The sequence below is a fragment of the Heloderma suspectum genome, chromosome 6 (genome assembly GCF_057233095.1).
Source record: "Heloderma suspectum isolate Gila_16-S chromosome 6, 16-S_ref, whole genome shotgun sequence".
In the NCBI taxonomy this organism is placed as follows: domain Eukaryota; kingdom Metazoa; phylum Chordata; class Lepidosauria; order Squamata; family Helodermatidae; genus Heloderma; species Heloderma suspectum.
In genome coordinates, this window is record NC_139463.1 from 84,744,157 (window position 1) to 84,805,104 (window position 60,948).

Consider the following 60,948-nt stretch of genomic DNA (forward strand, 5'->3'; position numbering starts at 1 on the left):
CTCTTCAGCATGGAAGGCCCATGGGTCCATCCTTCCAACTTTCACCCTTGAGAAAGATTTATTTGGGAAAGTAACCCAGTTTATTATGTCAAATCCACTTTCCAATTCACCTTTCTCATCCAAAGACACTTGGTCACCAACGCTGTTGTTAAACGAAATTCTCCTTAAGAAAGGATGAAGCTACAATCAAAGGTTTATTAATTATTTCATATGATAAGGAAATATCCACCCACCATGATCAGCAAGGCAGCTTAACTGCAATATATAAGCAGTGGGGTTACTAGGTTTGAGGGGGCCTTGGGTAAGTTGCTTTCCTGAGGCCTACCACGACAGCCACCACCCTGACAGCCCTTTTTTGTTTACCTTGGGGGAGTGGCATGGAGCAGCTCCCTTCCCCTGCCACCCTGCTCAACCTCCTCATTTTGGACCAGAAAGGCAGTGACAGCAGTGATGTCTCCTCCTCCTTGCTAACTCACTGATAAAAAGAAGTGCTGTGGCAGATGACAGGACAGGGCTACAACCCCATGGTAAGCAGTTTTATAGAATCATAGAATCATATAATAGTAGGGTTGGAAGGGGTCTACAAGGCCATCAAGCCCAACCCCCTGCTCAGTGCAGGAATCCAAGTCACAGCATCCCTGACAGATGGCTGTCTAGCCTCGTCTTGAATGCCTCCAGTGTGGGAGAGCCCACCACCTCCCTAGGTAATTGGTTCTACCACCTCCCTAGGTAATTGGTTCCATCCATTTAAATGAATGGTCTTTCTTTCTTTCTTTCTTTCTTTCTTAACTTTGAGTAGCAGTGAGCTGAACCATCCAGATGCTGCTTTTTTAGGGGTGTGGCAAATGTGGGCAGAGGAGTGGCAAAGAGATGGCCATGTCAGGAGCCCTCTTGTCAAAGGGTTGTTTGGGGGCCCTTCCAGACCACAGGGCCCAGTACCTGCACCCCATGGTCAGGCCCTGGTGGCACCACTGTATATAAGCAATTGATAAAACATAATTAAACATCAGTAAGAAAGAAAGAAAGAAAGAAAGAAAGAAAGAAAGAAAGAAAGAAAGAAGCACATAATCAAAGACATCAATTCCAAAGCAGCAATAAAACATATATCAAGGGCAATAACTGATGAGCACTTACTCAAATACCCTCTAAAATGGAAGCATTCTGATTTGTCTTCTGAACCTCAGCTATGAAGGAGCCAACTAAGCCTTCTCTTGAGAAGGAGTTCCATGGTCTAGGCATCACCACTGAGAAGGCTGTGTTTTGTAAATCCACCACTACATCTCAGATAGTGGGAAGAGATGGATCAGAGGCCCCACCAACAAAAACAATGAATGTGTAGTTTAATGTGGAGAGGGTCATCTTTGAGATATTCTGAGCCCAAAGTCTTCAGAAATTTAAATGTCAATCTCAGTTCTTAGGCAGCTCTACAAGCCCCATGTAACTGTACAAGCTCCTAGTTGAAGGGAGTCTGCTTCTGTCTCTAGTATTCTGGAATAAATTAATTATGGGACCTTCTGAAAACACATGCTCCCACAACTGTGCTTGAGTCATTTTTAGGGGTGGACGAAAGTCACTTACCTTTTCTCGCAGCTTGTTCGCGGTGGGGGGAAGCGCTTCGCTGCTCCCCCCGCAAAGTTCAGGCCGGGGGGGAGGCTTCCCGCCTCGCCCGGCCGAAATTCAGGCCGGGGGGGAGGCTTCCCGCCTCGCCCGGCTGAAATTCAGGCCGGGGAGGAGGCTTCCCGCCTCGCCCGGCCGCGAACACGAAAGTTAAAAAAAAAAAAAAAATGTCCCCTGATAGGCTACGTGACGATTCACGTAGCCTATCATGGCTAGATCTGGAAAGCCAGCTGTGATAGGCTACGTCAATCGTCACGTAGCCTATCACGGGTGACTTTAAAAAAAAAAAGCGCGTACGCGAATGGCGGCCCCCATAGGGAGCTGCCATTCGCATTCCTGATTTAGTTGCTGTAGTCTACGTAAATGTTTACGTAGACTACGGCGAAAATAAGGGCAACGCAAATAGCGTTGCCCTTATTTTCGCCGTAGTCTATGTAAACATTTACGTAGACTACAGCGACCAAATAAGGAACGGGAATGGCGGCTCCCTATGGGGGCCGCCATTATCCGTACACACTTTTTTTTTTTTTTTAAGTCACCCGTGATAGGCTACGTGACGATTCACGTAGCCTATCACGGCTTACTTTGCAAATCTAGCTGTGATAGGCTACGTGAATCGTCACGTAGCCTATCAGGGGACGTTTTTCTTTTTTTTTCTTTGATTGCAATGGCGGGGGCGGCAGCCGGTCAAAAGACCGGCTGCCGCTCCCGCCCCGCTCGAACACCGGACGAACCGCCAGCCAGACCAGCCGCCGGGAGGGACATTCAGGGAAGGTAAGTCCTGTCCCGGGGGGGGTGCGGGGGGTGGGGGGGGTGCAGAGGATTTCTCCCCGAAACTTGTTCAGGGGGCCGAACACGTTGGCGCTCGGCCCCCCGAAGTTTCGGGGAGAAATTCTCCGCCATCCCTAGTCATTTTGTCATTTGCTGGTTTAAATGGGTTCTCAGGTTTAGAATAACCATGCAAGTAGAACTCTAAGCTGTAGCTATGGAAAACAAGGCTAGGGACGGAGATTTCTATTTCTATTTTTGCAGAAGGAGGGAGGTCAGAGTGAAGGACTGCAGGTTCCAAAGGCTGACTTCTGACTTACATGCTATGGTTTGCCAGGATCAAGCAGCACAATAGATCTTGACATGTAAAACATTCTGTCTGAGCCACACAGTTTGAACATAATGGCATTATGCATTTTTCTTCTAATGACAACAGAGCTGCTTTGGTTGTGAGGGCCTGTAGTACCTGCCATGGCTGTGGATGTGGAAGTGCTGTCACCCGTCTGAGCTTGACATTCCATGAGCGCATGGCGCCTAAAGCATGTGCCACGACATGGACAGCATTGTATACACTGTAGCTCTGAGAAGTCATGCTCATTTCAAAGAAGGGCCCAGAAAGGCTCTGCAGTGTTTCCTTCCCCGTACAAGTTTCATGGCCCTCTCCAGCCGCATCGGCATTTGAAAATAGACAGTCGAAAGCCTGCTCCCAAAAGTTCTTGATAAAACTGTCTCCATTTGCTGAGTAAGGATCTAAAGTCAGAAGGAAATTTTGGAATCCTGGCACCTCCTTGGAGCGAACTGCAAAAGACAAAGTTCCCTGGAAGACATGTATATCCCAGTTCCTGTGAAACTGTTGTGCTGGGAAATCCCACTGGGCTGTCATGATCCACACTCTACCCAGAGTCTCTACCATATTTTCTGTTTCTATTAGCAATTTCAAACCCAATACAGAATGAGTTTCCGCATACACAACAAGGGCTTTGGCTTTGTTGTTGCTGAAAAGATGGAGCTTATTCTCTGTCATTAAGTATACACTATGTAACACAGAAAAGTCTGCCAGGGGAGGGATTCTGTCAGTGAAAGCTGGGCAGATTCTACTTCGGGAGAACATCAGCATCAAGGTCTGCACAAAATTCTCTCCTTTAATATCATCCAATGTGATGATCCCAACCCATGTCCACTGGAAATGCAGGAGTAGTTGGACAATCCCCATGTATTGATATTCTTCATTGGGGACCGCACGGTAGATGAAAGGGAACAAGACCTTTGCACTCTGCTTAGGACCAAATAAGTAATAAGAGACCTAAGAAAAAGCAAATGAACTGCTGAAACCAAAGCAGAGATTATGTGTGCTTTCAGAGATGATGTAGTGTGGAAATGTTGTATTTGTCCTCTCTTTTCATTCTTTTTGTGCATCTGTTCTCGGATTTGGAATGGCTGTGACCACATTACTTGGTGCCATTCATGAGATGACAAGGGATGATGAGTAGTCACACCAGACACTCCAGCTTGTGATTTAGGGGCTTGGGGAACTTCAGTCTGAATATTCCTGTCTCCCACTCCCTCCATTTGTGCTTCTTGGTTGTGACTTGACAGGGTACATCACACCTACCCCCCCCCCAACACCACTTTTTTTCCCCTCAAGCATTTTTTCTTCATCTTCTATCTGCAAAAAGCCACATGCCTCACAGGCATAACCTACCTGTGGAATTTTATAGATGCCTAATATCGTGGCCATGTAGAAGGAGGTTTCAGAGTCAAGTGCTCCAATGGCAGCTGTCAGATGTTTTTGTGTGTCACATTTGTAGTTGGGGACAATCCTTTGCAGGCTAAAAGGAAGATTCAGGGTGGTCTGGTAAGTCATCTTTTCATTGAAGTAGCTGTCAAAGATGTGGAATCCCAATGTAAGATTGGGTAAGATCCTGGGATTCTCATTCACCTCCTTCATTGCAAATACCAAGGCCAGGACATGCTGGTAGTGTTTTGTCACTACACTGCAATGAGAGTAAAGGCCAAATCACATAAACATTCTAGACCTCATGAACTACTTGCTACATCCACTCTGTTCTTATGGTGGCATCTGCTTTTTGGCCTGGCACTCTATATGTCATTATAGCTTTACATATCATTAAAAAATGTATCCATAGCTTAAAAACCTAGCGGAACTGAGAGAAAAACAGATTTCATTATTACTGACTTAAGAACTTTTAATTATAAAACAGAGAAATAAAGCTTACTACTGTTCATCATTATTATGGATTTTTCTTATTTCTGAAGCTCTGTTCATAGAAGTAAAAAGTGTGTTATGGACAATGTTTATGAGGGCTTTTCCAGGAAGGGAGAACTGTCTGTCCAAGCAAACTTCAATCAATTCTTCCTTCAGTTTCAAAAATGTGTATCTGAATGGGGGTTGGGGGAGAACTTTAGAGGAAAAGAAAAATAACAGAAAGTGTGATACTTGGTAAAAAGAAAACAAGGCCTAGTAATGTGAAGTTATCATGCAGAAATATATGGAAGGTATTGTTATAATTAAAATAATGTAACCCAGCATTATATTATGGGGGGGGATTCTTGATCGTTCCCCTTTTGACACAATACACACCTAAACATTCAATAATCTGACAAGATGAGACAGTGGGGGGGGGGGTGAGAGAGAGAAAGAGAGAAAGAGAGAAAGAGAGAGAGAAAGTATCCCAAATGCTCTCCTACAAGCTACATTTACAAACGTCCTGATATTTGAAATATGAGATCAGTACATAAAAAACACACACAATGTCAACATTTTTATAGGAAATATATTTAGGGTAATAAATAGGGATGTACGAAAGTCATTTACCATTTCACGGAATCTTTCGCGGTGGGGGGGAGGCGCTCCATCCCTCCCCCCAGAATCCTCAACGGGGGGAGGGCGCTCCACTCCTCCCCCCAGGAATCCTCGACAGCCGGCTCTGCTCCGTGTGGATTCCGCCGAGCCGCCAGCCGGCTCCGCCCGCAGCTGGACATCCGGCCTTTAGGCAGCAGGAACGCAAATGGCGGCAGCCGTAGCCGCCGCCATTTGCGTCCCTGTATTTCACCATGATAGGCTACATAAATATTTACTTAGCCTATCACGGCAAGCAAAAAAAAAACTCGTATGCAAATGGCGGCGTCCGGCCACGATTTGCGTTCCCTTTTTTTCACAGTTTTACCTTACGTAAATATTTATGTAAGCTATTATGGTGAGAAAAAAAGGGAATGCAAATAGCGTAGTGGCCGCTATTTGTGTTCCTTTATTTTTCCCCGTTCTAGCCTACGTAGACTACTACGGCAAAAAAAAAGGAACGCAAATAGCGCCCACTACGCTATTTGCGTTCCCCTTTTTTTCGCTGTAATAGCTTACGTAAATATTTACGTAAGCTAAAACTGTGGAAAAAAGGGAATGCAAATGGCGGCCACCGTAGCCACCACCATTTGCGTACGCGGTGTGTGTGTTTTTTGCTTGCCATGATAGGCTACGTAAATACTTATGTAGCCTATTACGGCCTCCGCAGGGACACAAAAGGCATCCCTGCATTAGCCATGATAGGCTAAGAAAGTACTTACGTAGCCTATCACAGCTATGATGAAGAAGCAAATGGTGGCTGCAGGGCGGCCGCCATTCGCTCGTTGGCACGGACAGCAGCAGGTAAGTGCTCCATTTCACGCACCTTTCGGGGGTTGGGGGCTCTGTCCCGTGCACCTTTGATGGGTTGGGGGGCAGGGGTTTCATTCCGCCATGGATTTCGGGGGGGCGAATGCACTGGCATTTGGCCTCACCCAGATCCGTGGCAGAATTCTCTGACATCCCTAGTAATAAAGAGTATGGTGAAAGAAGGACTAACAGAAGATAGTGGAAATGGAGAGAACATAGAACATTGTTTGATTTAGTAAAGCCACATAGATTGTCTCAAAGTATATACAAAGGAGAAACATGAGTTGCTGAGAAGAAAACAAAAAGGGTTGGATCCAGATTTACACTGCATCCACTGTGATTATGGAAGTGGATGTCCTCACCCTCCTTGTTCCCACGGCAGCCCTTCCAGCCCCCTGAAAATGCTACACAGAGAGTCAAAAGGCCCTGTTGAATGGAGCGCCCTGTGATGTGTGCAGGGGGGGGGAATGCCCCAAAATAAGGCAGAGCGAGCTTCTGCAAGGGGACCTGTTCCTCTCTTAAAAGGTCCCTTCCTATCAAGGATGGCAGATACTGCATCCAACTCACTATTCAGTACAAAAGATACCCCCCCCCGCCGCCGCCGCCACCCCAAGGAGAAGGAGAATACCTGAAGGTGAAGTTGACTGATAGTTTGAAACCCATAAAGAAACCGGAGGGGGGAGGGAGGGAGGGAGGGAGAGAGAGATTGAGAGAGAGAGAGAGAGTTAGTGTTTTGCTAAGCCATTACAAACATGAAGACATTCATATTTGGGCCAAACATTTGGCTCTCAGTTTCCTGGCTGGCAATGAAAATAAAGAAACACACATTGTAACTTAATTGTCCTTGTCTAATAACAAAACAAACAAACAAAAAACATTATGTTGTGTTACAGAGGGGACATTGGGTAATATAATGGACTATGTCATCTAGAGCTGTTTTACAGAGCACACAGAAATGCTGTGCCAAAAGCAATTCCTTATAGTGACCTCCAGAAAGGCAGAATGCAAAAACCTTAGTTCTGTGAAGGCAATTCTGCCCAGACCTCAGGTAATTACATCCAAATAATTAGATTTCTGATGGTCACTTTTAATTCATGGATACAGCCTAGAAAATCTCAGTGAATTGATAGTTAGCATAAAAGTCAAAGAAGCTTACTTATACACAATGAGTCTTAACTATAGTTTAGAAATTGACCTGATCAAAATCAGCTCACTCTCAGGATTTCTAACAAGTGTATGTAAAACAGCAACTTGCTTTTGAGAGTTTAAGGGTGAGCCATAGGCTAAAGATAGCACATGATGAGATGTTAATGTTGACATTCTATTATGGAGATTTAAGAGCTGAACTTGTATTCTTGACTGGACAAACTGATGGACTGTAGATCTAACAAGAAGATGGGAAAGACAAAATGGAACAAGGTATCATATACAAGGATGTGCAAATGCATTTTCTATCAATGCCAAAGGGGGGAAAGGTAATAATAGAGACTTATTTATGAACTTTATCCATCACTCATGTTCAGTTAAGCATTAGAAAAACTTGTTAAAAGACATCTAATGAGAAACAAAAACATGTCAAATGCCATAGACATTTCATTGGAAACAAGAAGTTCCTTACACGGGATCTTCAATAAACATTGCCCGGGGATGTTGATCAAACGTCATAGTGTCAAAGAAGGAGAAGAATTGGGAAAAGATAGAACCAATGATGAGATCACCTGGCTGATAATACTCATGCGGGATCCGAAGAGGATCGCTCATACTACAAATAATGGGGTGTTCCTTGCACTCAGTGTGCAGCAGAAGCACCAACCACAAAATCGATAGCCACAGAGAGAAGAAAAGCATTGCAAGAAAGGAGGAGATCCCGTTTCTCCTCACACAGTTTCACTCTCTGAGTTTCATCTAACTAATCATCCTACAATGTAGCCTAGTTACAACGTCCAGATTTTCTCAGTTCCTGACTCTTCTGGTCAATGGAGGTTCTTTCTGGCTGGCAAAACCTAAGAGAAACTAAATGCAGCTCTGCATCCCCACACTTTGTCACCCTGAGCTCTGGAAGGCACAGACATGTTTTATATGTCATTTCACTTTCGCTGGGGATAGTGAGAATAGCCATTGAAAGTCTCCCCAGTCGTTGGCCAAAAGTAAGATTAGATTGCTATAATCTGAGGTGATAACAAGGTCCACAGTAACCTCCCCAGAGTGCTCTTCTCAAAGGCAGCAGAACAACAGAAGGAAACATATTTGTTAGGTTCCATCATGACACACCAGGGACAAGAGTGACACCGGGGCTTAGTAGGACACTGATCAAGAAAACATCTCCAGAAGAGCCTTCAGATGAAGCTATGGAGGAAGCGGGCATGGTTGGGATAGAAACTGCTATGCTAACAATGTCTCCGCTCTTCCTGTCATACATACACTTACCAATGTATCCTGTGTTCTACTCTGGGCTGCTAGTAGTATACATATATTTAGAAACTACTTCTGGCAGCGTGGATGTTCTCGGAGGGCTTCCGTGGTAGAGCATTTACATTCAGCATATCATCAATCCACATTTCTGTGGCCTACACTACAAGCATACCTGTCGCCTACGCTACCAGAATCGTTTCTACATTCCACATCTGTCACTGTAGACCTGTTCAAGTATTCACCTGTATGCGTGAGTGCTGAAAGTGGGTAGAGGATCAGGGCTGTGCATTCTTTTCCCACACCCTATATCTCTGGGTGCACTGGCCCTTCCCCCCCAGTTGGGACCTTGCTGTGTTGAATTGACAGGGAGTTCTGCTTGTATTCGCTTGAATGCAAGTAGGACTCTACACAGAACAACAGACTCTACTTCCATAGTCACAGAACACAGCACCTTGCCAGTGCTGACCGAAGCTCCGGCACTGCCTGACAGGGGAGGGCACATGTGTAACACTGCTTCATTGCTGATTTTGTCACCGTTGCCGCCCCTATCACTGCCGCTGCAGCATTCCCATCCGCCATCCCCATCCCTGCCTTATCCCCTGGCTGTTGCTTCCTCCACCGCCTGCCCTCTGGCTAACTGAGAATTGGCTACTACAGTGCTGCCGGATGGGCATCAACTCCAGAGACCTCCACCAGCTCCATTCTCCCTCTGGGACAAATGTGCAGCCTTGCTAGATTGAGGCAGTGAAGGGGGGACTCCCAGCAAGTTGGTGGGGAAGTCATCGCTCCTCCCACTGCCGCCGGAGGTAGGGAATTCACCCTGCCTCAAGAGAGGGCCAGCCCTGATCCTTGCAAGGCCATCCAGTGGAGCTTTCTGAGCAGTTCCAGCTCTACTCCAACTTGTCCCTTGGGGTGATGTGAAGGAACCCTCAGTTGCCCACTCTAACTTCCGGCCAATAATTCCTATTCCAATGATTTGTTTTCTTTTTTAAATCCCCCCGGGCGGGTGGAATTGTGGGATAAACATGGGGTGGGAGGTCAAATACCCCATTCTGGAGCACCACAGTCTTCATCTGAATTCGGGCTGTGCATGCTTCCACTTAGATAAATAAGCCAATCACACATTGCTCCGCTATGCATGATTTGAAGAGCGTGTAGCTTGGCTCTTGTTTTCCAAGTGCTTTGAGGCTGACATTGCTTGCATCTTCCTTAACCTGGGCACTACAGCTTCGGCCTATGAACTATCTGGTCCTATTTTGTTGGGTGAATTTCATTTGTTGCAGCCTGAAACCTGCTTGGTGGGGTGTGGCTGACCTTATGTCTTCTCAGCCCTTCCCCTTCATTGCTTATGAAGGGTGGGATAGAGGCACTGGTTCCAAGAGGTGATTAAAGCCTCCTTAAGAAAAGGTGCAGTTCCCACAGCCTTGGAAGAGGCACTTCTGGACCCACTCCTAAGGGAACCTTCCTTCTGTTGGAGAGGCAACAAGATGTGAATAGATTTAAGGGTGTAATTTGTACACTTCAAAGGTAGATGGAGCTGTGAGCTATCTTGGCTACTAGTCCTGAATGGCTATGTGCTACTAGGGATGCTGGAGAAATCGGGACAGATTAAAATGAGCTCAGATTTCTAAGAATCCGACTTGCGGAATCCTCTGCGGAACGACCCCTTCAGGCCCCGCGGATAGGGGTGCACGAAAGCCACTTACCTGGTCTCGCAACTTGCTTCGCAGTGGGGGGGAGGCACTTCGCTGCTCCCCCCGAAGTTCAGGCCAGGGGGGGAGGCTTACCGCCTCGCCCGGCCGAAATTCAGGCCGGGGGGGAGGCTTCCCGCCTCGCCCGGCCGAAATTCAGGCCGGGGAGGAGGCGCTTCGCCTCGCCCGACCGCGAAATAAAAAGTGGAAAAAAAAACGCCCCCGTGATAGGCTACGTGACGATTAACGTAGCCTATCACAGCTAGATCTGCAAAGTCAGCCATGATAGGCTACGTTAATCGTCACGTAGCCTATCACGGGGGCATTTTTTTTTTTTTTAGTTTTATTGGAATGGCGGCGGCGGCAGCCGGTCGAAAGACCGGCTGCCGCCTCTGCCCCTGTCGAAGACCTGACGAACCACCGCCGGGACCCGCCTCCAGGAGGGCCATTCGGGAAAGGTAAGTCCCATCCCGGGGGGGGTGCAGGGGCGGGGGGGTGCAGAGAATTTCTCCCTGAAACTACTTCGGGGGGCCGAACACATTGGCACTCGGCCCCCCGAAGTTTCGGGGAGAAATTCTCCCCCATCCCTACCCGCGGAGTCCGGGGACTTTCAGATGATTTTTTTTTTACTTTCCCGAAATTTACACATATAAATCTGTAGAAATATACATAAGTTTCTGCTGAGGAAACATAGAATGGAATAGGGGACAATACACTAAATGTCACGTACTGGGGTAAATTATGTAAATACTTACGGAAATACTTATATAAATATTCACATAATTATTTCTGTATTTTTCTGCATGACGAAAAAAAAATTGCATCCATCTGTGGGCAGATGACAGAACGAAAGGCACCTGACAATCCACAAAACACAGATGGAGCGAATTTTACACAGTCCATACATCCCTATGTGCTACCTCCTGTTCTAGAGAAAGTATGCCTATGCACACCAGTTGCTGGGGAACATGGGCGGGAGGGTGCTGTTGCACTCGTGTCCTGCCTTGTGGGTTCCTGGTCAATAGCTGGTTGGCCACTGTGTGAACAGAATGTTGGACAGGATGGACCCTTTGTCTGATCCAGAATGATTCTTCTTATGTTCTTGTTAGTTCATGAGAGCTCGCTTCTCTTTTTCTCTGTGATCCAAGCCTCATAATTCCCCTAATTTCCTGTTCCTGTTTTTCCACTGAAGTCATGATCTGTAATGCTATTTGTAGTCTGTTGTTTCAGTAAAGGATTTGTAATATACAGTTCACCCCTTCACCTTGTTGTGGCGAAGGGGCCTGCGTAACTCAGTGAAGCCATAAGCTATGCCATGCAGGGCCACCCGAGATGGACAGGTCATGGTGGAGAGTTCTGACAAAATGTGGTCCACTGGAGAAGGAAATGGCAACTAGGGATGTACGAATTGTGTACCTTCCGTGCCACTTGACTTCCGCAGTTTGCTGCCAGTGCACCGTACCGTCGTTTGCAAGCCCCTGGAATTCTCCTCTTTTTTTTCCGCTCTGAAAATTACGAAGATAAATCCGTATCGACAGCCGTAATTCTGCATAACTTCCATAAGAAAGGCTATTTTTCCTAGATATTTACGTATGTTTTTCCCCTGCCCTGAGATGTGCAGTAATTACTTTCAGCCAAAACACTTCCTCCTCCTTGGGGCTTCCCAAAACAAGGCTGCCCCAGGTGTGCCTGAGTGATGCACTCTTTGTTTCAAGCAATACTGTTGAAAGAAAGAAAGAAAGAAAGAAAGAAAGAAAGAAAGAAAGAAAGAAAGAGCCTTTTAAAATGACCATGTCAGTTTGGAGCCCTGCACGAGGTATTATTCCCCCTGCTAGGCTTTCTGTTTCCACATCCAGCCTTGTTGGTGACATTGTGAGGCCAAAATGGAGAGGAGAACCAACTCTGTGCATGTCTACTCAGAAGTAAGTCTTATTGAGTTCAATGCGACTTACTCCTACACATGTCAGCACCCCACTTGACCCCAGCTCAGCTTTGAATTTCCACATCCAGTTCATTAGCAAACCTGTTAGGTATCTCACTGGGTGACTTTGGCCTGGGCTCTAACCACTACATCATACTTCTGTTATATGAAACTCTTGAAGAACAAGAGACAGTATAATGGAAAGTTCTTTCTGAAGCAGTCACACTTGTACAAATGCAGCATGAAGGGAAAGATCAGCAACCTTCTCTTTGTTTGAATAAAAAGCACACTCTGCACATGCTCAGGGAATGGACAAAATGAGGAATAAACATACCAGGGAATATGAAGAACTAGTGTGTGTGTGTGTGTGTGTGGAATCTCCCTCCATCCAGCTGTACCCTTGAACCCCCCGCCCCTTCACCCAAGGGTCTTCTGAGATAACTAACAGGAGGTTTGCTAATGAGCTGGATGTGGAAATACAAAGCTGAGCTGGGGGCAAGTGGGGTGCTGACATGGGTAGGAGTAAGTTGCATTGAACTCAGTAAGACTTACTTCTGAGTAGACATGCACAGAGTTGGTTCTCCTCTCTGCTCAGCTTTGTATTTCCACATCCAGTTCATTATCAGACCTCCTGTTAGTTATCTCAGAAGACCCTTGGGTCAATGGGTTTTTTTTTTTCCAGGGAACAGCTGGATGGAGGGAGATTCCACACACACACACACATACACACACATAGTGGAAGAATATAGTTCTTCATATTCCCTGGTATGTTTAGTCCTCATTTTGTCCATTCCCTGAGCATGTGCAGAGTGTGCTTTTTATTCAAACAAAGAGAAGGTTGCTGATCTTTCCCTTCATGCTGCATTTGTACAAGTGTGACTGCTTCAGAAAGAACTTTTGTTTTTTAAACCCACCCAACCATGATAGGCTACGTAAAGATTTACGTAGCCTATCACATCTTTTTTTTCTTTTTTTTTAAACCTAGCCACGATAGGCTACGTAAATCTTTACGTAGCCTATCACGTCTTCTTCTTTTTCTTTTTTTTTTACACACAAGCCTGGAAATGGCGGCAGCGACGGCCGGTCAGAAGACTGGCCGCTGCCGCCGCAGCCACCGCTGCAGCCGCCACCGCCCAGAAGATCCGCCCCAGGTGAGTCTCGTCCTGGGGGGGATCTGCGGGGGGGCGGGGGGCAGGCTGTTCCGCCACAGAGTTCGGGGGGCCAAATGCACCGGCATTCGACCTCACTGAGATCCGTGGCGGAATTCTCTGACATCCCTAGCAGTGCCAGATTTTATTTTCTTGGGCTCCAAGATCACCACAGACGGCATGCTATGGTCCATGGGGTCACGAAGAGTCGGACACGACTTAACGACTGTACAACAACAAATGCCCTCACCCGGCGCCAGCTTGTCTGGCTAAAGGCGGGGGGCCATTGCGCGCGGGTGGGGTGATGTGACGCAGGGGCCTTTGATTGGTGCATGCCAGTGGCCCCACCATGCAAGGAGGGGCAGGCTGAGTTGCCTTAAACTCAGCCCCCTTCTCAAACTCAGCTCTCTGGCTCAACGCAGCTAGAGAGAACTACAGCTCCGCCAGAAACAACAAAGGACACCGGCCTGCTGGAGACCGGTGTCGTCGCGCACGCTGAGGGCCCCGGCTCTTGAGGCTGCAGTGCGCCCGCCCCCTCCTTTCTCCTCGGTCACGACGAGGGACTTTGGCCTGCTGGAGAACGGCTTCGTCCTCGTCCTCGTTCTAGCCGCCTGGACCCACGTGCTTCTGCGTGCCAAAATCTTCGCTTGGTGATATTGTTCGCCTCCCTCCCTCCTTCGCCGGCTCCTTTCCTCTCGCCCGCCCGTCCGCTCGGTCTCCTCGTGTACTCGCTCTCCTGCCCGCTCGCATGCCCGCCCGCGCGCTCGCTCAACCCGCCCGCGCGCTCGCTCAACCCGCCCGCCCACTCGCTCGCCCTGCCCGCACGCACGCCCGCACGTGCGCTCACTCAACCTGCCAGCCCGCCCGCTCGCTCGCTCGCTCACCCTGCCCGTACGCCCGCCCGCTTGCCTGACGGGCCTGCCAGCCGCCGGGCCTGCTCACGGCCCGCCTGCCGGCCTGTCTACCCGGCCGCCGGCCTTGCCAGCCTCTTCCTCCTCGCCTTGCCTGCCTCCCTGAGGTGTTGCTCCCGGCGGGAGACGTCGGCGGGCGGGTGAGCGCGGCGCCGGTGTTTGCCAGCGCAGTGCTCCAAGCGATGGTCTGACTGCCCCCCCCACTGGTCAGCCGAGCCTGCCTGTTGGAGGGGAGCCTGGCTGCTGAGCTGAGTCGGGGCGTGTATATCACAGCCTGATTAGTCGCCTCCCACGGGCTTGGGACGTCTCCCCCTCCCACCCAAAAAATAAATAAATAAATAAATAAATAAATATAAATAAATAAATAAATAATTTTAGAACAAAATTAGGAAGAGCTGCGGCTCAGTGGTAGAGCACATGCTTGGCATGCGGAAGGCCCCAGGTTTAATCCCCAGCGTCTCCAGGTAGGGCTACGAAAGAATCCTGCCTGAAACTTTGGAGATCTGCTGCTGCCAGTCTGTGTCAACAATTCTGTGCTAGATGGACCCAGGGTCTGACTCAGTATAAGGCAGCTTCCTATGTTTGTATGAAAAGAAAGCTTTAATTAAATAAATAATAATATTAATATTAATAATAATAATAAAAATAAAAATTCATTAAATTACGATTATTAAATGTTTAATTAATAAAATTGCGTAACAGCGGCGACTGCCTGTTTGGCGCCTCCCGTGACAGGGTGCCCTCGGCTGTGGGCGCCCACGTTCAAACGCAGCTCCATCACCTTTGGCCCCTGGCTGCGCCTCTTGAAAATCTGATTTTCTACCTAAACGGTAGGGCAGCACTCCCACCTTCATCCCCAGGCCTCTCTGTCTCGGTCTGGAACTCACACCCACAGATCTTAAGACTGTGGGGTGGCTGCCTATTGTCTGGGGTGCCCAGCGGCTTTATTAACTCTTTGATGGTGTCAAGAGCTCCTTAGAGGGCTCTCTCAGTCTAATCCAGTAGCCAAGTCCAGACACAGACAAAGGGATTCTTTTCAAAGATTTATTCTTCCTTTGCAACTTAACTCTACAGGTATCAGCTAGATCTGAGCAGCAGCATCCCTATGCCCTAAGTTGGAACAGTTGGTCCCCGTTTGAAAAGCAATTACTGGCAGACCCCCGAATATAAGGACTAGGGAGAATCCCTCCCCTTTTCCCTTGGATCCTCGGGGCGCAGCCGTTGAGTGCGCACCTTCACTAAGTCTGCTATCTGTGCTCGGTCTCTCCCTTGACTGCTAACTAAAACTAGGAATGTTGGGGGGAGGAAACTCCGTCAGCTGTTGGTCCTGGGAAAGAGGAGCGCGCTCCTCTCCCAGGAGCGACTGCTCTTCCTCAGCATTAGAACTACTCTGGGATTCTATGGGCTCAGTGTCCACCCTGACAGATTGCTTGCTTAATTCACCTCCTGCATCATGCCTCCTAAGAAGGGCCAGGGTGGTAAGAAAGGGAATGGGAGGGCCCCTCCCCCCCTCCCCAAAGTCCGCTGCCAAGGCCCGATTCTGACTCTGATGTGGACGCAGACCCGGTACTGGCATCAATTTTTTCTCATTTGGAAGCTGCTGAGCGTTCCTCAGGGATCCCTCCTCCTCCCCTGGCCAGGCACAAAAAATCCTCAGTGGTCCAGTACAAGCGAACACAACAGCAGACCCAACCCTCGTTGCTCCTTTCTATTTCAGATCGCCTGGACGCTATTGAGGCATCCACCTCCTCTTCATCGGCTCTTCCAGAAGGCTCACCGCCTTCAGCGGAGCTCCTCCCTTCTGCTGCCTCATCTTCCCTGGGCGCACAAGCAACAACCTCGTTTTTTTCCAGCTGGGGATCAGAGTGTGCCCACGATTGGTACAGCTCGTCTCTGGGTTCAGGGCACCCGGACGCCATTGAGGCCTCCATCTTGCCTTCGCAGGTTCACCATGGCAGCACCCCACCACTGTAGGCAGTCCACCTTCCTGCGGCATCTCCGTCAGCAGTGATCCAAGCAACATCCTCCTCCTTGGGGTTTCGCCCAGGCGACACAGCACACCTGAAGGCGGTCCGCCCTCATGGGGCATCTCCATCAGGAGCAATGCAAGTGGTATCACCTCCCTTGCTCCCGGGGACCCAGACACGGCTGCCCTGGATATGGGTGAGATGACTGCACCTCACCCCAGTTGTTCAGACGGGTGACCCTTAGGGCTGTGGGGTTGCTGCCTTAGCTTACCTACCTGGGGGCGGCTGTCCCTCCCAATGTCATCTCCCTATATGACGCTCGGGCCGCCTGCAGCTCCATCAGTCACACCCCAGTAACCCCAGCCGCTTAATGCATCATCTTACAGGGTTTTTTCCTGGATTAATTAGGATCCCTCGCCTGCCCCCGCCCGTTTTGGACATCCATGTAAGGGGCATATCAGATCCTTACGCTAATCTGGCGAGTTGTATTGTCACCAGGACTACTCCTTCTCGTAATGTCTTTCGCCCGAGGAGGTGTGCGAATGGCTTGTTGAGGCCTCTCGCGGGAGGGCCGCCATTGCCCTTCTGTGCGTAAGGACCTGTTTGACCAGGACCTTTCACTCCAATTTTGACTCCTTCCCAGCTGGGGTCGGCAACAGATCTGGCAGTGGCCACATTCACCAGGTGGTCTCCCGCACTGGCCCTCGGCCTATGGCAGGTCCGCTGCTTCAGCACTGCTATCTGTGCTGGGAGTAAAGCCCCAATGGGCACATGCTCCCAGGACACGTGCAGTTTTCATGGTGAATGCTCCCTTGTAGCAGTCAGCACTCTTGCACCTCTTGTCCAATGCTCGAGGAGGGTAGGGTCCCCTTGGGAAAAGCTGAGGCAGTAGGAAGCTCTGGATGGCCAATGCCTAGTAAGGTTGGCGCTGATACTCCGGCTTTAAGACACTACCCAACTGGGGGAACATGTCTTAACTTGGAACACGGTTTATGCTAGGTTCTAGGCCCCCTAGCATTTTTTCTTTAGGTCAACATAGACCATCCCTACCTCGTAAGCAACATTTCTCCTCGCTAGGCGTCGACAGGTTCAGGAGAGGTTAACAATGCAGTACTGGCAGAAGGGTTTTAGCCCCCCCCTTTTTTTCCACACCCCGTTAGCTATTCTAGGGATCTCCCTTCTCGAAATGGTGCCCAGGAAATCCTCTAGGGAGTTTATCCTGATTCGTAACCTCTCTTTCCTGAGAGCCAGTCAATTATCACGAGATCCCTGATCATCTCTGCTCAGTGTGTCACACCTCTTCGATGAGGCAGCTGTCTTTGTCTGGGATCCCGGCCACGGGTCCCTGATGGACATGTGCTACATGGAGTCCAAAGATGGCGGTCATTGTTCTGACCTAACGCAAGTATTGCTTCCCCTTTTCTGTTACTTCGGTGCCCCTTAGCTCACAAAGGCTGAGGGCCTGTCTCCCACAGAAACATTCGGTGAAGCGGAAGCCAATCCGATACCCTTAGGTGTTATTCTCACCTCCCTCAGGACAATTTTCAGGTCTTTTAGGCACAGCTCCAATTAGTTATACATCAGGCATGGCTTCAACTTAGTAGGGCTTTAATGGCACCTCCTTTCGGAAGCGTAAGCCTCTCATAGCCGGACTGCGGACTCACATGGTTCCGCCCTACCCCAAGGGGTTTCAGATTCTTAGGGCAGGTCCAATCGTGCAGTGGGTAAAGGCCTGTAGAGTGGAGGCTGCCGCCCCCGCCAAGCACATTGAGGGATAACCTTATAGCCAAGTCAGTAAACCCCCCCCTTCACTATGACAACATGACCACATTATTCATTCTCTGTCCTTCCGAAATTGGAGGGTCATGTCATGTGTCAGTGTGTTCGCACTCCAGAGTCAGTATTACAACATCTGGTTCTGGGTCCACCATGTGCTGGGTTAGGCAAACCCAATTGTCGATGCCTTGTCATGAAATTAGGTCAGCATCTTCCGGGCCTTATCCCCGTGGGTGCTCCATTCCCAGATCCCATCCTTGCAGTACTATGGGAGATCGGGATACTGAAGCCAGGCATGCCAGCCTGCATTCCATGGCTCTCCGTACAGGAGCCGCCTGCGACAGAGCAGGGTGTGTGTGCCGCGCATTAGGCAAAACCTCAGAGATAGGATTCATGGCCCTTATCTATAGATCATTGGCCACAATTTCACGCCTCCATAAGGAACAAGAGACTATTTGGGACCATAAGTCGCAAGCTGGCCATTTAGCCTTCCAGCCCACAAAGGTGGGTTTCACTGACTCCATGTCAGAATTTAGGTTTCGGCGTGCAAGATAGTGTTGGGCACAGATGTTTGCCTGCATTAGTAAATTAACCACCCTCTCTCTCCGGATACCCCTTTCGGGCTCCGGGGGTAATGGCCCTCCATTTGAGCTTTCCCATAAGACTTTTCCCTGTTCCAAGTAGCAGCCCTAACGGAATGCAGGGTTGGTCTGGGCTCACAAGGCCGACTTGTCCCAGAGGGCCTTGATTTGCTGCAAGGTACAGGTCTGGCCCAAAGTAATCCATTTACATATTTGGTGATCAAATTGATCGGCATGGCAAGGGCACGGCAGTGGCCCACAGCCAAACGCAAGTCAACGGATTATGCTCTGGCGGCACCTTATGGGTTTTATGGCATGCCACGGGTCTGAGGAGGGGCCTCCATTTTTATCACCTCAATGGTTTGCTGTTGACTTAAGGGCAATTGTGTAGTTTCCCTTAATGTGCTTCTTCCTTAGACCAGCAGACTCATTGTACGCCGGTACGGGTGCTCTTACATGGGCACGTTTTGATGTCTGGAGCTTCATGAAGAGCTTGTATGTCTTCTTCAGAATTCAGCTTCTGTCACCCTGTCACATTAAGATCTAGTGGCTCCATAGACGTGGCATACCTTGGGAGTCCCCTCCTCACTCTGTCCCACCAAGTTTGTCAGTCGTCCTCCACAGGTCCAGGTGCTGCACATTGGAGGGAATGACTTTGGCTGTAAGCCAGGAGAGGACCTGATGGAACAGGCCTTGGTTGAGATACAGGTGGTCCGGCATACCTGGCCGGAAGTAGCCTATTGCAGCCCTCACTGCTCCCATGGATCAATGGGAAGGAATGGAATGACGTTGCCAGTGGCAGGGCACGTTGGAAAGTGCACAGAGAAATGGCTTATTGCCAGATGAATGAGGTGATGGATGCACCACCTGCCAGGGAATTCTGTGGACATGGAGGGAGCGTTACAGGTAGGACGGTGTCCGCCTGTCTCATTTAGTGAATAACATATGTCTGTCTGATCTGCAAAGGGGCCTGCGGGAAGTTCTTCTGTGCAGGTGGGGGGAGTTTCACAAGCTCTAGGCTAGTGACTCCTGTGGCGGCTAGGACGGGCAAAACAGGAAAGTAGGGATGGTGTGCATGCAGAGGCACCTTATGGTGACAGGTGACGCCTGAGGGCCCCCCAAATGGGTTGTGCGGCTCGGCGGGGGGATAAGGGTTGCCTGGGAGACCAACCCTACTCACTCACCCAGGTGTTTCACGGCACCGGGTTGGGGGTGACACCGGAAGGTCTACCTCCCCCAGAAGGGGCAGTCCGGAGGGATGGCGAGATCACCGCCACCCCTCAGGCTGGGTATGTTTTCGCCCAAGAAGTGCCAGCTAGCCTCTGACACAGTTAGATGCCCGTCCTAGTTACCCCTTTGCAGCTATTTCAATAAATGTGGCCCAATTTTCAACCCAAGCTTGTTGTCTGCGTCTTCTTTAACCCATCTCCGCTCGCAATATACAGCTCTGATGTGTGTGAGGCTGAATGATTTTCTCAGCTCTGTAACACTCAGCAAACACATTAGACCCACGCATTGAAAAGTACTGGTAAGTCAGAAAAAAAAAACCATCCTCTTGGGGTAATATACTTGTGTACTTGGTTGCAGTACAACTGTAGTGATTCTTGGATGAAGCAGGGTTTCTGAATCCATTTCAATCTGGTTGCAGGCCTGATTTCTGGCTTCAGCACAGAAATTGTCTTGGTCATCCTGATGGATGACCGATGCTGAAAGAAGGGCAGGGGGAGTGTGACTCTGCTAATTCTCCTGCACCTCTCCCCATCCTTCTATACCACTGACAACTGTATGTTTCTGGATAGGCTGTCTGGATGGGAGACACAGGACTGAAGTACACTCCTACTTGGATGGCCAATTCCAAAAGGCAGAGGTGAGATTAGTGCTCAGCTCCATCATGGCATTTATTTTATGGGGATCCACAGGGCACCATATTGTCTCCCCTGCTGTTTAACATCTACATGGAATCACTGAATGCTGAAGACACCCAATCTTATTTCTCCTTTGCAGCAGACTCAGGTGAGACAGTTGTGCTGAATCACGGTTTGGAAGCACCAGTGGGCTGAATGGGGATCAATAAACTGAAGCTCAGTCCAGAGAAGCACAGGGATGTATGAGAATTTTGTTTCTGTTTATTTCAGACCAGAACTTGCACTATTTGGCTTCCCAAATGCGAACAGGGAACATTTAGCAGGCAACATTCACACATTCCTAACAATGCTCATTCACAAAATATGTACTTTAGAAAAATGTGAACTTTTAAAGAGTACATTTTCCCACTTTGGTCAGTGGGGGAAAGCCCACATTGGGTGTGCACTCGGCATTTTAAAAAATTGTGCACCCAAATGCATCCCTTTTCTCTTTGAATGGGGGTGAGGTGGGGGGCTCATAACTGGGAATGGGGACAAGGTGGACCAAGCTTCAAGGTGGAACTTGGGCAACCTGGACACGCTTGAGCCTCCCTGATCCTCCCATCCCTAGAGAAGACATGGTTCCTCTTGTTAGGGAGGTTATCTGACCAAGGAATTTTTGTTCAGCCTTTTCAGGATGGGATTGCATTCCCCCCAAACAAGAGTGGGCAACCTAGTGCCCTCCAGATATTTTGGACATCGGCTCCTATCAGCCTCAGGCAGAATGGCCAATAGTCAGAAATGCTGGACATCTTTAGTGCAAAACCTCTTTAGGGCACCAGGTTGAGGAAAGCTGCTTTTGGAATGTAAAGCCACCTTTATGTTCCTAAAGTTATGTTATGTGTAACTTGGTTTGCTCATACAAATATCCTTATATTTGAAAACTAAGAAGTGAGTTCAGTTAGTAAATGTGCAATTATTGTCTGAATAAACTATACTTTTAAAATTTAATATATTAAACATGATTAATTTTATGATCAAACCAAGCTATGTATAACATATTTTAGAGAGCAATTCTATGGCCACTAGGCAGTGTCTACAGGGCCATAGGATTTTTCAGTTACTGGGAACTGCGCTCCCTGCCGCCTCATAGGCGGTGCGGTTCTCACCAGTCTCTGCACTCAGGAAAGGAGTGTGGAGAGGGTGAAAAGGGGGCATTCCTGGGGGTGGGGAGGGGAGGAGATCACAGAAGCCACTTTACGGGGCTGCCTTTGCACCACGGAGCCTCCCCCCACCTCCTGCTTCAACTTGCCCCAGCTAGATGGCCGAAATCACTCTTCTAGCCCAAAAGGCAGTGCAGCTGGAGCATGCAGGAGAGGATGCCCTTAATGCTCCGGCCACCCTGCATTGGATAGGTGTCAACTAATTAAGTGAAATTACTTAATTATCTGGCAAAAGGAGAAGGGGATGGCAGAGGATGAGATGGCTAGATAGCATCACCGATGCAATGAATATGAACTTGAGCACACTCCAGGAGAGAGCGCAGGACAGGAAGGCCTGGCGTGCTATGGTCCATGGGGTCACGAAGAGTCGGACATGACTGAACGACTGAACAACAACAACAACTTAATTATCTATTGAAGTACCTCAGGTAACAATTTAAAATTGCTGAATTGCAGCTGAATCCGAAACAAAGGCACAGCTTACAAACTTACAGGAGAGAGCTAAATATCAGGGGGGAATCCAGCAAGAACCTACAGGACTTGCAGCCTTGCATTAATAAAGACCCCTGAGTGATTGAAAAGAACCTCCGCTGCATATTTTAAACTAACCCCAAACTTCGAAAGGGGGAATAAGAGTCTGCTTAAAGCAGGAAGAAGTGCAGCCTAGCTTCAGATTGGGCTCAGTTTAGGCTCAGACTTTAGGTCTTCAAGAGCTGGTCACTAACTATAGTGAGTTAAGGGTTCAGCATATCATTTTAAGTTTTAAAAAGCACACTGTAAAAGTATCCAGACCTTGCAAGCCACAGCCTTCCCAAATCACCTACCCTCTGTCTGTGCCCCCTCCAATGACCCATTGAATAAAGGATCTCCCCTCAATAGGTCTCCCATTCACTATTGTTATATAATAATAACCCTCCTTCCTAAATAGGAATCACCAATCCCTAGGAGGCCAACTGACCTACATTTCCAACCAATGAATGCCAGTACTGATCAGAAGTTCATACACAGTCTCCCTTACTTTTCAAATGAGGCCCTCCAATCAGATGCACTGCAGCAGCAGTTGGGCCTATCTATATAAGGAGGCATGCTTGTGAGGGAGCCAGTTCTCTGAGCATGAGGCGCCCCAAGGATGAAGCGTCTCAGCCCCAGGGACGACACATCAGCGAACAAGCAAGCTAAGCAACTGTGTGAGTTTAGCAACAGGGCGAGGAAGCCAGGGCGGTGAACTCTTCCCTCCCTACATCGTACTCACATTAAGTAACTGTAAATAAATAACTATAAATAATTTCCCCACCTTCTCCTAGTAACAACTAAGTTTTCTAGGGAACACATAACCAAGGTGCCACATGAATGACTATCTGCCTGCTGGACAGAAGTTGTGGGTGTGTGCTCGGTGTAATGAGCTCTTGGCTCTCAGGGAACAAGTGTGTTCCCTTGAGGACAAGCTTTCTGACCTGGAGAAGCTTAGAGAAACAGAAAGGTTGGTGGAAGAGACCTTCAAGGACCTATTAGCTGTGTCCCACTCCCAGGGTGACAGCTCCTCTGCTGTCCTGGAGACTGAGGGTCTCAGGGAAGGAGGGCGTCATTCTGAGGAAGAGGGAAATGATCCCTTAGAAGAGACCCATTCCTTGGAAGATGAACAAATATCCTTTCACACTGAGGATGTGCCTCCAGGGGGGAGAGGGACTTGTGGTACTGGGAGATTCAATCATTAGAATACGGACAGCTGGGTTTGCAGTAGGCATGAAGACCACATGGTAAATTGCCTGCCTGGTAGGGATGTACGAAAGTTCCTTACCTGAACCTGAAAGTTGATTCGCGGTTGGGGGGAGGCGCTCCATCCCTCCCCCCAAAATTCTGGCCAGGGGGGAGGCACCCCGTCCCTCCCCCCTGAAATTCTGGCCGGGGGGGAGGCGCCCCATCCCTCTGGCCATGAATCCTGTCCTGCTGGGACGCAAATGGCGCCATTTGCGTACGCGCGGGTTTTTTTTTTTTTTTCACTCAGCTGTGATAGGCTACGTAAACATTTACATAGCCTATCACAGTGTTTTTTAAAAATCTAGCTGTGATAGGCTACATAATTCTTTACGTAGCCTATCACATTTTTGTTTTTTTTTTGTTTTTTTAACTTGGAAATGGCGGCGGCGGCAGCCGGTCAGAAGACCGGCCACCACAGCCGCCACCGCCGAACCACCGCCGAACCTCTGCTGGAGCTGCCGCCACCAGGGACATTCGCACAAGGTAAGTCCCATCCCGGGGGGGGGGGCGGGGGGGCAGACCGTTTCTCCACCAATTTCAGGGGGCCGAATGCACTGGCATTCGGCCTCCCCGAGATTCGTGGAGAAATTCTCTGACATCCCTACCCTGGTGCAAAGGTTGTGGATATCATGCACCATCTAGATAGCCTAGTAGATAGTGCTGGGGTGGAGTCAGTGGTCGTGGTCCATGTTGGTACCAACGATGTGGGAAAATGTAGTTGTGAGTTCCTGGAAGCCAAATTTAGGCCAGTAGGTAGGAGGTTGAAATCCAGGACCACCAAGGTGGCTTTCTCTGAAATGCTACCCATTCAATGTGCAGGGCCAGCTAGACAGGTGAAGCTGAGGTGTCTCAACGCGTGAATGAGATGGTGGTGCAGGGAAGATGGGTTCAGATTTGTTAGGCACTGGGGAACATTTTGGCATAAGCTGGGCCTGTACAGGAGGGACGGGCTCCACTTGAACCAAAATGGAACCAGATTGCTGGCACTAAACATAAAAAGGGTGGCAAAGAAGCTTTTAAACTGAACCCTGGGGGAAAGCTGATAGGAGCTGGGAAGCATCCGGTTCAAGTTAAATCATCCCAAAGGGATGAAAATGAAAATGTTTCTGATTGCCCAAATGTAGAAGGGGAGGAATCAGGCCAGGAGTAGGGATGCTGGAGAATTCTGCCATGGACTCAAATGAGGACTGATTCCAAAGAATCTGACCTCTGGAGTCATCAGTGCAGCAGCTGCACTTACCTCTGGGTCCAGAGGAGCTCAGGCGGGGAGGCTCTCTAGCTCCCTATATGATGTGATACACTAATGGCGGCTGCCATTAGGTTATTGCAGGAAAGTTACAGCCCTAAATGGTGTATTGTATCCCTTTGTGGCCATAAAGCACTTACTTTGACCTATGTACAGCCATAAACAGCTGCAATTTAGGTCCAAGTCAGTGCTTTATGGCTGCAGATGGTGTACAATACTCCATTTATGGCTGTATTTTTCCTGTGATAGGCTAATGGCAGCCGTTATTAGCGAATCACATCTTATAGGGAGCCAGAGAGCCACTCTGCCAACTCTGGCAGATGCGGCTGGTCTCCAGAGGATTCCTGGGGCCCTGAGCGGCCCAGATTGCCCCTCTACCAACTCCCACTGGTCCAGACAGTGGGGGGTTCATAGCCAGGAGTACAAGTCTATGGTGTGACCACACTTAGAATACTGTGTGCAGTTCTGGCCACCATACCTTAACAAAGACATTGTAGAGCTGGAAAAAGTAGAAAAGGGCAACTAAAACGATCAAGGAGCATCTCCTCTATGAGGGAAGGTTACAACAGCTGGGATTGTTACACTTGGAAAAAAGAAGGGTAGGGGGAAACATGATAGAGGTGTACAAAATTATGCATGGGATGGAGAATGTGCATAGGGAGACATTTTTCTCCCTCTCTCAAAATACTAGAACCCAGGGTCATCCCATGAAGCTGATTGGTGGGAGATTCAGGACAGATAAAAGGAAGTACTTCTTCACACAGTGCATAGTTAAACTATGGAATTCACTATCACAGTATGTAGTGATGGCCACCAATTTGGATGGCTTTAAAAGGGGGTTAGACAAATTCCTGGAGGAAAGGGCTATGAATGGCTACTGGTCTTGATGGCTGTGTGCTGCCTCCAATACTAGAGGCAGTGGGCCTGTGTACACCAGTTGCTGGGGGAAATGGGCAGGAGGGTGCTGTTGCGCTCATGTCCTGCTTGTGGGTTCATGGTCAAGCTGGTTGGCCACTGTGTGAATGGAATGCTGGACTGGATGAACCCTTGGTCTCATCCAGCAGCACTCTTCCTATGTTCTTAGGCTGTCATCTGTCTCCATAGGATTGCACCCTTAGGTGCTGAATTTATGTCTGACCAGCAGGAACTTCAGCAAGTAGTCATTGAAATATCTGAATCGTCCTAGAAGATAGAGGAAGCAGGAAGAATTGGAGGCAGTGGAAAACAAGTCCAGAAACACAAGACTCTGTAGAGAAAAACCCAAACTGTCAAGAATGTACATTTTCTTCCATATTATGTTTGGCTGACTCTATTCACATTTTGGGAAACTGAGCATGACTTGGAGCATCCCAATATCAGTAAAAGATATATTGAACCAATCATACAAATAACAATGCTGAGAATCTTACAGAGAGGATTTATAAACGTCTCCCCCCATGGCTTCATTGTTTCCAGACATTTTACATCTCTAGTCTTCATTGAAGAGTCTTCTTACTGCATAGTTTTTAGAAATCATTAGGGGCAGGGAGAGTAAAGGCTTGGTAACAATATATGAACACCTTGTCTGAAATTATAAAAGGAAATATTTCATAATCCAAAGCTATTAAATTTTTCCCAATTTTCGGGAAAAAAAAATAAAAATGGTCCTTGGAAACAAACAGAAAAAAAAAATGGGTTTCTCCAAATTCCCCCCCCCCCCAGCCTTCACATCCCTATCCATGCCCATTGTTGCTTATAATGCCTCAAATTGCTTGGGTCTTGGCTACATGAAGAACTACGGTTTTCACATAGGCTTGCTTGAATCTGTCATTCACAAACAGAAGCCCTTCTAGGCAAAACCTCCCCCCTCCCCGGAAGGTTATATAGGTGGTGACTGGGAATGAGGATGATTTGTTGTGACACCTCATATTTAGAAAGACTTCCTCAAAGAAGTCTGTCAGGTGTTAAGTTTGATGTGTTTTCTGTGTCAGAGCTGGCTGAGTAGCTTCATGTGATATGTGCAACCCCCATGTGGACATTGCACACTTCTTGAATCCAGGGACTTGTCAGGCACTGGGTAAAGTAGAGCAAAATGAGGGGGGGGAGGATGTCAGTGGCCACATCATCCAGACTGCAGAAGGGGCAATTTGCCCCCCTACTGGATTCTGGTTCTGCACGTCTAGTACTCCTTATACTTCCTGAATTTAATTGTTTCAGGAAGTATAAGGAATTTAATTGGTTCAGGAATTATGACTGCTGCTCTGGTGTTTCTAACCTTTTAATTGATTTTTTTTATTATATCTGTTGTTACTTTTAAGTAATACAATGGCTTGTAGGTCCTTTTCTGAGTGATGGCTGATAGAGGGATGGATGGATAGATAGATAGATGATAGATGATAGATAGATAGATATAGATAGAACATGAGAATATTCACTTTTTTATCATGTTCACAGCCATTTTCCTCTGTCTACAGAGAGATAATGTCACAATGCTATGTAACCAATCAGATTTGGCTATGTAAGGTCAATTAACCTTAATGTCGATCTCTGTCATTTGCAGAAAAAAAAAGGGGGGGGATGAAGATCAGTGAATTCCAGCCAGAGTTTTGGGGGGAGGGACAGAGCGCCTCACCCCCACCTCAAATCACATTTTGTTAAAAGGTAAGTGACTTTCATACATCCCTAAGACACATCACATACAGAGGAAAAATGGGAAGTCTCTAAATGAGCCAGTGTGGGTGCACAATGAGTTGTCTGATGAACTGACACCTCAGAAGGACATGTATAGGAGTTGGAAGGAGAGATCTGTAAATAAGGATGAGTACAATATAGTAGGCCAAGCCTGTAAGGATAGTGTCAGAAAGTTACGAAGGCAAGCCATGGGTGAAGAGGAGAGGCAGTAATAGCAGGTTCCCCCATTTTAGGAGATGCAATGTCTTGCGAGGACCCTGAATTATTTGTATAATCAAGTGGCTACTGCCTTTGCATACACAGATGACATCTATGGCTGCTCAAGAAAACAAGGAACTCATTTTCAAAAGATGGATATAGCTGCAGTGGAGGATTGGTTAGTGTAAGATAGGTAGGGATGTACGAAACACTTACCTGGTTTCGTCCAAGGACATACACGGTGGGGGGGAGGCGCTCCATCCCTCCCCCGAAATCCTCGATGGGGGGGGAGGCGATCCGTTCCTCCTCCCTGGAATCCTGCCCAGTTGGCTCCGCTCCACGGACAGGCCGTGGAGCCACCAGCCGGGCCAACTCGCAGCAGGGCCTCCAGCCGCCACTGGGCTGCTGCGGATGCAAATAGCGTCCTGAGTAGGGGACGCCATTTGTGTCCCTATGGTAGCCCGTAATAGGCTACATAAATATTTACGTAGCCTATCACAGCTAAAGCAGGGACGCAAATGGCATCCCCTATGCCACTTGCGTTCCCGCTTTAGCCGTCATAGGCTATGTAAATATTTACATAGCCTATCACGGGCTACCATAGGGATGCAAATGGCATCCCCTACTCAGGATGCCACTTGCATCCACAGCAGCCCAGCAGCAGCCGGAGCCGCCGCCGCTGCCGGAGCCGCAGCCAGGTAAGCTCCGTTTTGCGAGGCTTTCGCGGGATGGTGGGGCGGGTTGCTCCGTTTCGCCACGGATTCCGGGGGTCGAATTTATTTATTTATTTATTTATTTATTTATTAAATTTATTAATCTCCCATCTGACTGGTCACCCAGCCATTCTGGGCGATGTACAACCCACCATAAAACAATTTAAAACAATAAAATTTTACCATAAATTTTTTTTTTTAAATACCCTAGCCCACCCCAAATGCCTGCCTGAACAACAACGTTTTTAATGCACGACGGAAGCTCATTAAAGAGGGGGCATGATGGAGTTCCCTAGGGAGGGAGTTGCACAGAGTGGGGGCCACCACAGAGAAGGCCCTCTCCCTCATCCCCACCAGTCTAGCTGTCCTGGCTGATGGGACAGAGAGAAGGCCATCCGAGGCTGATCTTGTTAAGCGGCCTGTCTGGTGTTGCTGGAGTCGCTCCTTAAGATAGGCTGGGCTGGAACCATATAGGGTTTTAAAGGTCAAAACCAACACCTTGAATTTGGCCTGGAAAACAACTGGTAACCAGTGCAACTCCTTCAGCACTGGAGTGATGTGATCTCGCCGGCGGCTGCCTTTAATCAGGCGAGCCGCCGCGTTCTGTACCAGCTGCAGTTTCTGAACCGTCTTCAAGGGTAACCCCACGTAGAGCGCATTACAGTAGTCCAAACGAGAGGAGACCAGGGCATGTACTACCGATGGGAGCAGATGGTCGGGAAGGAAGGGGCACAGCCGCCGTATCAGATGGAGTTGATACAGCGCTGTCCGGCTCACAGCTGACACCTGAGCCTCCATGGACAGCTGGGAGTCCAAAATGACCCCCAGGCTGCGGACCTGCTCTTTCAAGGGTAGCCGTACCCCATTCAACACCAAATTCAACACCATTCACTAGAATTTGGCCCCCCTGGGAACTGTGGTGGAATTCTCTAATGTCCCTAAAGATAGGGATGGCTCAAATTCCTTCCTCCTTCCTGAGAGGGTAGACAAAGCAACAGCTACAAAACAGTTCCCCCAAAACTCCCATATGCTGATTACCATATATTTGTATGACCCACAGCTCTGACACCTACTTGTTTCTCCTTCTTAGGTGCTCCCTGATGTTCAACTCAGGCCTCAGGACAATTACCTAACATTTCAGGGAAAAGATACAGCCCAATAAACCAGCATTGGAGGACAAGATGGAGAAGATCTCCACAACCACCATGTATTTCCCCTTGGTGCTCAGGTAAGTTGGAACAAAGGTGATCCACACACTGCAAAATACCAACATGCTGAAAGTGATGAACTGGGCTTCGTTAAAGGCATCAGGCAACTTCCTCGCAAAGAAAGCCACAACAAAGCTGACTACAGCCAAAAATCCCATGTAGCCCAGAACACAATAAAACAGGGGGACAGAGCCTTCATTGCATTCCACCACAATTTCTTCAGCCAAAGATTGCATGTCCAAGTCTGGGAATGGAGGAGCAGTACAGAGCCACACAGTACAAATAGCTACTTGAATAAGAGAGCAGGAGAAAACGATAAAAGCTGCCAGTCTTTTCCCCACCCAATTCCTTATCCTGGATCCTGGCTTTGTGGCCATGAATGCCAGAACCATCATAATGGTCTTGGCCAACATAGCAGAAATAGCCACCGAGAAGATGATGCCAAAAGCCGTTTGCCGTAGGAGGCAGGTGACTGTCTGAGGGCGGCCAATGAATAGCAAGGAGCAGAGGAAGCCGAGCAGGAGGAAGATGAGCAGAGTGTAGGTAAGACCACAATTGTTGGCTTTGACAATGGGAGTATTGTGGTACTTAATGAATATCCCTAGCACCAAAGCTGTGACCATGGAAAATGAAAGGGCCATAAAAACTAAACCGATGCTCAAGCTTTCATGGTAAGGCATGAAATTTAAAACCTTGGGAAGGCATCCATCTTGGTTGCTGTTTGGATACTGATCTTCTGGGCACTCGATACAGTTGTCCATATCTTTACAAAGAAGAAATAATGGCACCTCAGGCTCTCAAACAAGTATACGTTTATACTCGGTTTTCTGCCTTGCCCTTTCAGGAATCTTGGAAAAGCAAGGTCCCAATCCCACAAAAAGAGCCTTACAGATGTACAAGGGCCCAAATGTGTGCCCTAGGCCTCAGATCCTATTCAAGTTCTCATCTTTGAATACAATGGTGAACATTATGAAGCTATGTTAAAAACTTTCTAGTCTAAACCCACACAAATTTAGCTTAACCTCTAGAGATGAAGAGGAGATTATACCAAAGTTTTATTTATTCATTTGTAACATCTGTAAGCTTGACCATAAAGTTCTCTGTTCATTTTGATATGATAATGTGATATGACAACTACCTTTTTGATTAGAAATCTTCCCCTCTGGACATGGGTCACAATCATAACAACAGAAAGGCTCCCCTTCCTTTTTTTTCTGAACAGAACTTGGATGGCAGTTGTCATTGCACATTGAAGAGGGTGGCATCTAACCATAAACACAAGCAGGGAAATCCTTACCCCATGCTTCATAAATGCTTTCTCAATCAATGCTCCACGTAGCCAATGATTGAGAAATCAATGATTGATTTCTCAATCAATGCTCCACCAATGCCAGCAGAGAGACAGAGAGAGAGGATTTTGTATGTAAAACATGTTCATGTTCAGGAAAAGAGAGAGAGAGAGATCAGACTTAATGAAAAAAATAAGAAGGAATTAGGGATGGTAGAGAATTCTGCCATGGACCCCAACGAGGCCAGATTCCAAAGAATCCAGCCTCTGGAGTCTGTGGCAGAACGGGGCAGTCACCTCTGCCTCCCTCCAGAATCCGTGTGTGGCCAGCTCCTCCGCACAGCGATCCTGAGGAGCCGGCTGCCAGATCTGCATCGCTGACGATACGGCCGGCTGCCATTGCCGTGCCATATCACTGGCCTACATCCAGATGCAAATGGCATCCACTACACCATTTGTGGCCGTAAAGCTGTTAGGTTAACCTAAATGCAGCCATTTATGGCTGCATTTAGGTTAATCTAACAGTTTTCTGTTTGCAAATGGCATCCACTACATATTTGCATCCGTTTTTTCACATGATAGGCTACGCAAATTATATTTACATATATACTTGTGTAGCCTATCGAGTGAAAAAACAGGGATGCAAATGGCGTAGTGGATGCCATTTGTGTCCAGAGTTAGCCCAGCGATATGGCACAGGACGGCAATGGCGGCTGGCTATATCGCCAGCAATGTGGACCGGGCCCAGGACTGCTGTGGAGCGGAGCCAGCCCAGACAGATTCTGGGGGGGAGGGATGGATTGTCTCCCCCCCTGCGGAACCCCCCCCGGACCAGAAAGGTAGGGGATTTGTACACCGCTAGAAGAAACAGAAATGCAAAATCGACATGGGCCAGAAACAGACTAATTTATTCATCACTAAATGGCACCAATGGGTGCTTCCTTCTCAATGCAAACATCAGATAGGGGGCATTTTCATCAGGGCCAGAGCAGGGAGGGAAGGGTTAAATACCCCCTACACTGCAGTCCCAACACTTCTCAGGGGGCCCCATGACTGACATTTTTAAAAAAAATAAAGTGCACATTAATTGCAATCTTAGTTCAAAAATTCAACAATTTGGGCTGTCGGGTCCAATTTAATTTTACAAATGGGTCATTACAAAGAGGACAGAACATTTCCCTAAATATTGCTTCAGTTTCTAGAGGTGTCAATGCATTGGTAATAACTGGGATTTATAAATATAAAAGTATTTGTAGGGAAAACCGTGTGGGATTTTTTTCCTTTATTCTAGGATAGGTGATTTAGCTAGGGAAACTCTCCAGTGCTCAGAGAATGAGTAGCTTCATACAAAGCCTGTCAAATAAACTATCTAGGACTGAGACTGGAAAACATATCCACTGAGGTTTGTACCAAGAACCAACAGTCAGATCCAACCTGGTTAAACGTGCTGTGCCATGTGATGATATCCTCATTGATGGTGAACTCTCTGGCTTGGAAGGCCCATGGATCCATCCTTCCAACTTTCACCCTTGAGAAGGATTTGTTTGGGAAAGTAACCCAGTTTATTATATCAAATCCACTTTCCAAGTCACCGTTCTTGTCCAAAGACACCTGGTCACCCACACTGTTGTTAAACGAAATTCTCCTCAAGAAAGGATGAAGCTACAGTCGAAGAGAGTTTATTAATGATTTCAAATTATATCCCAGTTTTCCACTCACCATGATCAACAGGTCAGCTTAACTGCAATATATAAACAACATTATTATTCAGTTAGAGGGCCCCCTGAACCAGGTCCGTTCCCCCACCACCACCCTGTCAGTCTGACAGCCTGCTTTTGTTTACCTTGGAGGCTTGGCACAGAGCGGCTCCCTCTCCCTGCCACTTTGAAAGATGTCCTCATGTTAAACCAGAAAGGCAGTGGCAGAGGGTCCTCCTCCTTGCTGACTGACTCATGAATGGAAGCACTGTGGCATCCAACCACTGAGGGCTATAGCTCTATGGTACACTGTTTTAAATGAAAGTGTTGTTCTTTCTTAACTTTGAGTAGCAATGAGCTGCCTTTGGAGGGGAGAGGCAAATGAGTGAAGGAGTTCTGAAGGAGCCAGGTAAGCCCTCAAATGGGAAGGAGTTCCATGGTCTAGTGAGAAGGCCCTGCTTTGCAAATCCACCACTGCATTTCAGATGGTGGGAGGAGAGGGGGAAGGGCCTCACGGACAAAAATAATGACTGTGTAGTTCAATATGCAGAGAGCCGTCTTTGAGATATTCTTGACACAAGCCATACAGACTTTACAAGCAAACTCGGTGATTTGAACTGGGCCCTGAAACCAGTTCAAATCCCTGAGCAGATCCTTTGCTTCTCCCTCCTCCTCTTTGGAAAAGCACCATTATGCAGTCCTACAAGCCCCAAACAGCTGTAGATGCTCCTAGTAGTAGGGAGTCTGCTTCCTTCTCTTACACTGAGGAACAAATGATGTGGGCTTCAAATGCATGTACTCCAACAACCATGTTTGATTTTTATTCTATGGTTGAAGATCAGGTTTACTGCGTGTACATTTTTATAGGTGGAATTGGCTGGTTGAGAAGGGGTCCCTTGCTGAGATTCAGGATGCAGATAAAACCCTAAGAAATGGCTATAGCAAACAAGACAAGGGAGGGAGAAGTTGTTTTTGAGATGGATGGGAGGGATGGACTCTAGGTTCCAAATGCTGGCTCCTGCCTTACAAGCTATGGTTTGCCAGGATCAAGCATGACATTAGAGCTGGACATGTACAATATTACATGTAAGTGTTGCCAATTGTCCTAGAATGTCAACATAATGGCATTATGCATGTCTCTTCTCATGCCAACAGAGCTTCTGTGGTTGTGAGGTAGTACCTGCCATGGCTGTGGATTCTGAAGTGCTGTCACCACTCTATGCTTGGTGTGCGATGACCACATGGCATGTAAAGCATGTGCCACAACATGGACAGCATTGTATACACTGTAGCTCTGAGGAGTCATGCTCATTTCGAAGAAGGGCCCAGGAAGGCTCTGCAGTGTTTCCTTCCCTGTACAAGTTTCATGGCCCTCTCCAGCCACATTGGCATTTGAAAACAGACAGTCGAAAGCCTGCTCCCAAAAGTGCATGATAAAATTGTCTCCATTGACTGAGTGAGGATCTAAGGTCAGAAGGAAATTTGGGAATCCTGGCACCTCCTTGGAGCGAGCTGCAAAAGACAACGTTCCCTGGAAGACATGTATATCCCAGTTCCTCTGAAACTGTGTTGCTGGGAAATCCCACTGGGCTGTCATGATCCACACTCTACTCAGAGTCTCTTCCATATTTTCTGTTTCTATTAGCAATGACTTCAAACCAAATACAGAATGAGTTTCCGCATACACAACAAGGGCTTTGGCTTTGTTGTTGCTGAAAAGATGGAGCTTATTCTCTGTCATTAAGTATACGCTATCTAACACAGAGAAGTCTGCCAGGGGAGGGATTCTGTCAGTGAAAGCTGGGCAGATTCTACTTCGGGAGAACATCAGCATCAAGGTCTGCACAAAATTCTCTCCTTTAACATCATCCAATGTGATGATCCCAACCCATGTCCACTGGAAATGCAGGAGTAGTTGGACAATCCCCATGTACTGGTATTCTTCATTGGGGACCACACGGTAGATGAAAGGGAACAAGACTTTTGTACTCAGCATAGGACCAAATAAGTAATATGAGACCTAAGAAGAAGCAAATGAATTGCTGAAATCAGAGCAGAGATTATGTGTGCTTTCAGAGATGATGTAGCGTGGAAATGTTGTATTTGTCCTCTCTTTCTTTTCATTCTCTTGGTGCATTTGTTCTAGGATTTGGAATGCATGTGACCACATTATTTGGCGCCATTCATGAGATGACAATGACATGAGATGATGAGTATTCACACCAGACTCTCCAGCTTGTGATATAGGGGCTGCTTGGGAAACTGAAGTCTGAATGTCTCCCACTCCCTCCACTTGTGTTTCTTGGTTGTAACTTGGCAGGGTACATCACACCTACCCCCCCAACACCAGTTTTTTTCCCCCTCAAGCATTTTGTCTTCATCTTCTATCTGCAAAAACCACATGCCTCACAGGCATAACCTACCTGTGGAATTTTATAGATGCCTAATATCGTGGCCATGTAGAAGGAGGTTTCAGAGTCAAGTGCTCCAATGGCAGCTGTCAGATGTTTCTGTGTGTCACATTTGTAGTTGGGGACAATCCTTTGCAGGCTAAAAAGATGATTCAGGGTGGTCTGGTAAGTCATCTTTTCATTGAAGTAGCTGTCAAAGATGTGGAATCCCAATGTAAGATTGGGTAAGATCCTGGGATTCTCATTCACCTCCTTCATTGCAAACACCAAGGCCAGGACATGCTGGTAGTGTTTTGTCACTACACTGCAATGAGAGTAAACGCCAAATCACATAAACATTCTAGACCTCATGAACTACTTCCTACATCCTTCTGTTCTTACATCGGACTCTGCTTTTTGGCAAGGCACTCTATACATCATTATAGCTACATATAGCATTAAAAAGAATGCCTCCATACCTTGAAATCCCAGAGGAACTGAGAGAAAAACAATTTTAATTATTAGTGGTTTAAGAACTTTTAATTTTGAAAGAGGGGGGGGTTACTACTGTTCATAATTATTATGGATTCTTCTTATTTCTGAAGCCCTGTTCATAGTCAGTAAAAACTTTATTATGGGCAATGTTTGTGTGTTTTTTCAGGAAGGGAGAATTTTGTGTCCAAGCAAACTTCAACCAATTCTTCCTTCAGTTTTTAAAAAATATATGTCTGAATGGGATTTAGGGGAGCACTATTGAGGAAGACAAAAGCAACAGAAAGTGTGATGTTTGGAAAATAAACCAATCAATCAATCTCGTTATCATAATTAAAATAATGTAATCCAGGATTATAGTATGAAAAAACTCAATCTCTTGGTCTTGCCCCTTTTTACATAGTGCATGCCTAGACACTCAATACTTTGCCAAGATGAGATAGTAGGGGGGGGGGGTGTCAGTATCCCAACTGCTGTCCTACAGGCTACATTTAAAATAGGAAATGTACTTTGGATAGGAAAGGGTGTGGTGAAGGAAGGAAGGACTAACATAATATAGTGGAAATGGACAGAACGTACACTAGGGATGGCGGAGAATTTCTCCATGAATCTTTGGGAGGCCGAATGCCAACGCATTCGGCCCCCCGAAATTGGTGGGGAAATTCTCCGCTGACCCCCCGCCCCCCCCGGGATGGGACTTACCATGGCTGAATGTCCCTTTTGGCGGCGGGTCCTGGCGGTGGTTCGGCGGCAGTTCGGCGGGGGCGGAGGCGGCAGCCGGTCTCCTGACCGGCTGCCACCGCGACCATTGCAAAAAAAAAAAAGGAAAGTAAAAAAAAAAAAAAACACCTGTGATAGGCTACGTAACGATTTACGTAGCCTATCATGGCTAAATTTCCAAAGTCAGCCGTGTTAGGCTACATAAATCGTCACGTAGCCTATTACGGGTGACTTTGAAAAGGAAGGAAAAAAAAGCACGTACGCAAATGGCGGCGGGCCATGGGCGCCGTCATTTGCGTTCCTTATTTTGGCACGTCTAGTCTACGTAAACATTTACATAGACTACGCAAAAATAAGGGAACACTATTTGCGTTGCCCTTATTTTCGCCATAGTCTACGTAAATCTTTACATAGACTAGACGTGTCAAAATAAGGAACGCAAATGGCGGTCCCCATGGGAGCTGCCATTTGCGTACGCGTTTTTTTTTTCAAAGTCACCCGTGATAGGCTACGTGATGATTTACATAGCCTATCATGGCTGACTTTGGAAATCTAGCCGTGATAGGCTACGTAAATCGTTACATAGCCTATCACGGGGGGGGGGTGTTTACTTTTTTTTTCGCGGCTGGGTAGACGGGGCGCTCCTACCCATCCTGAACTCGCCAGCGAGGGAAGGGGCACCTCCCCCCTGGCCTGAATTTCGGCCGGGCGAGGCAGGGCACCTCCCCCCCCTCGCCTGAACTTCGGGGGGAGAACCGAAGCGCCTCCCCCCCACCGCGAAGCAAGCTTCGAGAACAGGTAAGGGACTTTCATCCATCCCTACGTACAATTTTGTGTGATTTAGTAGAGCCACACATTGTCTCAAAGTATATACAAAGGAGAATCTTGAGTTGCTGAGAAGAAAATACAAAGCCTTGGATCCAAATTTACACTGGATCATTTGTGATTATGGAAATGGACTTCCCTGCCCCCCCCTTCCTTCCCATGGCATCACTTGCAGCCCCCTGAAAATGCTACACAGAGAGTCAGAAGACCCTGTTGAAAGGGGTGAGCTGTGATGTGTCGGGGTGGGGGAGGTGCCCTCCCAAAAGACAGAGGAAGCTTCTGCAAGTGGACCCGTCCTCTCCTTGAAGGTCCCTTCCTCTCACAGGAGGCAGATATTGCATCCAACCCACTATTCAGTACAAAAGACCCCCCCCCCCAAAAAAAGGACTGCATAGAAGGAGAATAATTAAAGATAAAGTTGATTGATATTTTGAAACCCATAAAGATGCCAGAGAGAGAGAGAGAGAAAGACAGACAGGGTTTTAGATATAAGCCATTACAACTCGAAGACATTCATATTTGGGCGAAACATTTGGCTTTCAATTTCCTGGCTGCCAATGAAAACACATGTTGGAACGTAATGGTCCTTGTCTAATAACAAACAAATAAAAAAGCATTATGTTGAGTTATATAGGGGACATTGGGTAATATAATGGACTGTGTCCTTTACAGCTCTTTTACAGAGCAAATAGAAATGCTGTTTCAAAAGCAATTTCTTATAATGATCTCCAGAAAGGCAGAATGCAAAAACCTTAGTTCTGTGAAGGCAATTCTGCACAGACCTCAGGTAACTGCATCCAAATAATTAGATTTCTGGTAGTCAGTCTTAATTAATGAATACAGCCTAGGAAATTTCAAGAAATTGATAGCACACAAGTGAAAGAAGCTTACTTATAATAAATTAGTCTTAACTATGGTTTAGTCATTGACCTGATCAAAATCAGCTCACTCTCAAGATTTCTAACAAGTGCGTGTAAACCGGCAACTCGCTTTTGAGAGTTTAAGGGTGAGCTGTAGGGTAAAGAGAACAGATGAGAAGATCTTAAGCTTGACATTCTATTTTGGCGATTTCAGAGCTGAACTTCTATTCTTGACTGGACAAACTGATGGATTGTAGATCTGACAAGAGACCCTCTTGTTGGCAAAAGGGGCAAGGAGAAGATATCCAATAAAAGGATGTGCAAATGCATTTTCTATCAACCAAAAAGAGGGGGGGGAATGATAATAGAGACTTATTTATGAACCTTAGCTGTCACCCATTTTCAGTTAAGCATTATAATAACTTGTCAAAAGACATCTAACAAGAAAGAAAAACATGTCATTGTTTCTATTATCAACCTCACTTGCCCATAGACATTTCGTTGGAAACAAGAACTTCCTTACATGGGTTCTTCAATGAACATTGCATGGGGATGTTGATCAAATGACATAGTGTCAAAGAAGGAGAAGAACTGGGAAGAGATAGAACCAATGATGAGATCACCTGGCTGATAATACTCATGCGGGATCTGAAGAGGATCGCGCATGCTACAAATCATGGGGTGTTCCTTGCACTCAGTGTGCAGCAGAAGCACCAGCCACAAAACTGATAGCCGCAGCGAGAAGAAAAGCATTGCAATAAAGGAGTGGATCCTTTTCTCCTCACACAGTTTCAGTCCCTGAGTTTCGTCTAACTAATTACCATACAATGTAGCGTAGTTACAACATCCTGATTTTCTCAGTTCCTGACTCTTCTGGTCAATGGAGGTGCTCTCTGGCTGGGAAAACCTAAACTGCATGCAGCTGTGCATCCCCACACTTGGTCACCTGGAGCTCTGAAAGGCACACAGACATGTCTTATATGTCAGTTCACTTTACTTGATGCTTGTGAGAATAGCCATTGAAAATCCCCCCAGTCTTTGGCCAAACATAAGGTTAGATTATCATAATTTGAGGTGATGACAAGGTCCACAATAACCTCCCTGGAGTATTATTCTCATACACAGCAAAATAACAGAAGGAAACATGTTTGTCAGGTGTCATCACCCATCTGAGACTAGAGTGGCATCTGGGTTAATAGGGCATTAAGCAAAAAACTATCTCCAGAAGAGCCTTTGGATGAAGCTATAGTGGAAGTGGGCATCTATCAGATAGAAACTGCTATGCTGATAAAGTCTCCCCTCTGCAGTGTTACATATGGTTACCGCTGTCAACTGCGTTCTGCACTGGGCTGCTAGTAATATATATTCAGAAACTTCTTCTGGCAGTGTGGATGTTCTCAAAGGGCTTCCATGGTGGAGCTCTTATATTCAGCCTTGTTATTCATGGGCTATATCATCGCTCCGCATTAGCATTTGACGATCTCTGTGGCTTACCCTTTAAGCATAATTCTGGCCTATACCACAAGAATCCGTCCTCCACTCTAAATCTGTCACGGTAGCCCCTGTTCAGGCAATCAGGTGAATGTGTGAGGGCTTAAAGTGGGTAGAGGATCGGGGCCGTGCACTCTGGCCTGGCTCCACTTGTCTCTGGTGCACTGCCCCCCCCCTCAGATCACACCTTGCCATGTTGGATTCCAAGGTCTGAAACAGAACGCTGCATGCATTTCCTGGGATGCAAGCAGAACTGCCCAGGGAATCACAGACTCTGCTTTAGCAGTCATGCTATGCCACCACTGCATCCTTGCCAGTGCTGATGCAAGGGTCATGCTGCCTGAGGCAGGAGGGCAGATGTGCACCACCGCAGCATCGCTGCCTTGGTTGTCATTGTTGCCACCACCATGCCCATCACTGCCACTGCAGCATCACCCCCACCATCCCTGCCCCAGCTTCACCCCACTGCTGTTGCCTCTCCCACCGCCTGCCCTTGGGCTCGCTCTAAGGATCGGCTCCTAGAGCACTGCCAGATGGGCAGCAACTCCAGACGGCCCGGACAGCTCCGCTGTCCCTCTGCGGCAAATGTGCAGCCTTGCTAGATTGAGGCAGTGGGGGGGGGGACTCCCAGCGAGTCAGCGGGGAAGCAAGTTATAGCATTGACTTATTTTAATTATCATCCCTGATATCCTTTCCTCATCCCAACCTAGTTCCTATTTCCAGTCCTGTTGTACCAACAGAGGGTTGTGGGCACATTCCTGAATTCATGATCCCTGTTCACAAAATGTGTACTTCGGGAAAATGTGAACGTTCCAAAAGCACCTTTTCCCCCTTTGGTCAAGGGGGGAAAGTCCACACTGGGTGCACACTGTGCACTTAAAAAAATGTCCACCCAAATGCATACTTTCCCTGTTTGGACAGGCTGGGAGCTCACAAATGGGAATGGGAATGAAGTGGATGGAGCTTTGAGGTGGAACTCCCAAGAATGTTGATGAGCTCAAGCCTCAGTGATACTTCCATCTGTATAGACAACATAGGTCCGGTTGTTAAATGGGTTACCCAACCAAAGAGTTTTTGTTCACCCTTCAACCTTCAGGACTCCCCTGGCCAGGATCTGGCCTTTCTTGCGTTTTACAGTTGGGAGAAGTAGTTTGGGGAGTTTTGTAGTATGTTATTGCTTCTGTCTTGGGGCTTCTTCACATAGACCTGTTATCCTGCTATTAAGATTGCTCACTCACAGATGTTTATGAGTCCTTAAGATGATGGCATGAACCGCAAGGGCACATCCAGAGGTATGTGCTGGTTATTCCATCTCAAAAAGATGGAGAAATAATGAGCTATCTATTTAAGTGGGGATGTTGCACTATTAAAACAGCCATTCTATGGCGGTGTTTCATTGAGTTCTATGGAATCCTTTAATTAAAAGCTTTAATTAAACTTCCCCTCTCAGAAGCCATGTGGTCACCGCTGTAAAGGCAGAAAGGCTCCATAACAGGAGGACTGTGGGTTGGATACAAACACATGCACACTCCTGTGCCTTTCAGAGGTTAGGGTGGGAGATTGTGGACAGGCAGAGCTTCTGTGTTGACTATGTTTCCTGTTTAAAATATTTATGCTGTGACTTTCTGGTAAGGAGTTGCTAAAGCCTAACCTAATTCAGAGCGTTATTGTGAGTCTAAAAGGTTGTGGAGGGAAAATCTAGCAATCTCTGATCTAGTTTTATATTATGGCAAATGATGGGCAATTCAGCCATCTCTTCTAGTGTTATATTATTATCATTATAATATGAACGCTACTCATTGTATTATGATTACCATGTATTCTGTTAAGATAATGGGCCAAGATTAAGGGATTGATCATGCTATAATAAATATTTACATTATTTTAATTATGAAATCAGGAGTTTGAAAACAGAACCCTGATCCCGAACTGGCATTCTGGTTCCTTATTTTCCTGTGCAGCAGCCAGGGTTTTGTTGGGTAGAAATCGCAAACAAAATAACAATGCAGCAAATTATATTGCAGCAAGACAACTTTTTTAAAGCTCCCCTTGTTATTTTGCTGCTTCTAGACAACCTTTTCCCAGATAAACTCTGTCCATAATAATATGTCAAACTAAACAAAAAGTGGGTCTTCTAGGTATGTATCCTACCCACCACAACATAAGTTTGTATGAACTTGATAGTGTACCAATATTGCTCAGTTGGGGGTTTTGTTGAGTATGCTGTTATGTGTTTTCCACACATATGATGTTTTATGTATTATGTGTCCTTGCATACATGTCTGAGATGAAAGCAGTTTGTATGCAATTGGGGTCTTGTGTTGTGATGAGATACATAACAATATTTCTATTTATTGTAGGGAGCATTCCAGAAATATGAGTGCCATAGAAAGCTTATGACCAGTGGCAACCAGTACCTCTCTCTGTTTCATAAATAAATAGCTGGTATGCTTCCTTCATCATAGAGCCAAAGCAGCTTACAGTCTTCAAAGTATTAAAACCATCCCATCTATTTTTGCTGCTTATTTCCATATGGTTTGGAAGCTATCTATGCACTGATTCTAGATATATGTAGTTGTTAAAATGCACAGAATACCATGTCCCAAAGCAGCGGCTTCTGTCAGAACAGTGAGGACATGATGAGTAGTTTGAGAGGTTTAAAATATGCTGAACCACACTCTTATTCTAAACCATACTTTTAACCATACTGTCATTTCAGTGTAGTGATGAAGAACTACCAGCATGTCCTGGCTTTCGTGTTTGCAGTGAAGGAGATCAATGAGAATCCCAGGATCTGACCCAAGGTTACACTGGGATTCCATATCTATGACAGCTACTTCAATGTAAAGATGACTTATCAGACCACCCTGCACCTTCTTTTAAGCCTGAAAAGGATTGTGCCCAACTACAAATATGACACACAGAAGCATCTGGTAGCTGTCTTTGGAGGACTTAACTCTGAAACCTCATTCTACATGGCCACCATCTTAGGCATCTATAAAATTCCACAAGTAGGTTATGCCTGTGAGGCACGTGGCTTTCATAACTCTATCTGCTCTTCTTCCCTGTATTGTCCGGACTGGTGTGATCATGTGTGACTCATGGAGGAAAGAAGGAGAAGGTGGGAAAGTGATGACAATGGAGAGGCCTTATCTCATTGTGGAGAAAAAAACCTTTTTTCAATAAACCTCTTTTAAAATAATAACTGCTTACAGTTAACTTTCTGGCACCATCAAAAAGCCAGCTTATCTGTCACACAGAGAGCATCTGCGCTAACCGCTGGCCCAGAAAACGTGCTTAATGGGTGCAATCAGAGCCAGCTCTATTATTAGACAAAGTGAGGTGGCTGCCTCAGGCATCAGCTGATGGGGGTGGTGTGCAGTGGCAAGATGTTGAAGGACAGATCTATGTGTGCCACACAGCCTGGCCTGCACCCCTTGCAGTAGCCTACTCTTCTCAGATGTGCTGGAGGACACTGTTCTGTCACCAATATATCCCTCTTGCACATTTATACCTCATAGGACACACAATGACTTTGTTGCAGTATATTGGATAATGTTGAATCAACAGTTATCAGCGGACTTTAATACCACTGTAAAGCAGTACAATAGATCTAGCCAAAGATCTAGCCAAACTCAACATCAAATCTGGTTGGCTTTTCTACATGGAATTGAAAAGGGAGCCATCTTGTCCTTCACCTTAGGCAGTAAGATGTCTTGGGCCAGCCATTAGTTCAATGTCTAGCAGTTACTGAGGAGCTGCCTTTTAAGAGCAAAGGGAAAAATCTCTCCCTTCAATCCTGAGAATCTGTCAGGTTGCTCCTATCAACCTAGTAGGAGCACTAGGAACACATCTTTCCTTATTTGTCCACCATGGAACCAATCTTTTTACCTACCTGACCGTTTCTTTTTTGCTTAGGTCTCTTACTATTTATTTGGTCCTATGCTGAGTGCTAAAACACAGTTTCCTTTCATGTCCCGAGTGGTTCCCAATGAAGAGTGTCAGTACTTTGGGATTGTCCAACTACTTAAACATTTCTAATGGACTAGGACTGGGATCATCACATTAGATGATGACAAAGGAGAAAATTTTGAGCAGACTTTGATGCCCATGCTTTCCCAGAGTGGCACCTGTCACTGATGGACGACCGATGCTGAGAGAAGGGCAGGGGGAGTGGGACTCTGCTAATTCTCCTGCACCTCTGCCCATCTTTCTATACCATTGACAACTGCATGCTTCTGGATGGGAGACACGGTATTGAAGTACACTCCTACTTGGATGGCCAATTCCAAAAGGCAGAGGTGAGATTAGTGCTCAGCTCCATCATGGCATTTATTTTATGGGGATCCACAGGGCACCATATTGTCTCCCCTGCTGTTTAACATCTGTATGGAATCACTGAATGCTGAAGACACCCAATCTTATTTCTCCTTGCAGCAGACTCAGGTGACACAGTTGTGCTGAATCGCTGTTTGGAAGCACCAATGGGCTGAATGGGGATCAATAAACTGCAGCTCAGTCCAGAGAAGCACAGGGATGTATGAGGATTTTGTTTCTGCTTCTTTCAGACCAGAACTTGCACTGTTTGCGGCGGCGGGGGCGGCTGGTCTCCTGGCCGGCCACGGCTGGGCACAGTGTACGCAAATGGCAGCGGCTATGGCGGCCGCCATTTGCGTTCACTATTTTTAGCCATTCTAGCCTATGTAACTATTTACGAAGGCTAGAACGGCAAAAAATAGCAAACGCAAATGGCGGCCGCTGTAGCCGCCACCATTTGCGTACACTTTTTTTTTTTACTTTGCCGTGATAGGCTAGGTAAATATTTATACTTAAAATATAATTAAATACTTAACCTATCATGGTTAAGTACAGGGACGCAAACAGCAGCAGCTACGGCCACCGTCATTTGCGTCCCTGCTGCCCAGCGGCCGGATGTCCGGCTGCGGGAGGAGCCAGCGTGCGGCTCCGCAGAATCCCCACAGAGTGGAGCTGGCCGGGCAGGACTCCGGGGGGAGGGACGGAGAGCCTCTCCCCCCACTGCGAAGCAGATCCGCAAAAAGGTAAGTGACTTTCGTACATCCCTACATCTGTCGCCGCTCCCTGCGTCTGCACCGAGCATCCAGCAAGCCCCCCTCCACCACTCTATCACTGCCAGGGTCACTATCTCTCTCAGGAATGCTGGCAGGAGGAATCTCTGCCAGCTGCTGTGCCTGTGAGGGATGAGCTGGCTCCTCTCCCACGGATTGCTGTTCTTCCTCAGAATCAGAACTGCTCTGGGGCTCTATGGGCTCAATTTCCACCCTGACAGGAAGAGGGAAATGATCCTTTAGAAGAGAACCATTCCTCGGAAGATGAACAAATATCCTCTCACACTGATGATGTGCCTCAAGGGGGAGGAGAGCTTGTGGTAGCAGGAGATTCAATCATTAGAATATAGACAGCTGGGCTTGTGGTGGGCATGAAGACCACATGGTAAATTGTCTGCCTGGTGCAAAGGTTGTGGGTATCACGCACCATCTAGATAGCCTAGTAGATAGTGCTGGGGTGGAGTCAGTGGTCGTGGTCCATGTTGGTACCAACTATGTGGGAAAATGTAGTCGTGAGATCCTGGAAGCCAAATTTAGGCCACTAGGTAGGAGGTTGAAATGCAGGAACACCAAGGTGGCGTTCTCTGAAATGCTACCCATTCAACATGCAGGGCCAGTTAGACAGGTGAAGCTGAGGAGTCTCAACGCGTGGATGAGATGGTGGTGCAGGGAGGAGGGGTTCAGATTTGTTAGGCACAGGAAACATTTTGACACAAGCTGGGCCTATTCAGGAGGGTCAGGCTCCACATGAACCAAAATGGAACCAGACTGCTGGCGCTAAACATAAAAAGGGTGGCAAAGAAGCTTTTAACCTGAACCGTGGGGGAAAGCTGATAGGAGCTGGGAAGCATCCAGTTTGGCTTAAATCATCCCAAAGGGATGAAAATGTTTCTGATTGCCCAAATGTAGAAGGAGAGGAAACAGGCCCGGAGTAGGGATGCTGGAGAATTATGCTGTGGACTCAAATGAGACCGGATTCCAAAGAATCCAACCTCCAGAGTCTGCAGTAGAGTGGCTGCATGTACCTCTGAGTCCGGAGGAGTTTACACGGGGCGGCTCTCCAGCTCCCCATATGACATGATACGCCAATGGCGGCTGCCATTAGGTTATTGCAGGAAAGTTACAGCCCTAAATGGCATATTGTGTGCCCCTTGCGGCTATAAAGCACTTACTTTGACCTACATACAGCCATAAACAGCTTCAATTTAGGTCAAAGTCAGTGTTGGATGGCTGCAGATGGTGTACAATACCCCATTTATGGCTGTATTTTTCCTGTGATAGGCTAATGGCAGCTGTCATTAGCGAAGCACATCTTATAGGGAGCCAGAGAGCCACTCTGCCAACTCTGGCAGATGCAGCTGGTCTCCAGAGGATTCCTGGGACCCTGAGCGGCCTGAAGTGCCCCCCTATGAACTCCCCCTGTTCCGAACAGTGCGGGTTCATACCTCCCTAGCCAGGAGTACATAGTAGAACATAATACCCAATCAAAGAGGCCAAAGTGCCATGGCAAAAGATGCACATGCTGGAGGCACCTGGGGAGGGACACCGTGTATCGGTGTTTATGTGCAAATGCTAGAAGCCTCCGAGCCAAACTGGGAGAGCTGGAGTGCTTGGCTTTAAAGGAGAATCTGAATATAGTGGGCATCACAGAAACCTGGTGTGACAGAGAGAACCATTACGATAGGGTCATGTCTTGATCTACACTCTACAGGAACGACAGGGAAGGGTATACCGGGGGAGGTGTTGCCCTGTACATCAAAGAGGGCATAGTGTCGAGCAGAGTAGAACACTTTAAAGGGGTACGTTCTTCCACGTTAGCACTGTGGGTGACAATAAAAAAAAAGGTAAAGGTGTCCCCAGCCAGTCGTGTCCGACTCTATGGTGTGGTGCTCATCTCCATTTCTAAGCTGAAGAGCCAGCGCTGTCTGAAGACGCTTCCGTGGTCATGTGGCCAGCATGACTGAACACCGAGGTGCACGGAACGCTGTTACCTTTCCTGCCAAAGCGGGACCTATTTATCTACTTGCAATTTCTTGCTTTTGAACTGCTAGGCTGGCAGGAGCTGGGACTGAAGACGGGAGCTCACTCTGTCATGCAGCACTCGGGTCTCGAACTGCTGTCCTACCGACCTTCCAGTCTGCAGTTCAGCATCTTAACCACTAAGCCACCATGGCCACATGTGGGTGACAATACCAGGCTCCAAAACCAATATTGTGCTAGGAACATGCTATTGTCTCCCAGACCAGAATGCTCAGGGTGACCTTGAGATGGAAAATGAAATCAGGGAGGCCTCCAAATGAGGAAGTGTTGCAATAATGGGTGACTTCAATTACCCACACAGTGACTGGATAAATGTATGTTCCAGTCATGACAAAGAGGTTAAATTTCTCGATGCCCTAAATGATTGTGCCCTAGAACAGCTGATCATGGCACCGGCCAGAGGGGAAGCGACCTTGGTTTTAATCCTAAGTGGTGTCTCCCAGGACCTAGTACAAGATGTAAATGTTGCTGAACCAGTTGGAAACAGTGACCACAGTGCTATCAGGTTTAATATATATTTGAGTGGAAAATTGCCCAGGAAAATTGCCCAACACAGACACATTTGACTTCAAAAGATGAAACTTCTCTAAAATGAGGGAACTGGTGAAAAGGAAGTTAAAAGGGGGAGTCAAGAGGATTAAATCCCTTCAAAATGCTTGGAGATTACTCAAAAGCACAATAATAGAACCCCAGGTAAAATGTATACCACAGGTTAGGAAAAGTAGCACTGAGTCCAAGAGGTTGCAGGCATGGTTAATGATCAGTGTCAAGGAACCTGTTAGAGAAAAGAGAGCTTCCTTCAGAAAATGGAAGTCTGTTTGAAAGAAAGAAAAAAACCTTTTAAAATGACCATGCCGGTCTGGAGCCCTGCACAAGTATTTTTCCCCCTGCTAGGCTTTCTATTTCCACATCCAGTTTTGTTGGTGACATTGTGAGGCTAAAATGGAGAGGAGAACCAACTCTGTGCATGTCTACTCAGAAGTAAGTCTTACTGAGTTCAATGCAACTTACTCCTACACATGTCAGCACCCCACTTGCTCCCAGCTCAGCTTTGTATTTCCACATCCAGCTCATTAGCAAACCTCCTGTTAGTTATCTCACTGGGTGACTTTGGGCTGGACTCTAACCACTAGATCATACTTCTGTTATGAAACTGAACAACAAGAGACAGTATAATGGAAACTTCTTTCTGAAGCAGTCACACTTCACTTGTACAAATGCAGCATGAAGGGAAAGATCAGCAAACTTCTCTTTGAATACAAAGCACATTCTGCACATGCTCAGGGAATGGACAAAATGAGGAATAAACATACGAGGGGATATGAAGAACTATATTCTTCCATTGTGTGTGTGTGTGTGTGTGTGTGTGTGTGTGTGGAATCTCCCTCCATCCAGCTGTACCCTTGAACCCCCCGCCCCTTCGCCCAAGGGTCTTCTGAGATAACTAACAGGAGGTTTGCTAATGAGCTGGATGTGGAAGTACAAAGCTGAGCTGGGGGCAAGTGGGGTGCTGACATGGGTAGGAGTAAGTTGCATTGAACTCAGTAAGACTTACTTCTGAGTAGACATGCACAGAGTTGGTTCTCCTCTCCATTTTGGCCTCACAATGTCACCAACAAGGCTGGATGTGGAAATAGAAAACCTATCAGGGGGAATAATACCTCATGCAGGGCTCCAGACCGGCATGGTCGTTTTAAAAGGTTTTTTCTTTCTTTCAAACAGCGTTGCTTTAAACAAAGAGTGCATCGCTCAGGCACACCTAGGGCAGCCTTGTTTTGGGAAGCCCCGAGGAGGAGGAAGTGTTTTGGCTAAAAGTAATTACTGCACATCTCAGAGCAGGGGAAAAAATACTTAAATATCTACAAAAAATAGCCTTTCTTACGAAAGTTATGCAGAATTACGGCTGTCGGTATGGATTTATCTTCATAATTCTTGGAGCAGAAAAAAAAGAGGAGAATTCCGAGGGCTTGCGAACGATGGTATGGAGCACTGGCCGCAAACTGCGGAAGTCAAGCGGCATGGAAGGTACACAATTCGTACATCCCTAGTCTTGCCCAAGTGAGGAAAACAAACGGGAGCACAAGCTTGCATAAAGGGGATGCAAGCAGGCAGTACAAGATGCAAAAAAGCATTTTGAAGAGCACATTACTGACAATATCAAGCCCAACAATAAATAATTCATTAAATATATCAGAAGCAGAAAACTAGCTAGGGAGGCAGTTGGACCACTGGATGACAATGGAGTTAAAGGAGTACTGAAGGAGGACAAGAAGACTGCAGAGAAGCTGAATGAATGTTTCTCATCTGTCTTCACTGCAGAAGGACAGATCCCTGTGCCCTGTGAATGTTTTCAGGAAGGGAGTCTGAGGAACTGAGGCAAATAGTGGTGACAAAAGATGAAGTTTTCAACCATGTTGATAAACTGAAAGCAAATAAACCACGGGCCCAGATAGCATCCATCCTAGAGTTGTCAAAGAACTCAAATATGAAATTGCTGATATTCTAACCAAAATATGCAACAAGTCCCTAAGATCAGATTCTATACCAGGGGACAAGAAGATGGCTAATGGAACACCAGTTTTTAAAAAGGGATCTGGGGAGATCTGGGGAATTACAGGCCAGTTAGCTTAATGTCTGTTTTGGTTAAAATGGTTGAAAGCATTATTAAAGATCAAATTAGTAAGCATATAGAAGGACAAGCCCTGCTGAAAAAGAATCAACACTGCTTCCACAAAAGTAAGTCGTGTGTCACTAACCTTTTAGAGTTATTTGACAATGGCAATAAACATGTAGACAGGTGTGATCCAGTAGTCATTATTTACTTGGACTTCCAAAAGTCTTTTGACAAAGTCCCTCACCAAAGACTCCTAAGCAAACTTAGCAGTCATGGAAAAAGAGGACCGGTCCTCTTTTGGATTAGTAACTGGTTAAAGAACAGGAAGCAGAGAGTAGGAATAAACAGTAAATGCTCCCAATGGAGGGAAGTAAATAGTGGGGTCCCACAGGCATCTGTATTAGGACCAATAATTTTCAACCTGTTCATAAATGATCTGGAATTAGGAGTGAGCAGTGAAGTGGTCATGTTTGCTGATGACACCAATTTATTTTGGGTGGTTAAAACAAAAGGGGATTGTGAGGAGCTCCAGAAGGATCTCTACAAACTGGGAGAATGGGCATCTAAATGGCAAATGCGGTTCAGTGTAAGCAAATGTAAAGTGATGCACACTCAGGCAAAAAAAAAAAAACCCAACTTAAAAGTATAACCTGATGGGATCTGGGCTAGCTGTGACCAACCAAGAAAGAGAGCTTGGGGCTGTAGTGGACAGCTTGATGAAAATGTCAACCCAGTGTGCAGCTGCTGTGAAAAAAAAGAAAGAAGGGAAACTCTGTATTAGGTATAATTAGAAAAGGAATTGAGAATAAAACTGCCAATATCATACTGCCTGTATGATACTGCATGAGACTTGTATAATACAAGTCTATGGTGTGACCACACTTCAAATACTGTGTGCAGTTCTGGCCACCATACCTTAACAAAGACATTGTAGAGCTGGAAAAAGTGCAGAAAAGACCAACTAAAATGATCAAGGCGCTGGAGCATCTCCCATATGAGGGAAGGTTACAACAGCTGGGATTGTTACGCTTGGAAAAAAGAAGGGTAAGGGGAAATATGATAGAGGTGTAGAGCGGAGGATTCCTGCTGGCCGGGCAGGATTCCTAGCTAATGGGGAATAATTGGTTGATGACATGAAAGTGATGATGCCATTTGTAATTCTGGAAAGCAAGCAATGTGAAAAAAGATGAGAAATAACTTGGGAAGGATGACATGGTAGACATTCTAATGGGGACAAGTGTTTAAGAAGGAAGGGAGGTTCTGAATAGTGAAATACTGAAGACACATCACATTCCAATATGAAGGAAAAATGTGAAGCCACTAAATGAGCCAGTGTGGATGCACAATGAGTTGTCTGATGAACTGACACTTCAAAAGGACATGTATAGGAGTTGGAAGGAGGGATCTATAAATAAGGATGAGTACAATATAGTAGGCCAAGCCTGTAAGGATAGTGTCAGAAAGTTACAAAGGTAAGCCATGGGTGAGGAGGAGAGGCAGTAATAGCAGGTTCCCCCATTTTAGGTGATGCAATGTCTTGTGAGGCCCCTGAATTATTTGTACAATCAAGTGGCTACTGCCTTTGCCTACACAGATGACAGCTATGGCTGCTCAAGAAAACAAAGCACTCATTTTCAACGATGGATATAGCTGCAGTGGAGGATTGGTTGGTGTAAGATAGGGATGGCTCAAATTCCTTCCTCCTTCCTGAGAGGGGAGACAAAGCAACAGCTACAAAACAGTCCCCCCAAACCTCCCATACACTGATTACCATAGCTTTGTATGACCCTCAGCTTCTGACACCTACTTGTTTCTCCTTCTTAGGTGTTCCTTGATGTTCAACTCAGGCCTCAGGACAATTACATAACATTTCGGGGAAAAGATACAGCCCAATAAACCAGCATTGGAGGACAAGATGGAGAAGATCTCCACAACCACCATGTATTTCCCCTTGGTGCTCAGGTAAGTTGGAACAAAGGAGATCCACACACTGCAAAATACCAACATGCTGAAAGTGATGAACTGGGCTTCGTTAAAGGCGTCAGGCAACTTCCTCGCAAAGAAAGCCACAACAAAGCTGACTACAGCCAAAAATCCCATGTAGCCCAGAACACAATAAAACAGGGGAACAGAGCCTTCATTGCATTCTACCACAATTTCTTCAGCCAAAGATTGCATGTCCAAGTCTGGGAATGGAGGAGCAGTACAGAGCCACACAGTACAAATAGCTGCTTGAATAAGAGAGCAGGAGAAAACGATAAAAGCTTCCAGTCTTTTCCCCACCCAGTTCCTTATCCTGGATCCTGGCTTTGAGGCCATGAATGCCAGAACCACTGTAATGGTCTTGGCCAACACAGAAGAAATAGCCACCGAGAAGATGATGCCAAAAGCCATTTGCCGTAGGAGGCAGGTGACTATCTGAGGGCGGCCAATGAATAGCAAGGAGCAGAGGAAGCCGAGCAGGAGGGAGATGAGCAGAGTGTAGGTAAGACCACAATTATTGGCTTTGACAATGGGAGTGTTGTGGTACTTAATGAATATCCCTAGCACCAAAGCTGTGACCATGGAAAATGAAAGGGCCATAAAAACTAAACCGATGCTCAAGCTTTCATGGTAAGGCAGGAAATTTAAAACCTTGGGAAGGCATCCATCTTGGTTGTTGTTTGGATACTGATCTTCTGGGCACTCGATACAGTTGTCCATGTCTTTACAAAGAAGAAATAATGGCACCTCAGGCTCTCAAACAAGTATACGTTTATACTCGGTTTTCTGCCTTGCCCTTTCAGGAATCCTGGAAAAGCAAGGTCCCAATCCCACAAAAAGAGGGATTTTTACAGATGTACAAGGGCCCAAATGTGTGCCCTAGGCCTCAGATCCTATTCAAGTTCTCATCTTTGAATACAATGGTGAACATTATGAAGCTATGTTAAAAACGTTCTAGTCTAAACCCACACAAACTTAACTTAACCTCTAGAGATCAAGAGGAGATTATAACAATGTTTTATTTATTCATTTGTGACATCTGTAAGCTTGACCATAAAGTTCTCTGTTCATTTTGATATGATAATGTGATATGACACCTACCTTTTTGATTAGAAATCTTCCCCTCTGGACATGGGTCACAATCATAACAACAGAAAGGCTCCCCTTCCTTTTTTTTCTGAACAGAACTTGGATGGCAGTTGTCGTTGCACATTGAAGAGGGTGGCATCTAACCATAAACACAAGCAGGGAAATCCTTACCCCATGCTTCATAAATGCTTTCTCAATCAATGCTCCACATAGCAACCAATGCCAGCAGAGAGACAGAGAGAGAGGGTTTTGTATGTAAAACATGTTCATGTTCAGGAAAAGGGAGAGAGAGAGAGAGAGAGATCAGACTTAATGAAAAAAATAGGAAGGAATGGAAATGCAAAATTGACATGGGCCAGAGACAGACTAATTTATTCATCGCTAAATGGCACCAATGGGTGCTTCCTTCTGAATGCAAACATCAGATAGGGGGCATTTTCATCAGGGCCAGAGCAGGGAGGGAAAGGTTAAATACCCCCTACACGTAGGGATGTACGAAAGTCACTTACCTTTTCGCAGTTGTGAGTCGCGGGGGGGGGGGGGAGACGCTCCGTCCCTCCCTCCGGAATCCTCAACGGGAGGGGAGGCGATCCGGTCCTCCCCCCCCGGAATCCTGCCCAGCCGGCTCCGCTCCACGGCGGCTCCGCGGAGCAGCCGGCCAGGGCCTTCCGCAACCGAAGTTCTGGCCGCAGACGGGCTGCTGCAGATGAAAATGACAGCCGCCGTAGCTTCCACCATTTACATCCAGCAAGGCTGCCATGATAGGCTACGTAAGTATTTATGTAGCCTATCACGGCAAGCAAAAAAAAAAAAAAAGGTACACAAATGGCGGCTACGGCAGCCACCATTTGCGTTCCCTATTTTTCACCATTTTATCTTACCTAAATATTTACATAGGCTATTACAGCGGGGGGGGGGGGAAAGGAATGCAAATAGTGCCCACTACGCTATTTGCGTTCTCCTTTCTTTTTGCTGTAATAGCCTATGTAACTATTTATGTAGGATAAAACGACGAAAAATAGGGAACGCCAATGGCAGCCGCTGTAGCCGCCACCATTTGCATACGGGGGGTTTTTTGCTTGCCGTGATAGGCTACATAAATACTTACGTAGCCTATCATGGCCTCCGCAGGAACACAAAAGGCGTCCCTGCGTTAGCCGTGATAGGCTACATCAGTAAATATTTACGTAGCCTATCACGGCTATGATGAAGAAGTGCGGACAGGCAGCAAGTCAGTGTGGACGGCAGCAGGTAAGTGCTCCGTTTCGCACGCCTTTCATGGGTTGGGAGGGTGGGGGCTTCATTCCACCATGGATTTTGGGGGGCCTAATGCACTGGCTTTCAGCCTCACCGAGATCCATGGCGGAATTCTCCACCATCCCTACCTACGCTGCAGTCCCAGCACTTCTCAGGTGGCTGCAGGACTGACATTGATTTAAAAAAAAAGATGTGCACATTAATTGCAATCTTAGTTCAAAAATTCAACAATTTGGGCTGTCGGGTCCAATTTAATTTCACAAATGGGTCATTACAAAGAGGACAGAACATTTCCCAAAATATTGCTTCAGTTTCTAGAGGTGTCAATGCATTGGTAAGAACTGGGATTTATAAATATAAAACTATTTGTAGGGAGAGCCGTGTGGGACAGTTTTCCTTTATTCTAGGATAAGTGATTTAGCTAGGGAAACTCACCCGTGCTCAGAGAATGAATAGCTTCATACAAAGCCTGTCAAATAAACTATCTAGGACTGAGACTGGAAAACATATCCACTGAGGTTTGTACCAAGAACCAACAGTCAGATCCAACCTGGTTAAACGTGCTGTGCCATGTGATGATATCCTCATTGATGGTGAACTCTCTGGCTTGGAAGGCCCATGGATCCATCCTTCCAACTTTCACCCTTGAGAAAGATTTGTTTGGGAAAGTAACCCAGTTTATTATATCAAATCCACTTTCCAAGTCACCGTTCTTGTCCAAAGACACCTGGTCACCCACACTGTTGTTAAACGAAATTCTCCTCAAGAAAGGATGAAGCTACAGTCGAAGAGAGTTTATTAATGATTTCAAATGATATCCCAGCTTTCCACTCACCATGATCAACAGGTCAGCTTAACTACAATATATAAACAGTGTTATTATTCAGTTAGAGGGCCCCCTGAACCAGGTCCGTTCCCCCACCACCACCCTGTCACTCTGACAGCCCGCTTTGGTTTACCTTGGGGACTTGGCACAGAGTGGCTCCCTCTCCCTGCCACTTTGAAAGACGTCCTCATTTTGACTGAGAAAGGCAGTGGCAGAGGGTCCACCTCCTTGCTGACTCACTCATGAATGGAAGCACTGTGGCATCCAGCCACTGAGGGCTATAGCTCTATGGTACACTGTTTTAAATGAAAGTGTTGTTCTTTCTTAACTTTGAGTAGCAATGAGCTGCCTTTGGAGGGGCAAGGCAAGTGAGTGCACAGGACTGGCAAAGGACCCTCTCTTGTCAGAAGGTTGTTTGGGTGCCCTCCCAGATCACAGAGCCCAGGACCTGCACCCCATGATCTGGCCTTGGTAGCCCCACTGTATAAAACAAGACACATATCAAGAGCTGTAACTGCTGATCAGTTACCCAACTTCCCTCTGAAACAGTAGCATTCTGATTTGCCATCTGAAAGGCAGCTCTGAAGGAGCCAAGTAAGCCCTCAAATGGGAAGGAGTTCCATGGTCTAGTGAGAAGGCCCTGCTTTGCGAATCCACCACTGCATTTCAGATGGTGGGAGGAGAGGGGGAAGGGCCTCACCAACAAAAATAGTGACTGTGTAGTTCAATAAGCAGAGAGCCGTGTTTGAGATATTCTCGACACAAGCCATACAGACTTTACAAGCAAACTCGGTGCTTTGAACTGGGCCCTGAAACCATCTGGGTACCAAATGAGTCCTGGGGCAAAGTCTGAGGACACATGATGCAGTCATTCTGCTGAAGCTAGGCAGCTAAGTAGTGACTGGAACTCCATGCAAGCATCCTTGAGTTCCCTGATAGAAGAAAGATGGGATATAAATGCACTAAATAAATAAATAAACTTTAATACCAAATTACATAAAACAAACAGCATGTCTATTCATGTTTTAAGGCTAGATGCTCTTCCACTATTGATGATGAAGAGCGGATCCTTTGCTTCGCCCTCCTCCTCTTTGCGAAGGCACCATTATGCAGTCCTACAAGCCCCAAACAGCTGTAGATGCTCCTAGTAGTAGGGAATCTGCTTCCTGCCCTTACACTGAGGAATAAATGATGTCGGCTTCAAATGCATGTGCTCAGACCACAGTGTTTGAGTTTCATGCTATAGTTGAAGATTAAGTTTATTGCATGTACATTTTTCTAATTCGAATTGGCTGGTTAAGGAGGGGTCCCTTGCTGAGATTCAGGATGCAGATAAAACCCTAAGAAATGGCTATAGCAAATAAGACAAGGGAGGGAGAATTTGTTTTTGAGATGGATGGGAGGGATGGACTCTAGGTTCCAAATGCTGGCTCCTGCCTTACAAGCTATGGTTTGCCAGGATCAAGCATGACATTAGAGCTGGACATGTACAATATTACATGTAAGTGTTGCCAATTGTCCCAGAATGTCAACATAATGGCATTATGTATTTCTCTTCTCATGACAACAGAGCTTCTGTGGTTGTGAGGTAGTACCTGCCACGGCTGTGGATTCTGAAGTGCTGTCACCCGTCTGAGCTTGGTATTCCATGAGCGCATGGCATGTAAAGCATGTGCCACAACATGGACAGCATTGTATATACAGTAGCTTTGAGGAGTCATGCTCATTTCGAAGAAGGGCCCAGAAAGGCTCTGCAGTGTTTCCTTCCCCGTACATGTTTCATGGCCCTCTCCAGCCACATCGGCATTTGAAAACAGACAGTCGAAAGCCTGCTCCCAAAAGTGCATGATAAAATTGTCTCCATTTGGTGAGTAAGGATTTAAGGTCTGGAGGAAGTTTTGGAATCCAGGCACCTCCTTGGAGTGAATTGCAAAAGAGAAAGTTCCCTGGAAGACATGTATATGCCAGTTCCTGTGGAACTGTGTTGCTGGGAAATCCCACTGGGCTGTCATGATCCACACTCTACCCAGAGTCTCTACCACATTTTCTGTTTCTATTAGCAATGACTTCAGACCCAATACAGAATTAGTTTCTGCATTCACAACAAGGGCTTTGGCCTTGTTGTTGCTGAAAAGTTGGAGCTTATTTTCTCACATGAAGTATACATTATGTAACACAGAGAAGTCTGTCAAGGGAGGGATTCTGTCAGTGAAAGCTGGGCAGATTCTACTTCGGGAGAACATCAGCATCAAGGTCTGCACAAAATTCTCTCCTTTAACATCATCCAATGTGATGATCCCAACCCATGTCCACTGGAAATGCAGGAGTAGTTGGACAATCCCCATGTACTGGTATTCTTCATTGGGGACCACACGGTAGATGAAAGGGAACAAGACTTTTGTACTCAGCATAGGACCAAATAAGTAATATGAGACCTAAGAAGAAGCAAATGAATTGCTGAAATCAGAGAAGAAATTGTGTGTGCTTTCAGAGATGATGTAGCGTGGAAATGATGTATTTGTCCTCTCTTTCTTTTCATTCTTTTTGTGCATTTTTCTTGGATTTGGAATGGGTGTGACCACATTACTTGGTGCCATTCATGAGATGACAATGACATGAGATGATGAGTATTCACACCAGACTCTCCAGCTTGTGATATAGGGGCTGCTTGGGAAACTGAAGTCTAAATGTTTCTGTCTCCCTCCACTTGTGTTTCTTGGTTGTAACTTGGCAGGGTACATCACACCTACCCCCCCCCCAACACCAGTTTTTTTCCCCTCAAGCATTTTTTCTTCATCTTCTATCTGCAAAAAGCCACATGCCTCACAGGCATAACCTACCTGTGGAATTTTATAGATGCCTAATATCGTGGCCATGTAGAAGGAGGTTTCAGAGTCAAGTCCTCCAATGGCAGCTGTCAGATGTTTCTGTGTGTCGCATTTGTAGTTGGGGACAATCCTTTGCAGGCTAAAAAGAAGATTCAGGGTGGTCTGGTAAGTCATCTTTTCATTGAAGTAGCTGTCAAAGATGTGGAATCCCAATGTAACATTGGGTAAGATCCTGGGATTCTCATTCACCTCCTTCATTGCAAACACCAAGGCCAGGACATGCTGGTAGTGTTTTGTCACTACACTGCAATGAGAGTAAAGGCCAAATCACATAAACATTCTAGACCTCATGAACTACTTCCTACATCCTTCTGTTCTTACATCGGACTCTGCTTTTTGGCAAGGCACTCTATACATCATTATAGCTACATATAGCATTAAAAAGATTGCCCCCATAGCTTAAAATCCTTGAGGAACTTAGGTTTAATAATGAAAATCTGTTTAATAATGAAAATCTGTTTAATAATGAAAAACAGATTTCATTATTAGTGACTTAAGAACTTTTAATTTTGAAAGAGAGAGAGAAGGGTTACTACTGTTCATCATTATTATGGATTTTTTTATTTCTGAAGCTCTGTTCATAGTAAGTAAAAACCTTATTATAAGCAATCTTTGTGGGGGGTTTCAGGAAGGGAATATTGTGTGTCCAAGCAAACTTCAACCAATTCTTCCTTCAGTTTTTAAAAAATATATGTCTGAATGGGGTTTGGGGGAGCACTATTGAGGATGACAAAAGCAACAGAAAGTGTGATGTTTTGAAAATCAATAAATAAATCTGGTAATGCCAAGTTGTATTGCAGAAATATATGGAAAGTATTATCATAATTAAAATAATGTAATCCAGGATTATAGTATGAGAAAACTCAACCTCTTGATCTTGCCTTTTTTTACATAGTGCATGCCTCAGTAATTTGCCAAGATGAGATAGTGGTGTGTGTGTCAAAATCAAAACTGCTGTCCTACAAGCGACATTTACAAAGTTCCTGATATTTGAATCATGTGATCATTATCAATAAAATCACAACGGCAATGTTTAAAATAGGAAATGTACTTTGGATAGGTAAAAAGTAGGTGTTGGATAGGTGTGGTGAAAGAAGGACTAACATAATATAGTGTGGTTAAGACGCTGAACTGCAGACTGGAAGGTCGGCAGGTCAGCAGTTCGAGACCCGAGTGCTGCGTGACGGAGTGAGCTCCCGTCTTCAGTCCCAGCTTCTGCCAACCTAGCAGTTCGAAAGCAAGAAATTGCAAGTAGATAAATAGGTACCGCCTCGGCGGGAAAGGTAACAGCGTTCCGTGCACCTCGGTGTTCAGTCATGCCGGCCACATGACCACGGAAGCGTCTTCGGACAGCGCTGGCTCTTCGGCTTAGAAACGGGGATGAGCACCGCACCCTAGAGTCAGACACGACTGGTTGGGGACACCTTTACCTTTGATGGCTAGATAGCATCACCGATGCAATGAATATGAACTTGAGCACACTCCGGGAGAGAGCACAGGACAGGAAGGCCTGGCGTGCTATGGTCCATGGGGTCACGAAGAGTCGGACACGACTGAACAACTGAACAACAACAATGGACAGAACGTACAACTTTGTGTGATTTAGTAAAGCCACACATTGCCTCAAAGTATATACAAAGGAGAATCTTGAGTTGCTGAGAAGAAATTACAAAGGATTGGATCCAAATTTACACCGGATCATTTGTGATTATGGAAATGGACTTCCCCACCACCCCTTCCTTCCCATGGCATCACTTCCAGCCCCCTGAAAATGCTACACAGAGAGTCAGAAGACCCTGTTGAAAGGGGTGAGCTGTGATGTGTGGGGGAGGGGGAGGTGCTCCAAAATAAGGCAGAGGAAGCTTCTGCAAGTGGACCCGTCCTCCCCTAGGAGGTCCCGTCCTCTAACCGAAGACAGATACTGCATCCAACCCACTATTAAGTACAAAAGACCCCCCAAAAAGGACTGCATGGGAGGAGGAGACAGAGAATAATTAAAGATAAAGTTTGCTGAAATTTTGAAACCCATAAAGAAGCCAGAGAGAGTGAGTGGGGGGGGGGGTAGCTATAAGCCATTACAAAGACATTCATATTTGGGCCGAACATTTGGCTCTCAATTTCCTGGCTTCCAATGAAAACACACACTGGAATGTAATGGTCCTTGCCTAATAACAAAAAAAGGCATTATGTTGAGTTATATAGGGGACATTGGGTAATATAATGGACTATGTACTTTACAGCTGTTTTACAGAGCAAACAGAAATGCTGTTTCAAAAGCAATTTCTTATAATGATCTCCAGAAATGCAGAATGCAAAAACCTTAGTTCTGTGAAGGCAATTCTGCACAGACCACAGGTAATTGCATCCAAATAATTAGATTTCTGGTGGTCACTCTTAATTCATGGATACAGCTTAGAAAATTTCAAGAAATTGATAGTTAAGACACAAAGAAGCCTACTTATAATAAATGAGTCTTAATTATGGTTTAGTCATTGACCTGATCAAAATCAGCTCACTCTCAAGATTTCTAACAAGTGCATGTAAACCAGCATCTTGCTTCTGAGAGTGTAAGGGTGAGCCATAGCGTAAAGAAAACAGATGAGAAGATGTTAAGGTTGACATTCTATTTTGGCGATTTCAGAGCTGAACTTCTATTCTTGACTGGACAAACTGATGGATTGTAGATCTGACAAGAGGATGGGAAAGGCAAAGGGGAGAAAGGAACAAGGTACTCTCCAGAAGGATGTTCAAATGCATTTTCTATCAACCAAAAAGGGGGGGAAATAATAATAGAGACTTATTTATGAACTTATTTATAAGCATTATAATAACTTGTCAAAAGACATCTAACAAGAAACAAAAACATGTCATCATTTCTATTATCAACCTCACTTGTCCCTAGACATTTCGTTGGAAACAAGAACTTCCTTACATGGGTTCTTCAATGAACATTGCATGGGGATGTTGATCAAATGACATAGTGTCAAAGAAGGAGAAGAACTGGGAAGAGATAGAACCAATGATGAGATCACCTGGCTGGTAATACTCATGCGGGATCCGAAGAGGATCGCTCATGCTACAAATCATGGGGTGTTCCTTGCACTCAGTGTGCAGCAGAAGCACCAGCCACAAAACTGATAGCCGCAGCGAGAAGAAAAGCATTGCAATAAAGGAGTGGATCCTTTTCTCCTCACACAGTTTCATTCTCTGAGTTTCGTCTAACTAATTATCATACAATGTAGCCTAGTTACAACATCCTGATTTTCTCAGTTCCTGACTCTTCTGGTCAATGGAGGTGCTCTCTGGCTGGGAAAACCTGAACTGCATGCAGATGTGCATCCCCACACTTGGTCACCCGGAGCCCTGAAAGGCACACAGACATGTCTTATATGTCACTTCACTTTAGTTGAAGCTTAAGTTGAATCCCCCCAGTCTTTGGCCAAACATAAGGTTAAATTATCATAATTTGAGGTGATGACAAGGTCCACAATAACCTCCCCGGAGTATTATTCTCATACACAGCAAAATAACAGAAGGAACCATGTTTATCAGGTGTCCTCACCCATCTGAGACTAGAGTAGCATCTGGGTTAATAGGGCACTGAGCAAAAAACTATCTCCAGAAGAGCCTTTGGATGAAGCTATAGTGGAAGTGGGCATCTATCAGATAGAAACCGCTATGCTGATAAAGTCTCCCCTCTGCAGTGTTACATATGGTTACCGTTGTCAACTGCGTTCTGCACTGGGCTGCTAGTAATATATATTCAGAAACTTCTTCTGGCACTGTGGATGTTCTCAAAGGGCTTCCATGGTGGAGCTCTTATATTCAGCCTTGTTATTCATGGGCTATATCATCGCTCCGCATTAGCATTTGACGATCTCTGCGGCTTACCCTTTAAGCATAACTCTGGCCTATACCACAAGAATCCGTCCTCCACTCTAAATCTGTCACGGTAGCCCCTGATCAGGCAATCAGGTGAATGTGTGAGGGCTTAAAGTGGGTAGAGGATTGGGGCCGTGCACTCTGGCCTGGCTCCACTTGTCTCCGGTGCACTGCCCCCCCCCTCAGATCACACCTTG

At 46.4% G+C, this 60,948-nt stretch overlaps 3 pseudogenes; all 3 read right to left on the reverse strand.

Annotated features, from left to right (window-relative positions):
• Nucleotides 1-6,133, reverse strand: part of LOC146341643 (vomeronasal type-2 receptor 26-like) — an 8,960-nt pseudogene extending 2,827 nt beyond the window's left edge.
• A 23,050-nt stretch (nt 6,134-29,183) lies between these two features.
• LOC146341644 (vomeronasal type-2 receptor 26-like) lies at nt 29,184-38,260 on the reverse strand (annotated as a pseudogene).
• A 12,369-nt stretch (nt 38,261-50,629) lies between these two features.
• Nucleotides 50,630-59,944, reverse strand: LOC146341645 (vomeronasal type-2 receptor 26-like; annotated as a pseudogene).
• Between the last annotated feature and the right edge of the window lie 1,004 nt (nt 59,945-60,948).